The following is a 72,089-nucleotide window of genomic DNA, read 5'->3' on the forward strand; positions in this document are numbered from 1 at the left end:
GGGCTCCAAAGAGACCTGCTATTTCCACGTCCGAATCACCGCGGCGCCAACTGGAAGTCTCCTCATAAACACTCATTAATAAGTGTTTTAATGGTTATAGAAAATGGATTTTGAAAGTTGTTTAAAATGTTGTTTTTCTATAGCTGTTCTGTCCCCGTCTCACACGCACACATACCAACAGATGTCTAAGAGTTAAAGACCAAACCAGCCGACAAAATCCTTTTCCTTATGATAATGGAACTTGGCAGCAACCTAGTGGCTGCCTGCCAAGAGTTTATTACTACAAAGGAAAGAGATAACTTCTCTCCACTTCTGGTACATCAAAGTAAAATGCTCAATAATTACAGAGTCAATCAAGTCCAAAGATAATCCAGCAAAGTCTATAGCAAAAGTCCGGCAATGCAGAATGGCGTGGAAGCTTTCAGCTTTGTTCATCACAAGGTTTGACTGGCCACCACGCTCCCTTTTATACCCTGTGGGGTGTGGTCCAGTGACTCAGCCTAATCTCGGGCACGCCTTTTCTTTTGTTGCACGCGCTTATCTCTGCGATGCTGGCGTGGATCCAGCCAAGACTCATTACTCTCATCACTGTCCACCTCTGGCTGCGTGGACGTGCTTGGCCCCGGCCCTATCACTTGCCCTTTGGCGGACACCGAAGGCATTGCCAAAGAGGAGGGTCCTGGAGAGGGAGGCCTTGCCAACTCCTCTCCTTCACTCTTGGAGTCCTCTCCTGCCGATGACACAGGCTCAGGTAACGGAGCCACAACAATAGCAAATAAGAGAATGGGAATGAATTCTTGAATAATAATAAGATTTGTTTATAGATTCTATAACTATGGTGAATTGGCCTATAAATTGACCTTGAGGTGCACTCGGAGGCTCCAACTGGTGCAGAGTGCGGCCGCGCGGGTGGTGATGGGAGCGACGTGGAGTTCCCATGTAACACCTCTCCTGCGCGAGCTGCACTGGCTCCCGGAGGTCTTCCGAGTGCGCTTCAAGGTTCTGGTTATCACCTTTAAAGCGCTCCATGGCTTAGGACCTGGTTATCTACGGGACCGCCTGCTACCACCAATAGCCTCCCACCAGCCAGTACGCTTCCATAGAGAGGGGCTCCTCTGGGTGCCGTCGGCCAAACAATGTTTACTGGCGGCCCCTAGGGGGAGAGCCTTCTCTGTGGGGGCACCTACGATCTGGAAGGATCTCCCCCCAGAGATATGGAGGATCCCGGATCTGCGCACCTTCCGTCGCGCGCTTAAGACTTTTTTATTTCATCAAGCTGGCCTGGCCTAAATCTTCTCCCCTTTTTTAAATGTAAATTTTAATTTGTTTTTAAATTATGGGGTATTTTAAATTCAGCCAAATTATTTAATTCGTTTTTATTCTATTTTAAATTTTTGTATTTATGTGTTTTATCCTCTGGCTGTTCACTGCCCTGAGTCCTTCGGGAGTAGGGTGGTATAGAAATTTAAATAAATAAATAAATAAATAAATAAATAAATAAATAAATAAATAAATAAAATGGTTTAAAATGTTGTTTTATAGAGAAAAGTGAGAAACAAATAGGAAATGGGAGAATAAATAATTCGGGAGAGAGTAGGAGAGAAGATATATTTCAAAACGTATTACTATTTTAAATTGCTAAAGAAGTATGATTTTGGGAATTAGATGATTAAAATTAAATTGTGAATTTAGGAGTGGAGGAAAGCATCCCTGGAGAGCAGCTGACTAGGCTGTGAACCAGCTAAAAATAAACCTAGGAGGAGTGGAGGAGGCAACGCTGGAGAGCAGTTAGAGTCAAACTGCGAACCAGTTAAATATAAGGTAAGGAGTGGAGGTAAGCATCCCTGGAAAACAGCTAATTAAGCTGTGAACCAGCTAAAAATAAACTTAGGAGGAGTGGAGGAGGCAACGCTGGGGACCAGTTAAAGCTAAACTGTGAACCAGTTAAATATAAGGTAAGGAGTAGAGGAAAGCATCCCTGGAAAACAGCTTATTATGCTGTGATCCAGTAAAAAATAAACTTAGGAGGAGAGGAGGAGACATACTGGGGAGCAGTTAAAGCTAAACTGTGAACCAGCGAAATATAGGTTAGGAGTGGAGGGAAGCATCCCTGGAAAACAGCTGAAAAGCTGTTATCCAGCTAAATATAAACCTAGGAGGAGTGAAGGAGAAAATGTTGGAAGCAGTTAAAACTAACTGTGATCCAGCCAATAAATAAGGTTAGGAGTGGAGGAAAGCATCCCTGGAAACCAGCTAACTAAGCTGCAATTCAGCAAAAAATAAACCTAGGAGGAATGAAGGAGATACTTTTGAAGAACGGATATTGACTTTAAAATGTCTTTCAGAGAGGAATGAAATATTTTATATTGGTTATTAGATGTGTTCTAAAAGAAACATTGACTTGATTTGGGTCTTTGAAGTACAGAAAATACATGAAATACTGATTGTTAAAATGATAAATGAATACTATAAAGTGCTGTTTGGATTTGAAGTTTAAGAGTTAGGGTGACTTCATAATAGAAACTTAAATGTTAGAATAAGATGCTAGATTGAATGATAAAAATTGGGTTTAGATTTGGGAGGGGGTTTTGTTATTTTTTGTTTGTCTTAAGATGTTAATGGATGAAATTGGGAATTTATACCTATGTTATACCGGGCCAAACTCTTGCTCCAAAAAGATGTTGTTTTATGTTTTATGTTTTAAAAATAAATATATATATATATTTTAAAAAAAGAATAGCAGTGGAGACAGTGGACATCCCTGTCTGGTGCCTTTCTTGATATCAAAGTTCTCTGTCATGTCTCCATTTACTATCACCTTGGCTGATTGTTTACAATATATTGCTTTAATCATATTAATAAATCTCTCCCCAAAATCCATATATTTTACCTGTGCTATCATGAATTGCCAATTAATGTTGTCAAATGCTTTCTGTGCCTCTAGAAACATCAACACCATTTGTTTTCCACGGTGTATCTCATAGTACTCCAATGTATTTAGAATCATTCTTGTATTATTTTTGATCTGTCTCTTCGGCAGAAATCCATTCTGATCTGGATGTATAAATTCATTCAAGTATTTTTTTAATCTCTCTGCTATTATTGAAGCATATATTTTATAGTCCGCATTCAGTAAGGATATTGGCCTATAGTTCTTTATCTGTGTTAAATCAGAGTCATCTTTTGGTATGAGAGTAATATTTCCTTCCATCCATGAGTTTGATATTTTTGCTTCTAGTAATATTTTGTTGTAAACTTCCACCATCACTGGACTTAATACCTCTTGTAATTGTTTATAGAATTCTGCCGGTAGCCCATCGGGCCCTGTTGTTTTATTGTTTTTTGTCTCTTAATCACTTCTGTCACTTTCATCATGGTTATCCGTTCATTCAACATATCCTTAATTGTATCCGGTACCTTAGGAAGTTCACATTGTTCCAAATATTATTGTATTTCATTTTCCAAAATTTCCTCCTTGTCATACAATCTCTCATAATACTCTTTTATTATAGCTTTTTTCTCCTCATTCTGATAGTGAAGAGTCCCTTTCTCATTGATTAGTCAATGTATCAATTTTTTCCCTCTCTTTTTTCAGTTTGTATGCCAACCATCTTCCAGGCTTATTCACATTTTCAAAAAAGTTTTGTTTTGCACTTTTAATTTTATGTGCCAATTCTTCTTTTTCCAATAAGTTTTATGTTCTATTATGTCTATTCGATTTTTCAATTCCTTTTTTTGTGGTTCTCTCTGTAACTCTAGTTCCAATCTTTTATATTCTTCTTCTAACAATATCTTATTTTGTTTCTTATTATTTTTCTTTCCCATATATATTATAGCTAATCCCCGGGTATATGCTTGAACAGTATCCCATACAATTTGTAGGGAGGTCTCTTCCTTCCTGTTCTCTTTGAAGAAAAAGTCCAATTCTTTTTCCACTTTTTGTATAAATTCTTTTTCTTGCAGTATTGCTTGGTTTAACATCCATCTCCATTTTCTTTTTTGTCCTTTCCATACAACTTTCATCGGATTGTGATCTGCCCAAACATTAGATTCTATTTCTATCTCTTGCACGCATGCTTTCTGTTCTGATGTCATCCATACCATATCTATTCTGGACCAGGATTTATGCCTATTTGAATAGAACGAATATTGATTTTTCTTAGGATGAGTTTCTCTCCATACATCTTGCGTTCTTATTTCTTCCATCATTTTAAAGAAAGTTTTTGGAAGTGTTTTCCTGGCTTTTTAAACCTATTTTATTGCTCATATAGTCAATTTCTGTATCTATAATTGCATTAAAGTCTCCTACCACACAAATATTTTCATATTCCAATTCTATGATTTTCTTGTGTAGTTTTTCATAAAACTCATCTTGTTTATTATTAGGTGCATATCTCCCTATCAGCAATATCTGTTTTTGATTTATTGTTACCTCCACCATCAATATTCTCACCTCTTCATCTGCAAAAATTTGTCTAGCCTTTATTGTTTCTTTAATATATAGAGCCACCCCCCTTTTCTTTTCCTGTGCTAATGAAAAATATAGTTTCCCAATTTTGGGGTACTCTAATAGCTTACTGTCTTGTTTTTTAATGTGGACTTCTTGAAGGCAGATTAGATTTAATTTTAATTTCTCTAATTTGTTGAAGATTCTTTTTCTTTTCATTGGTGAGTTCAATCCATTTATATTAATTGATAGTAATTTTGTTTTTTCTTCCATTGTTTACTTATAGATGGGTTTTGTTGTCCTAGCTGACCTTCTCTCTGTTCTTTCTGTTTTGCTCCTTCTCTTTATCTTCTCTCTTTTTCCTCTGTTTTGGTTTCTTCTTGTTGTATGTTTCCTTCTACTGTCGCTTCCAGCATCTCCACTTGCTCCCTTTTCTCTTCTTCCTCGTGTGCTGTGAAATAATAATCAAAACATTGTTTTGCTCTCTCCACCGTGTCTAATCTATGACTTTTTTCCTTCCAAGTCACCAATATTCCCTCAGGTATTAGCCATCTAAAGTTTACCTCATATTTTATCAATTGTCTTGTCAGAAATTGATACTGTTTTCTTGTGTCTCTTAGCCTTCTGTGTATTTGCTTTAAAACTACTATTTCTCTTCCTTTGTATTTCAATGGTGCATCTCTTGCTATTTGGAGTATTTCCACTTTCATTGCCTTCTTTGATAATCTCACGTGTACCTCTCTGGGAAGCTTATTTCTTCTCACATAGCTTGTATATACTCTAAATATTTCTTCCATCCGGTAGAGAGCTTCCTGTTTGTCTGTTTCCAATGCCTCTGCCAGTAATTCTGCCATTTTCTCTGCAAGATCTTCCCCCTTTTCCTCCTCAACATTCTGGAATCTTAGGAAATATTCTGCCTTATTCATCTCCAAAATAATTATGAATTGTTCAAGATCGTTATCTACCTTAGTTAATCTATTCTCCATCTCTTCTACTTTCTTATCTGTTTGCTCTGTCTTTTCTTCCACCTTCTGGATCTGTTGTTCATTTTTAGTAATTATTTGCCGGATATTGTCTATTTTGTCTTCCATTTTTTGTTCCATCTTTTGCATCCTATCTGCCATATCCTCATGATTCTTAGCCATAGCTCCTTGTAGTGATTCCTGTAATGATTGAATCATATTTTTCATCTCTGACTGAAAGGCTTTTAATTTTTCATTCTGCAACATGGTGTCTATAGAGTGCTGACTCACTGGGCTCAATGCTGCTGCTGATGTCGCTGCTGATGGTGCAGATGATGGGGTTTTCCTCCCTGTTTTACTTGAATCTATGTTACTTGTCATTTTAATAGTTGGAATAGTCAAATATTTTAGGTAGTTATTATTTAACAAAAACAACCAATCAGTAACCCAACAATCAGTAATATTGTAAGTCAAACACAATGGTACTCCACTATATCCAGCTTATAAAATATACCTGGTATAGTCCAACAATTTCCTTTCTTATTCCCAGTTCTTATTTTCAAGCCTCAAGTCACTTCCTACTTTTAGGTGCCATATTTCACAAGTCCAAAATATCCATAATCCAAGTTCTCTTCAACAAGTGTTGTTTTCTTTCTTCTTTTTTTCTTTTTAATAAAAAGAATCAGTGCCAAGCTTGCATCCTGCCTCTTGGAAGTACACCCCAAAAGGACAGTGCCAGAACAACTAAAGCAGGGAAGGAAGACCCCCTCCCCAGATAGAAAAAGAAACCATGAGGCAGGAAAAAATTCAAACACAATACAAATAATTAAATCACAACAGTTTAAATCCTTTTGAAACTAAAACACAAGGTCGTTGCCAGAGCTCACACCCCAGGCAAGCTCAAGTGTAAACACTTGAGATAAGCCTAACTACAAATAATGCAATTAGTGCTAGAATGTAGCAAAGGAGCAAACACAGTACCTGTTGCTTGTTAAACCTATTACCAGAACAAATAGACACAGGAACTAGCCAGATTTCTCAACTGTGCTTCTTTTCAGGAACAGAGATTAACCTTTTTCCTTCCAAACAAAGCTGAATAGGGAAAATTATCCCATCAATAAACACAGGATTAAACATCACCAAGCACAGAATTAAACTTCACCAAAAACCAGTTTTAGATCAACACTCAGAAAGGGTATATAAACTCACGTTTGAATGTCAACCTTTCTGGTTAGCCAAAAAGCCTTGCTGAATGTCACTCATCTTGGTTCCTTGTCATTAAAAGCTTCTTTCTGGCAGCTCTGCTTCGTTATTCAATTATTTCTTCAAAGTGCTGATTGTTGCATTCCGGCTGGAAGAACTCCAACAGTGGAGTATTTCCTCCCAACAGCAGTGTAAAAAGCTTAATACAACCCTTCCCCTTTAAGAAAGTCAAGCCCCAGCAAAGTACCAGCAAAAGTTGGGGGGGAACTCAGGAGAAGCTCAGGCGACAGTAAGTCTAGGTGTACTGCCAAGAATGTAATAAGGGTTAATGGAGAGGCAGTTTTTGTAAGCAGGGCAATAAAGATTAGGCTAGAAACAACACCAGACTATTTCCTTCCTGCCTTCCTTACAGGGTTAGCTTTGTAAAGTGGAAAAAACCAAAAGATTTCTTCCAACAACTGGTTCTCCAAACTGCTTAGAAAGTGAACAACAGGTTCTAGCAAATAGATGCGAACCGGTAGAATCCCACCTGTGCGAAGCATGTCCAATAGTCAGAGTTATAATACAGGGATGTGTTTGGAGGAATGTATACATTTACCAATATTAATTCAAACTCCTCATATCTAAATTTCACAACTAGAAAGTACAAGAACTTCTCTTCATTATATAGTTTCTCCCCCTGCCATTGCAATTCGTGCTTAATATGTGTCGGAACTCCTCACCCTGCGAGATTCTCCCCTCTCGCAGGTTTGGCCCTCCACATTACCGAGGGCCTATCTCGATGACGGACTTTGGAGTCCGGAGAGATGGCATGGAGCAAGGAAGAATTTGTGGGGTTTTCTAGGGAAATTTTTTAAGATTTTAAGCAGTTCTGGGAGGGGGGTTTGTAATAATCTTTTTAGAGAAACTGGGAAGATGACTATGGTGGATGGGGGGGGAAATCCACCAGGGTCAGAGCCGAGCCCAGCACAGGGTAATGATTCGGGGGGTGCTGGACAAGGGATTGGGAAAGGGATGGGGGACGATACCTATGAGGGTTGTACCATCAGCACGGTAGACGGGAGGGGCAGATATGGCGGGAGCAGAGGACCATATCATGTGTTGGGGGCTCGCACTTGCTGTCTGAGAGCAATTGCTTGCCCCAGTCCCCAAGGCTCCGCTCGGATACAAGGTGGCTTAGATACTCAGGATCTGGGCCTTCGGCTGATGCTATACAATGCCAGGTCCGTGGTAAAAAAGGCCCCCCTCATTCACAATCTTATACAAGAGGGAGGAGCGGACCTGGCGGGTATTACGGAGACCTGGCTGAGCCCGGAGGGCGGCGTCCCTTTGGTTGAAATGTGACCACCAGGTTTCAGAGCATTCCATCAGCCGAGGGCCCAGGGGAGGGGAGGGGGGGTGGCGGTTATTATTAAGGAGGATCTGGATCCGAGGGAGACCTCTGTGCCTCAGATAGCCGGATGTGAGTCCCTCCTTGTGAGGTGGGGTTGTGGGGTTCAGATGGGCTTGTTGCTTACGTATCTGGCTCCCTGCCACGTGGCAACAGCCCTACCTGAGCTACTCGATGTGATAGCCACGGTGGCAGTAGATACACCCAGGCTTTTAGTCATGGGTGATTTCAACTTGCCATCCGTTGGTGAAACGTCTGAGGTGGCTCGGGCGTTCATGGCTTCCATGACGGCCATGGACCTGACCCCGTTAGTTCATGGCCCTACTCACAGGGGAGGTCACACTCTGGACTTGATTTTTGTCTCTGGCCAGTGGTTGAGTGGTCTTGTTATAGGGGATATAGACATGGAACCCTTGTCATGGACTGACCACTCACTCCTTCGCCTGGATCTTCGAACCGCTGCCCCCCACCGCAGGGAGGCGGACCCAATTAGATGGATCCGCCCCAGGCGCCTGATGGATCCTGATAGGTTCCAGATGGAGCTTGGGCCATTTTCTGATGATCTAGCACATGACTCGGCCGAGGAGCTGGTAGCCGCCTGGGACCGGGCGGCTGGTGGGGCCTTGGACCAAGTCGTGCCTTTGCGGCCTCTGACCCGGTGCCGATCCCGGGCAGCTCCTTGGTTTACTGAGGAGCTGAGGGAAATGAAGCACCAGAAAAGATGCCTGGAGAGCGGTTGGAGGGCCAGTCTCACTGAATCTGATCGAACACTGGTAAGGTTGCATATTAAGGCCTACTTAGTGGCGATAAAGACGGCAAAGTTTAATTACTTTTCTGCCTCTATTGCATCATCAGGGAATTGTCCGGCCGCCCTGTTTAGGGTGACCCGCTCCCTGCTCCATCCGGGAGTGCGGGAGGATCCCTTGGAAGGCAGGGCAGAGGATTTCGGACAATACCTGTATGACAAAATCGCTCAGATCCGGGGGGATTTGGACTCTGACTGGGTAGATCAGGGCAGGGTGACGAGGAATAGTCTTGAGAATGTTACCTGGGAGGAGTTTGACGCTGTGACTCCCGATGATGTGGACAGGATTTTGGGGAGACTTAGTGCGGCCACATGTTTACCGGACCTGTGTCCCTCCTGGTTGGTACTGGCTTCCCGGGAGGTTACACGAGGCTGGCTCCAGGGTGTTATCAACGCTTCGTTGAGTGAGGGTCACTTCCCCGCTGCCCTGAAAGAGGCGGTGGTGAGGCCTCTCCTCAAGAAGCCGTCCCTGGATCCGGCAATATTGGCCAACTATCGTCCAGTCTCCAACCTTCGCTTCATGGCGAAGGTTGTTGAGAGTGTGGTCGCACGACAGTTTCCACAATTCCTGGAGGAAACATCTTATCTAGATCCATTCCAGTTGGGTTTCAGGTCTGGGCACAGCACGGAAACGGCATTGGTCGTGTTGGTAGATGATCTCTGGAGGGCTCGGGACAGGGGTTGCTCCTCTGTTCTGGTCCTGTTAGATCTCTCAGCGGCTTTTGATACCATCTACCATGGTATCATGCTGCACCGGCTGGAAGAGTTGGGGGTGGGAGGCACCGTGTTGCGGTGGTTCTCCTCCTTTCTCTCCGACCGGTCGCAGTTTGTGTTGGCAGGGGGGCAGAGGTCGACCTCGAGGCCTCTCATCTGTGGAGTGCCTCAGGGATCGGTCCTCTCGCCCCTTCTGTTCAACATTTATGTGAAGCCGCTGGGCGAGATCATCCGTGGCTTCGGGGTGAGATACCATCAGTACGCTGATGACACCCAGCTGTACATCTCCACCCCAGGCCACCCCAACGATGCCCTTGAAGTGATGTCCCAGTGCCTGGAGGCTGTGCGGATCTGGATGGGGAGGAACAGGCTCAAGCTCAACCCTTCCAAGACTGAGTGGCTGTGGCTCCCGGCATCCCGATATAGTCAGTTGACTCCATCACTGACTATTGGGGGTGAGTCTTTGGCCCCCACAGAGAGGGCTCGCAATCTGGGAGTCCTCCTGGATATGCAGCTGTCCTTGGAAGAACATCTGACGACTGTAACCAGGGGGACCTTTTGTCAGGTTCACCTGATTCGCCAGTTGCGGCCCTTTCTTGATCGGGATTCCCTGTGCACAGTCACTCACGCCCTCGTCACCTCTTGCCTTGACTACTGCAACGCTCTCTACATGGGGCTCCCCTTGAAGAGCACCCGGAGGCTCCAACTGGTCCAGAACGCAGCAGCGCGGGTAGTGACGGGAGCAGCATGGTGCTCCCATGTAACACCGCTCCTGCGCGAGCTGCACTGGCTCCCGGTGGTCTTCCGGGTGCACTTCAAGGTGTTGGTCATCACCTTTAAAGTGCTCCATGGCATAGGGCCTAGCTATCTTCGAGACCGCCTGCTGCTACCGACGACCTCCCATCGACCCGTGCGCTCCCACAGAGAGGGCCTCCTCAGGGTGCCATCAGCCAAACAATGTAGGCTGGTGACCCCCAGGGGGAGGGCCTTCTCTGTGGGGGCACCTACCCTCTGGAATCAGTTGCCCCCAGAGATAAGGAGAATCCAAGACCTCAGTGCCTTCCGCCGTGCCCTTAAAACCCACTTTTTCCAGCAAGCCGGGCTGGCTTAAGAAGAAATTTTTAAATGTTTTAATTGGTTTGTGATTTTTAATTTTTGGGCCAAATTTATATATATTTTAATTGTTTTTTAATATTTGTATTTCATGTTCTTAATTCTGGCTGTACACCGCCCTGAGTCCTCAGGGAGAAGGGCGGTATATAAATTGGAAATAAATAAATAAATAAATAAATAAATATACATAGTCCACCAGAGGGTTGTTTTTTGGGCAGGGGAAGCCCATCCCTGAAAGCCCAGAAGTTGTACTAATTCATCCTCTTCAGTTAAAAGGACAACTCGGGAGTAAGGCTAGAAGATGATTGGCCACTCCCATAAGGCTTAAAAGAGCAGCAACAAGCCATTGTGTTCTTTGTAGAAAAGCAATGTTGATTCCCGTGGTTCTTGTCAGCAGCTCTTGAACTTTGTGGGGGTTTTGCCAAGAAAAGCCTTTGGCAGACTGCCAAAGAAATGAAAGGTTGGTGATAAGGCCGACGGACTGGTTATTAAGAATTTTGTTTTGGACTGTTTTAATAAAATAAATTTGTTGAGGACTGAATTGTGTTTGGTAATCACTACTTGGGCCTTGGTCACAACAGGAGTATGCGGTCTGGCCAATGCCCCAGGTTCCCTGCGACCCGTCTAAAGTCCCATACAAAGTCTTTTATGGGGTGATTACCTTGCTTCATCACCTTTATTGTGGCTTCATTTTCATTGATTCGGTCTGGGTCTTCAAATCTGGCCCGGAGCAGCACAACAAACCTATTGGCATCATTTAGTTCCGCAGCGCCCTCATTGTGCAGCTGGGCTATCCATTCAGAAGCCTCCCCTTCATTCATCCTGTCAGAAATCGCCGATACCAAGTCCCAATCTGATTCGTATTGGTCTCCATGCTGATCCACATGAGCCCAGACCCTGCTGAGGAAGTAAGCCAGTTTGGCAGGCATCCTGTCAACTTGCAAAGCTTTCAAGTTGCCATGAGCAGGAGGGAGGGAGAACTGATAGACCTGATTTATTTTCATAACTGAAGTTGCATTCCATAGATGCTTTCTTACCACAATCAGTAGGAGGGTGTTGGGTTTCACAGCCAGCCAAAGTGGTTAATTGGAGAATGTGATTTATGACATGGCCAGGGAGGAGGGGAGAGACAGGGTCATAGGGGAACGTAAATCTATGTGGGATTAGTTCTAACTGCATCTGAATATTGCCGAAATGGTGCTCCTAATAAATGACTGTATTTCTTTTGAAGTTTGGCTCATGGCTCATGAATTAATTAGGGCATCTTTTGGAAACTACATCAAATGTTGCTCTGAAGCAGGGTGGCATTGGCCTCGCAGGTGGATTGGGCCCGGTGACGGGCGGTTGAGCTGGAACCTTTGGCAGAGCTGCTGCTGGTTGCTGGATGGCAGCCTGCTGAGGGAGAGAGGCTGGTGGCTGAGCTGCTTGTTGGGCTGCAGAGGGGGGGGAACTCCAGCCGGCTGCTGGATTAGCCCCACCTGCGGTGCTGGGATCGTTGGGCCATATTGGGGCCATGGGGATCCCTGGAAAATTGGAGCAGATGATGCTGGATACCACTGGAACTGGACCCACCCCTGGCCGGGATAGAATCCCCAGCCTGGTGGGATACATTCAGCAGGAGGTAGCACAAAGGCAGGCTGGCGAGGTGGCCCCGCAAGGGGGGTTTTGCATTTCCCATGCCAGCTGCGTCTAATGTCTCCCAGCTGCGGGATGGCCATGCTGCGCGGAGTTGCTCCTTGTTTCATCCCTGGCTGGGTAGAGAGGTGCCTGCACTCCACTGACTCCTCTGCCAGGTCCTGGATCGGGGAAGGTGAACGTGGGTTGCACTAAGCTCCATCTCACTTGAGGAGGTTGGGAGGGGGTTGTGTAATTTCCCACTTCCATCTGTTCAAACCGCTCAGGGAGCCCGGTTAATGATTGGCTTCGCTATGGGGGCAACAGGTTCCAGTCCCGGGAATCTCCAGATCCCAAAGCTGTCCCCCTCCTCCACTCTGGCTCATGGGGTGACTTCATTGGGCTGGGAGTGGCACGATATCCAGGCGGTCTCTCCTCTGGTTCCCTTTCTGGAGTTGGATCAGACTGGCAACTTTTCCAGGAATCCGACTCCTTGGGCCGAGCACCTACCCTTCAGGCCTCCTCTGCAGCCTCAATGGATCGCACCATTTCTTCAGAAGGAGAATACAGGGTATCGATAAATCCTTGAGTATCCATCCCCACGGCCCCCTCTGTGATCTCTTCTTTCTCCTCCATTTTCACTGAGTCTTCGCACCACTCGAGGTTTAGGTAGATGCTGGGGCTCAGCACCCTTGACAGCCCCCTTTCAGGGTGCCGTTATGCTTTAAGGGGATTCGGGTTAATGTCAGCATTCCAGACCCCCCCCCCCCTTCAAGTAAAAACTCTGAAGCAAGCCGTTTTCAAAGTTCTATTTACTAGAAGAGGTAAACTGACACATCTGGGAAAACCCGAATCTGAGAGGTCCGGGTTTTCCCTCAGTAAATCAAAACCCCCCAAACCATCCCCTCACTCCTCAGTTGATCACATGCTCCAATTACTATCCGTCCTATCTCGAGACAGCACTCCGACCACTCCTTCTCCAGATGCAGGATCGGCCTGATCTTGACCGACAGGAAGAATTATTTATTTATTAATTCAATTTATATGCTGCCTTTCTCCAGAGACTCAGGGCGGCATAATAGAATGCTATTATATATAAAGACAACGACTGTACTAAATCCCCCCTCCTACTTTCCCACACATGAGAAGGTGGCAGCATGGAAGCTTCCAGCCTAATACGGCTGAAACTGGTCATCCGCTGCCAAGACCAGGGGGTATGGTGGGATAACCTCGGGGACGGGTGATTTTGAGAGCCAACTGCAGGCTCCTCGTATGCTCACCGCCTCCAGGAGCCATTTCACACAGTGGAGAGAGAGACACATATCAGAAGATGAATGGAGCTACTCCACTGCGCTGGGGAGCCAGACCTTGGATGTATTGAGGGAGATGTTTGGGCCAGCAGGGTTTCAGGCGCCAGGGGCTAAGGGTGGTTGGAGGAGGGCCACAGAACCCCAACCGGCTAGCGGTACTCACCCCCAGGGGAGGGACCCGCTTGTTTTACGGCAGCTGGAACGGACCCAGGATATGAAGTATTAAGGAACAGGCCAGCGGCCCGCAGACCATCAGCAGACACTGCCCCATTCAGCGGTTCCCTTATGATGAACAAGGACCACCCATGTCTCTGGGGCAGGAAAACCAGACCCCGCTCCATTCCTGGCCAGTAGCAAGCCCCGGGTAGGGGCCCTTAGGATGTTGGGACCCACCAGCCATGAAACCACCCTTTGATGGTAGTCCCGATAGGGTGGCCTTATTCCTGGGACAGGTAATTGATCACCTAGACAAGTATGGTCATTTATATACATCCCAATGGGCCATGGTGATGGCAGTGGCCACCGTTATGGACAGCGAGGCGGATGAATGGGTAGCTGACTTGTATAGTGACCATGCTGGGGAGCTAGGGGATATTGGCTTGTTTCTTTCTACATTGCAAGAGCAGTTCGAGGACAGCACACGAGTGCAACAGGTGGAGGGGGAGCTTTTGGCAGCCCGGCAATGTGGTAGGCCGGTGGTCCAGTATATACGTGAGTTTCAGTGATTGTCAGGGAAGGTGAGGGGTTGGCCAGAGAGATTTCTGGTACACCAGTTCAAAGCCAGCCTCGACCACGCGTTACGGCAGGCATGCGTGACCTGTGGTCTGCCACCCCTCTTGTTGGCTTGGATCCAGGTGGCCACCAAGATAGACGTCGAGCTCAGGAGGGACAACTGACCAAGAGTGGAGTGGCCTGTGAGGGGACAGAAGTCACCAGAACGACATGTAAGGACAAGCATGATGCCACAACTGTTAGCCTCATCCCCATTGACGACCTCACTCACCAAGTCTGGACCTGCACGGACCCCGATGACCTATTTCCAATGTGGAAAACTGAGCCATAGAGCAATAGACTGCTCTGAGGCAGGCCCTAAGGCTGACACTGGAACACCGGGACCCAAACAGGGTACAGCAAGGAAGAGCATCAGGAAAAAACCGGAGAAGTCATGAGGGGTGCAACAGGCGAGTTATCCTACCCCTGGTGGAACTGGCAACAGCCCAACTGAAGGAGAGACGACCAGCGGAAGTGACAATGAGGGGGGGGGGCTTTCTCATTCCAGTAGTTTTGACAGCGGGACGGCAGCGGGAGTGCAAAGCATTTGTGGATTCAGGCTGCACCTGGTGCCTTATGAGTGCTGCCATGGTGGCTAAATTAGGGGTAAGGATACGGCGATTATCGCACCCAATACATTTCCAACAGATGGATGGGTCCTTGTTAGGGGGTCAATTTTTCAAAATTTCCCAAGCCAATTTCAATAAACTTAGAGAGAGCTTGAGAAGGATTCCATGGATGACAATCCTCAAGGGGAAAACAACTCAAGAAGCTTGGGAAATTTTGAAAAGTGAGATTATAAAAGCCCAGTCTAGCACAATACCAATGAAAAAGAAAAGTAACAGCTCTGAAAAGAAACCTGCATGGCTGCATAAAGAACTCTCTGACAAATTGAAAAACAAAAAGGACAAGTATAAAAAGTGGAAAGAGGGGCAAATAACTAAGGCAGAATATCAGCAAATAGCCTGAGCCTGTAAAGATGAAGTGAGGTAAGCTAAGGCTCACAATGAACAAAGGCTTGCGACTTATTATGGAATTCTAGGAACTGACACGGAAGTCCGGGATCAAACAGAAAAGGTTTATTGCGCAAGGTTCAGTTGTTGCAGGAAAAGAAACGGGACCAGGCCAAGCTCTTCAATGCAGGAAAGAGTTTATTGTGCACGGTTCAAACAGCCCAAAGGCAAACAAAAGTTTGAACCCCGAGGGGTCCTTTGTGACAAGTATTTATACAATCCAACTACATATGCATATCAGGGAGCATTACATTTAACACGTAGGAACTAACTTCCATCAGTTTGCAAGGATCAAAGAGGAGAGGAAATAATAAACACCCACTAACACATTCATGTTCTCTGGTCAGTGTCTCAAGACAAAACATAAGAAGATAAGGGACAGGAAGACGCCTCAAGGGTAATAAAGGAAGCAGCATTTGTTATCTGGGGATATACATGACATTTGGGGTGCAATAAACAGTGAATAACAGGATGCATTTGTTTTGGGTCAATTTACCCTTTTACAGATAAGTACCTTCGTCAAATACCTTTGTCAATCCAGCAACCTTTTATCGGCACAGAAGAGGAAAGTCAGCCTTGGCTAAAGTTTTGGGCCTTTAATATTTGAAGTTTGGCAAATATCAGAATTTGGTCTGCCTCATTTCCCCCCTTTGTGACTCCTCTGATTTATCCAGAAGAGTCACACATTCAGGTTCCTCTCCTGGCTGGAGCCGTTCATATTCCCACATAGCCATCACCTGAGCAGTTGTCTTTCGCTCCACCAGCAAGGATAGACTTTTGGAAATGGTTTTAACAAAAATAGGCAGGACACAGGGGAGAAAAATACATCCTGCGGCTATTAAGCCAACAAGGCCAACGATGGCTTGAAGACTGGGTAATTTCGGCCACCATCCCGAAAACATGTTTTCCAAATTAAGACCCCTCCAAGTTTGGATGGGTACATGAGCTATTTTAACTATTTTATCCGTAATTTCCTTAATAACCTTCCCACTTTCATCGATTTCTATGCAGCAATTAGTCAAATTAAACTTTCCACATACCCCTCCTTCTTTGGCTAATAGGTAGTCCAAGGCTAATCTATTCTGCATAACATATGTCCTTGATTTAACACTTTCCCTGGCTAATTGAGTAAGGCCCTTCACGGTTTCATTGGTGATTATTTCAACCACCGCTTGCAGACGAATTAAACGGTTCAGAATGTACACGGGGGTCCGATAGCCATACATGCCATCTTCCGCCCATGTAGCTGTTCCATAAACTTCTATAATTCGTTCTGCAGGCCATTCTTCGTCTCCCCAACTGTGTTGGTTACCTCCTATCCTAACCTTTCATATTGCAGATGTATCCACATGTCTTTTCTGTCGTTGATTACCTACATCATCATATACTGGCACACCTAAAATCTGTCGAGTTTTAAGGGGGAGCAAAAAGAATCCTGGCCTAATTATTCCCAGGACTCAAGCTCCACACCAATTCTTAGGTAGATACCCATATGCCATCTTATCACAAATCCAGTACAATCCATCAGAAGCAAGCCATACAAGGGTTTGATTATCTGGATCCCTTAAGAAGGCTAATCCGTTTATCTCAAAAAGAGCCATTTCATCAATACCCTCTGTGACATTACTTCCTGACCACCATATCTTGCTTTCCCACTTTCCTGTGCATATGAGGTTTCCTACCTGTTTACAGCCAGTCTGAGTCCTCCTTTGGAAGCATACATTCCCTACCAAACTGGTGGTAAGTGTCCAATCCCCATCTTTTCCCTGATTATATGAAAGGTTACCCTTCTGTTCCATTTCTAGTACTTTGGAATAGTTCAATTCTTGGGCTTCCCATGGCCATTTTTCTCCCATGTTAGTTTCTCCACATACAAAACAATTTGATACATTCAGAGTGTGGGCTATGTCTTCTGCCAATTTGACAAAGGTATTTGTTACATGGCTAGGAATTTCAGGTACATTTAGCTTTTCCATTTCCAGATAATATGACCAGAACAATCCTTTCATATCCTGTGCTGTCCTAGTAATTTTGGTAACATACCATCTAAGGGTTACAAGGGGATCTCTGCCCTTAGCATATTTTCCTAATCCATACTCCTCCCTCCATATTCTTGTAGGGGTGCAGGTAATCTTTATAGGATTGCATTCATTCCGTTGACAGTTACTACTAACTGCCCCATTTTCCAATCTGCATTTCTGTGTACCTCCAGGCTGATCTCCAGACCACATAACTGCACAAGACCAATATGGGCAATAACTATACGTGTCTCGATCACTGCATTCTCCCTGATTCCGACACATGTATTTCTTTTCTAACATATAACTCCTTTCCCAATCTAAGGTTCCACACGTAGTTTTCCACACATCACAATTGCGATTAATAGCTAAACAAGCGTCAAACATTAGTTCTACTTGACTGCCTAACTTTCTAAATCCTGTTTTGTTCAAAAGTTCCTCCCTCCCACATGCGGTTGTATATATTGCCATTTCATAAGTAGTTATCTGTTTGGCCTCTGCCGGGTTATAACATTGTACCTTGTTATTCAACTTACACATGTGGTATATGGTGGCATTTACTTGACACGTTGAAGGAGTGTATTCCTGACAACCCTCAGGTTTTTGAGTATGATAGACCAAAGTATTGGAGACCTGCACTCCCTGCAATGTTGTGTGGATGCATGGGCTACAGTCTTCCTGACTTGTTGACTGCAGCGTTGGAATTTCTAAGTTACCTTGTATTCCTATTACCCACACATTTATCCATAACCACCCAACTCCAACAATTACCATCCTTAACATCCTCACAGTCCCTTTGGTTCCTAAACCGGTTTTCCCTCAATACAGTTTCAATAGTGGGGCTGGTTTTAAGAGTATAATAGGACTCCTCAGTATCTATTACCAGATAATGTACTAACACTTCCTCTATAATTTTCACGTCACACTCTACCTTACAGCTTATACATAAAACACAATCAATACAGTGAGTGCAACAACAACACTCACACCCACAACTACAAAACCAGCACATTTAAAGAAAATTCTCTTTTCTGTTCCTTTGCACCAAAAGGCAGCGTCCAGTGTGACCGAAGCAGGGACCTCTTTTATCTGTAAGAGATTCACACTACACAGCCAGTTGGGAAATGTAGGGACAATTAGGGATCGGAACGACTGAGAAATCAAATGTTCTTGGTTGTCCACAAAACCATTGCTTATATCTGTAAAACACAATAATCAATAAAGCTAATACCACAATTACCCAAAGTGCCCACCCCCACTTTTCCTCCCACATGGATCCGCAACAATCTTCAGTCTCTTGTCAGAATCTGGGTCCTGGAACAATTCAAGAAGGCAGGTGTTCCATCCTCTTTTTAGCTTGCAGCGGGTTACATCGGCAGATATACATCAAAGTAACCTATATATAAAATACAAAAGCTTTCTTTAAGCACGTTTAAATGTCAGTTTTGTTGGATGTTGTTTGTTCGCAGACACTTTCCAGCCGGTGTCAGCTGCTGCCTTGACTCGTGTCTGATGGATCCATAATTTTGATTCTGTAATCGTAATAGCAAGTGAAGAAGTCATAATAACAATAAAAGGTCCTTTCCATCTTCCTTCTAGTGGCTCTTTCTTCCAGTGTTTGACCCACACTTGGTCCCCAGGTTTAAATGAGTGACATTAGGTTACTAATCTAGGGGGTACTTGTTCCATCACATGTCGTTGGAGTCTCTCAACTTGCTTATTAAGTTCTTGTACCATCTCCATATTCCAAACCCCCCTTTATGACCTAAATCAGGCCACCTAGCATACATATTTACCTTATTTTACCATATTTACATATTTACACATCCAATGTTTCTCCCTTGTTTCTCCCTTGGCCCTTTCCAAAGCCCGTATCAATGCCCATAATTCAGCCACCTGTGCGCTATGTCCACCCCCCAGGGGACCACTTTCCACCACTTTTTCATCATCCACAATAGCATATCCGGATACTCGCCTCCCATCTATAACATAACTTGACCCATCCGTATACCAATTAAGCTGCGCATTTGGCAATGGAATATCCATTAAATCTGGTCGGGTGGAATAAACCTTCTCCAATACTTGTAAACAATCATGCTCAGAAACAGACTCTGTAGGCAACAAAGTTGCCGGATTTAACCGGTTAGACACTACCAGACGCACCTGTGGATTCTCAATCATAATTGCCTGATATTTTGCCAACCTTTGCCCACTAATCCACAAATGTCCCTTAGTATCCAACACAGACTGAACCGCATGAGGGGAGTGCACGATTATAGGACAAGAAAAAGTAAGGTTATTACAATCCTGAATTAATTCTGCAATTGCAGCCAACACCTTCAAACAGTGGGACCAGCCTTTGGCCACTCCATCCAATTGTTTTGACAAATAGGCTACAGGTTGTTGCCAACTTCCCAAAGGCTGAGTGAGTACCCCCAAAGCAATGTTTCTACTAGTGTCTACGTACAGATTAAAAGGCTTCCGCAAATTCGGTAAAGCCAGAGCTGGAGCCTGAGTCAATGCAAGTTTTATGTCTTTAAAAGCCTTTCTCTGTTCCTCCCCGCCCCCCCCCCCACTCAAGGGGTTCCACATTGGCTCCTTTGGTGGCTACATACAAAGGTGCTGCCATCAAAGCAAAGTTAGGGATCCAACTATGGCAAAAGCTAGCTAATCCTAAAAAGCTTCTCAGTTGTCTTTTTGTTCAGGGTTCTGCCAGCATTAGGACCGCCCTTTTCCGCACTCTGGTCCTAAAGCTCGACAACCCTTATATCGTATCCCAAATATCTAACTTCCCTTTTCACCAATTGAGCTTTCTTCCTTGATACCCAATAACCACACTCTAATAACAAATCTAGCATTATCGTGCATTCATCTTAGTATTATCCCAACATAAATCCTCTGTTAGTCCTGTGATCAAAACATCATCAACATACTGCAGTATCGTGCTCGCTTTGGCAGCACATATACTAAAATTGGAACGATACAGAGAAGATTAGCATGGCCCCTGCGCAAGGATGACACGCAAATTCGTGAAGCGTTCCATATTTTTACACATATTAGATTATCAGACCAAAAATATTTGATAAATTCAAGATTAGGTACAAATTTTGTGGCATCAGCGCCAGAGAAGAAAAATGGACTAGTTATATATGTAAGAAAAGGACTATCAGCTAATTTAATTGAGGCAGTTGATCAAGGAAGATATATTGCAATTGAATTATTAACACAGACTGGAAAAATACTTTTAATTGGAATATATGCCCCTAATCAGCAACAAGACAAGTTTTATAAATTTTTACATACTAAAATAATACAATGGGACTATAAATCTTTTATTTTAATGGGAGACTGGAATGGAGTAATTGACACACAGAAAGACAAAAAGAGCTTATCAAAGACTTCAGCACATCCAAAACTACCTAAATCTTTTTTTGATATGATGGAAGATATAGAATTGAGAGATATCTGGAGAGAACGTAACCTGGAGGAAAAAGATTTTACTTTTTTTTCTGATAGACATCAATCCTTCTCCAGGATTGATTTTATACTAATCACAAATGATTTTATTTCCAGGGTGAAGAAGACAAAGATATGTCCAAGAACTTTAACTGATCATAGTCCGGTTTGGGTTAAATTTGAACAGGAGAGGGGGGGAAAGGAGGTCTTGGAGGTTAAATGAAAACTTATTTAGATATGAAGAAAATGTAAAGGAGCTTAAAAAACAAATGAAAGAATTCTTTGTTATTAATATGAACAAGGGTACTCCTATGGAAATGGTCTGGGATGCTAGCAAGGCTTATATGAGGGGTATCTTAATACATATGAACAATAAATATAGATTAAAACAACAAAAGAAGCATAAAGAGATAGAGGAAGAAATAAAAAAGAAAGAACAATTACTTATATCTAATCCAGGAGATAAGAAAGTAAAAGAAACAATAAATATACTAAGAGGGCAATTTAATATGTTAATGGCTGATCAGGTGGCAACTAGTTTACAATATGCTAAACATAATACATTTTGTAATTCCAATAAACCAGGTAGGTGGTTGGCCTACATGTTGAGGAAAAAACAGAAATCACGAGTCATTAGTAAGATAGAATATAGAGGTAAGGAAGTTTACCAACAGAATATGATTAAAAAGGCTTTTTTGGAATTTTATACAAAGTTATATGCTAGGGACTCAATACAAGGTATAGATATAGATAGATATCTAAAGGAAGGGAATATTTTGGAATTAACGTTGGAACAGAAGGAAGGATTGAATCAACCAATAACTTCTGAGGAGATTGTTGCGGCAATTAAGCAGTTAAAAACAGGGAAAGCTCCAGGAACGGATGGACTAACAGCTGTTTATTATAAGAACTTACAGCTTGAAATGGTAGAGCCGCTTAGAACTTTACTTTGTAAAATTCAATTAGGGGGAGGAGTTCCACTCTGTTGGAGAACAGCTTTTGTTTCATTGATTCCAAAGGAAGATCAAAACTGTATCAAACCTGAAAATTTTAGGCCAATTTCACTTTTGAACACTGATTATAAAGTTTTTGCTAAGATATGAGCGAATAGATTAATGCCAGTTATGCAACAAGTTATTCACAATGACCAATCAGGTTTTATAAAAGGGAGACAGATGAAATATAATGTTAGGTAAATTATAAACTTATTGGAATATTTGGAAAAAAATAACCAGGTCCCTGCAGCGTTCATATTCTTGGATGCAGAGAAAGCATTTGATCGATTGAACTGGCAATTCTTGTTTAAAATTGTTGCAATATTTTCAGGATCAGACTCAATAAGATTAGTGAGAGTTAGAGGTTTGAATATATTTTCTTTTATTTACAACAGGCATTCTATATTCACTGAATATTCTCAGATAGAAGCAAGGAAAAAGATGCAGACAGCTCCTTATATATACAATGGGAGGAGCTAGATGTGGGAGTGGTGAATTATGAATACATTAAGGAGTGAAGAATAAATTAACCCCTGATACCCCGTTCATATACTATTTACACATTGGAGAATAAGGCATTTACATCTGACAAATCCCCCTCTAAATGCCGATTCGTTATGCAACACCAATTACATTCAGATTCAGGACAATACAAAACATACAATTTAGAAGTTAAATATTTGTGCTGCTTAGAAGGTAAAGGCTTTGTCAATATGTCAGCTAATTGTTCTGAAGTATCACAATGCACTGCTTTAATAAATCCATCCTGAGATAATTGTCTCACATGTTTAAATTTTATATCTATGTGTCTGGACCTTTGTCCAATGGCGTCAGATCTAGATATTTCAATGGCTGCTTTGTTGTCTTCATGCATAACAAAAGGCAAAGCAGGTTTTTTCCAAACATCTGAAATTAAATCATTAAACCATACAAGGTTATTTGCAGCTTTGGATAAACAAACATATTCTGCTTCTGTCGTTGAAGTGGCCACTAGTTCTTGTTTACCAGTGTACCAGTAAACTGGACAGTCATTTAAGAGGAATATATAGCCAGATGTGCTTTTTCTACATGAGATGTCTCCAGCCCAGTCCGCATCTGCGTAACATGTAAGCTTTGGTTCTTTATTATCGTTAGGTTCTAACATTAAACAAAAGTCTAGTGTACTTTTCAGATATCTTAAAATTCTTTTAACAGCTTCCCAGTGATACATTGTTGGCTTGCTGACATGTCTGGATAATAAATTGAGTGGTAAAGCGATATCTGGTCTTGTCCAATTAGATATATAAAGAAGTGAACCTATGATTGATCTATAAAATGTGTTATCTTTGAATTCGGGAGAAGATTCATCAGTATTTCTTAGAAAGTCAGTTTGCATAGGAGTATCACAAGGTTTGGCATTATTTAGATTGCATTTATTTAAAAGTTCTATGATCTTATCTCTCTGAGTAAGTTTGAATCCTCTTTTAGTCTTATTAATTTGAACACCAAGATATTTGTTTACTTTGCCTAGAGATTTTAACGAGAAATGTTCATTTAGCTTAGTTACAAAAGTTTCTCTTCTCTCTTTATGTTTTCCTATGTATAAAATGTCATCCACATAAATCAATACAAATTCTATGTAATCATCACCCTTTTTTACAAAGAAACAGTTATCAGCAGTGGTAGCATTGAAGTCCATGGTTTTAAGTACTTTTACTAAACAATCATACCATTGTTTACCAGATTGTTTTAACCCGTATAAACTCTTGTTTAACAACCAAATCTCATTTTTGTTTGTGTATTGACTGTGAGGTGCTCTTACATATATTTCCTTATCTAGTTTTGCGTGTAGATACGCAGTCTGTATGTCATATTGGAATACATCAAGATTGAGTGCTGATGCTACCACTAGAGCTGTTTTGACACTCTCTGTTCTTACTGTGGGGGAATACGTGTCAGTATAGTCCTCCGGATATTTCTGTGCATAACCTTGTGCAACTAGTCTAGCTTTGTATAGGGTATTGCCTCCCTCTAAGTTCTTAATTTTATATATCCACCTGGTACCAATAATTGTTTTATCTTTAGGTGCAACTGCAGGTGTAAACACATTTAGTCCTTGTAAACTTTCCATCTCTTTTTTCATCGCTAATTCCCATTTTTCTTTTTCTTTACTAGGGAGTTTTAACACTTCCTCATATGTATTAGGTGTTGTTGGCTCACCATCCATATGCATTATATAATCCTTGTATTTATTTGGTATTTGATTTCTGGTGTTTCTAATAGTTCTTTTAGGTTTACTATCGTTATCATGCAAATATCTTGCTTCCTTTTTTGTTAGTGTATCTGTTTTTATTTTGTGTTGGCTATTTGTCCATGTTTTGGTTTTGTTTTTATATTTGTTGATATCTTGCTTTTCTATAGTCTCTTTCTCATGAGATTTTGTATCTTTGTTGTTATTTGGAAATATTTCATTAAGATGTATTTTAGACCAGTTGGCCTGTTCATGGAACACAGCTGTTCTGGAGACTATAAATTTGTTATTATTATCAATGAATCTGTATCCTTTAGTGCCTGTCTCGTAACCCATAAATCTGAGTCTTCTGGATACGTTTTCTCCCTTTCTTCTTAATTGCTTAGGTATGTGTACGTCTGCAGTGACTCCAAATATGTGCATGTGTGCTAATTTTGGTTTCCTATTATACATCACTTCATATGGTGTCTTATTTACAATGCTGGACCAGGTTCTATTCTGTGTGTAATTTGAATAATGTAAGGCTTCTGACCAGAATTGTTTGCTTAAGCCAGCATCTTCCAATGTGCATCTAATCATGGTTTGTAATGTTGAGTTCTTCCTCTCCGCAATCCCATTCTGGAACGCAGAAAATGGGCTAGATGTGTAATGTAACATTCCTTTGTCTTTTGACCATTGGGAGAATTCATTAGACATGAATTCACATCCCCTATCTGTCATAATTTGTTTTATTTTGATATTGTGTTGTGTTTCTATGCGTTTGTAAAATTCTTTAAATTTTTGAAAGGTTTCATCTTTGTGTTTTAATGTATAAACAAATCCATAGCGGCTATAATCGTCTACTATTGTCAAGAAGTAACGTTTTCTATAAGTGATTGATGGAGTTAATGGACCAACTAAGTCCATGTGTACTAAATCAAAAATTTTGTTGGTTGATCTAGTAGATTTTCTTGGTCTGGGACTAGTTTTTAGTTTTGTAGATTTACATACTGAGCATTCTAAATAGTTTTCACAATTTTTTATTTTAACACCTTCTGCGTGTTCAGTCATTTTTTGTACTACAGGAAAACTGGCATGTCCTAACTTCCTATGTAAGATGTGAGCACACTCATCATGAATTGGCTTACCTATTTTTGGTTTTTTTACATTGTGTGTATCTACGTGATCATGAGATATTTTACATTCATCATTGTCACTGTTGCTAATATTTTCATTATCTACTTCAATACAATCTTCCATATTTGAATCAATGTTATGCAACCATTTTTCCTTTGTTATCAGATAAGGTAGGCCTCCTTTAATCATCACAGTGCCTATATTTATTTTACTCTTCTCCAAAGTCGCTTTTCCTTTAGAAAAAACAATGTTAATGTCAGAATCTCTACTTAGTTTTATGGCACTTAGTATGTTATGAGGTATTTCAGGTATTAACAATACCCCCTCTATTTTTCCTAGACCAGGCAGGGTTACATTCCCTCTACCTAATACTTGAACCTTTTCTTGGTTAGCTACCTTTATTACAAATTTATCTTCTATAAATGAAGACAATATATTTTTGTTATTAGTGGTGTGATTAGTTGCTCCAGAATCAATAAGCCAATTATTGTTCTCATTTTGCTGTATGTTAGTGTTGTCTTGTTTATTTAATCCATTTAGTGAACCAGATTTTCTATCCTTTGAATTATCTCTGCCCCCTCTATTCTCTTTGTAATTTGGTGGGCTTCTATATCTATGTCTATCTATGGAAGACTGTCTATAATTGTATTTGTTTCTATATTCTGACCTATGTCTTTCTTTTGAAATCTTGGGGCAATCTCTCCTATTGTGTTCCCTGGATCCACAGTTATGACATTTAAATGTTTCATTATATTTTTCTTGGAAAGCTACTTTCCTATATGGTTTGTGTTCTATGTGATTGTTAGAACGATTCCTTCTTGAATTGTCTTCTGCTATTAATTTATTGGATAGACTTTCTATGGATAAGTATCCTAGATTGATTGTGTCTAAATGTGTTATATAATTGTCCCATGATGGATCAAGTGAGTTGATAATAACACTTTTCATTGTTTGGTCTGAAATCACCTCCCCCCTCAAATGCAGCTCAGCTCTTATTTTGTTTAAAGATATTAAGTGCTCACTTATGGAAACCCCTGGTTTTATCCTAGATGAAAAGAAATCCTTAGACATCCTTGTGGTGGTAGCTACACTGTTACTGTGAAATAAATTAAACATGCATTGAATAATTTCTGAAACAGTCAGATTTGGCTTAATGCTGTGATACATTGCAGGAGACACACTAGATATTAATAAGAAAAATGCTCTATGGTGTAAACAATCTATTTTTAGAGTCCAAGGTCTTTTTGGGGGACTAGTGATAAAAAATAGTAAGTTTTCCTTCATAAAGACAACCTGGAGCTGTTGATACCATTCTTGCAAATTAATGCCATCTACCCTTAGCTTTGGGAAGTCACTGGGTAAATTTCCGACATTATTAGGTCCATTACTTACAACCTGAGGCAGTCCGTGGTCTCGTAAATGCAGAAAGTTACAAAACGGTATGGGGATGCTCGCAACGAGCCTGCACGGTCTCCTCGCCAGTTCATGTCTTCCCGGGCCGTCTGCGTAGTCTTGCGCATGCGCGTTGTCCATTTCTTCCTTGAAGTCGTCGTGAAAGGTTCTCCTCACCGCGGTTCGCTCGTTCCGCTCCTCCTCAGATGAATCGGTCTCTGGTTCGACTTTGGGAGTCCTGACGACGGCGGCTGTTCTTCCTTTTCTTCTGAGGGCGTTGGTGCTTGCTTCGGTCTGTGGCGTGGGGCGGTATCGGCAGGGCTCTCTGGGTTCGGGCGTCGGCGCTCTCGTAGTCAGGATGGGAGCGGGCAGGTCTTGAGGCATTGGCTTGCTCGCTCGTTTCTTCGTTAGCTTTTTAGTAATTTTTAGTTTTGGCCCAAATGCAGCAAAAAGCGTTTTCATTGCTGATTTTATTTGGTAGTTTGTTGAATCACCTTCACTTTCTGATTCTGATTCTTCTGAGGAGTTTGAATCTTCTTTTTCATTTTCGTTGTCTGATAACGTTTTTCGCGCCAGAAATTTCGAATTGAGCTTTTTGATTGGCTCTGCTTCGCTCACCTTGGAGGCCGGTTGAAACCAAGATGGCTGCCATTCAAAATTTTGCGCTGGATCACCGTTTTTCTTCTTCACAATATTTTTTTCTGCAGTCATATCACTCACTGTTTTTGGGTCTTTAGACTTTTCATTAGTGATGTTTTTCTCTCTCGCTGCTCCGCTGTTCTTCAGCATATCTTGGAGGTTCGCGATGAGACTTTCATCATTCTTCTGGCTCTTTAATAGTTTTAATATTTCTGACCTGAGTTCGTTATTCTCTATTTCGATTTCCTCCTGGTCATCATTTTCATCTATAATTTCTTCGTCTTCAGTGGTGTATTCTTCGGATTCTCTCGAAATTGCGTTTGTGGATTCGTTGAATATTTCTTGTTCTGTTTCCATTTCTTTGCTGTATGCCCTGGTGTTGGGCCTATCTTTCTTAGACATTTTTAAGTTTTTATTGAGTCAATTAACCATCCTCTGCTACCAGCTTGATGCAATATTTTCAGGATCAGACTCAATAAGATTAGTGAGAGTTAGAGGTTTGAATATATTTTCTTTTATTTACAACAGGCATTCTATATTCACTGAATATTCTCAGATAGAAGCAAGGAAAAAGATGCAGACAGCTCCTTATATATACAATGGGAGGAGCTAGATGTGGGAGTGGTGAATTATGAATACATTAAGGAGTGAAGAATAAATTAACCCCTGATACCCCGTTCATATACTATTTACACATTGGAGAATAAGGCATTTACATCTGACAAAAATAATAGAAAAAATGCACTTTGGGGAGTATTTCATACATTCAATTAGAGCAATATATCAGGAACAAACAGCACAAATAATAATTAATGGAGGTTTAACAGATGTGTTTAAAATTGAGAAAGGTACTAGGCAGGGTTGTCCCTTGTCTCCATTGTTGTTTATTTTAACTTTAGAAGTTTTGTTGAATAAGTTATGTGATTCTGACAAAATAAAAGGAATTGTAATTAGACAGCAGGATTATAGACTAAGAGCGTTTGCAGATGACCTGGTTCTTACTTTATCTCAACCTATAGAAGCGGCTCCCTATATGCTGGACATAGTAGCTCAATATGGCAAAGTATCTGGATTTAAAGTAAATCTACACAAGACAAAGATGATAACTAAAAATATGACCATAACTCAAAGAGAAGATTTAGGAAGAATAACGGGGTTTGAAGTAGTTAAAAAGGTTAAGTATTTAGGAGTATATATTGCAGCCTCAAATATGAAATTGTTTAAAAATAATTATGAAATTCTTTGGCAAAAAGTACAGAAAGAAATGGAAAAATGGAAAAAGTTACAACTATCACTACTGGGAAGGATAGCAGCAATAAAAATGAATGTACTACCTAGGTTTTTATTTTTGTTCCAAATGATACCAGTGCTTAAAAAACATGGAAATTTGATGGAATGGCAGAAAGGGGTTAATACTTTTATCTGGGCTGGGAAGAAACCAAGAGTGAAACTGAAAATTATACAGGATGTACGTGAGAGAGGAGGTCTTAAAATGCCTAACTTAAGATTGTATTATGAAGCAGCAGCTTTATCACAAATTAGTGATTGGTTTAACTTAACTGAAGAAAGAATGTTAAATATAGAAGGTTATGATTTGTTATATGGATGGCATGCTTATTTGTTATATGAAAAAAAGTGGATAAAGTGTTTAAGGGTCATATACTCAGAAATGCATTGTTGAGGGTGTCACTGCGTTCTTTTATTTACCAGCTGAGCTTCATATTTTTGGACTAATAGACTTACTGTAGTTTGCCAAGTTCCTTATCAGTATTTTACTACGCATGTCTGCATTCTTTCACATTCCTTCACACACTCTTTCCTTTGTTCTCATGCCACGGGGGTGTCGACTGCTGGAAAGCAGCCGGCCCGAATTACTTTCAAAATGTAGCAATTAACTTTCTTAGTTAGTGAGGTGTTTTATTTTCTTTATAACAAATAAATGAGTTTTATTAGAAACTTTTCTTCGCGTTTCTTTTCAGAATATTGCAACAAGGAGGAAGCCTCGATCCATCCTCTAATTAAACCAGGGTGATTAGTCCCAGAGCCAAACATGGGATTAATCAATGCCCTGACAGAGGGTTTGGAAAAAGTACCAATATAAGCTGAACTATAAGATACCTATATGGGAAAATCCCAGACATGCAATAGAAAATATAAGTATAGAGCAAAAAATAGAGGTGACTTATAAAGAGCTTCTTCTTTTGGAAAGGGGTAAGTTGCAACTGAAACCTTTAGATGAATTAAAAGAAGAAGGGATAATTTATACTTGGTTTCAGTATGGTCAGCTTCAAGCTAGATGGAGGGAGGATCAAAAAATTGGGGTTATGCAAAATGAGGAAAATCTGGTGAAACAGATTAGAGATCAAAGTCAGATGCATATTAAAAGGTTGTATAATGCATTATTGGAAATAGACTCAGAAACGGAATTGGTTAAGGACTGTATGATAAAATGGGCACAAAACTTTCAGGAACCAGTGATGATGGAAACATGGGAAAAGATTTGGGTCAGAAATGTTAAATTTATGCAAGCACAAAATTTGAGAGAGAATTTTTATAAAATGTTTTACAGATGGCACTTAGATCCTAAAAAATTATTATGTATGTACTCGAATTTGCAAGCTAAATGTTAGAGATGTGAATGTAATGATGCAACTTATTATCATATATGGTGGACCTGTAAGAAGATTAAGGCATTTTGGATAAAAATTTGGTGGGGGATGCAGAACATTTTGAAAAGAAGGTTGAAATTTACTCCTCAATTGTTTCTATTGAGTATAACTATGGACTGTACAGTTTCAGAGACTAAACTGATTTTGAACTTAATATCAGCAGCTAGGCTGCTGGTAGCTCAATATTGGAAGAAGGACTCTTTGCCTACTATTGAAGAGTGGATGTTGAAAGTAACAAACCTAGCAGAAATGGCGAAAATCTCAGCGTACTTGAAGGACCACACGCAAGAAAGATACGTATTGGAATGGAGAAGGTGGTCTCGGCTCCCCTAGGACCGTGTCCACGCTCAAAGAACACGCTTAAAGCCAAGCTGGTGTATCTTCATTTAATCGTGGCAATCAGCGCTTACAGAAACCGGACTGCAGAGCTAGCAAAACAAAGACGCAGCTGTCACGCCCTTGCAAGCGAGTCCTTATATAGTTCCTTCCAGATTACATTCAGCTGGAAGGTCTTGTACTTCCTCATTTCCTTCGGACGTACTGGGATGCCGTCACTTTTCTAGAGTGTTCTCAGAGTAGTAAGCTAACCCCACGCGACCCCATAAGGCACCCATGCACATAAACGCCTACTCGGAAGCCTATTCCACCACCATCACCCATGTGGCTCAACCCCCCCCCTTCCAGCCGGGTATCCATGTTCTGCCAGTGCATGGACATGATGTCGAGTGCTTCTTGACGCTCGACAGGCGGCTCCCCCTACCAGGCGTCCGTCTAAGAGGAGGAGACAAAAAGAGATGATATTAATGGTCAGGTAAGGGATGTGGTTTCTGGGGGTTTGCTTTGTGGAACTTTCTCAGTAATCTGGGGGCATTTATGTCTTTTACAGGTACCCAGGATGCTTCACTATCAGGATACCCTGTCCAGCGGACTAAATAGTATAACTGGCCTCTACGTAGTTTGGAATCGATGATGTCTTGTATTTCATAGTGGGCACCGGTTACCGGGCCAGGAGGTGGTTTTGGTGTTGTAGTGGGTGTAGTGGCCGGTTTTAACAAGCTAGAGTGGAAAACTGGATGGGTCTTTCCCAATAAGGGGGGTAGTTTTAGCATGAATGTTACGGGGTTAATTACTCTAATGATAGGAAATGGGCCTATATATTTGGGTCCTAGTTTTTTACTTGGTAATCGTAGCTTTAAGTATTTTGTTGACAAATAAACCAGGTCTCCGATCTGAAAAGATGGACATGTAGCCCTCCTTTTGTCTGCCTGGAGCTTGTATTCATCGGCTGCCCGTGTCAAAGCGGTTTTTACGTGAGGCCACACAGCATTCACGTTAGTAGCCCAGTCGTTGGGAGTCATAGGTTTTTGGAGGGAAAGGTCTAACTCCGGGATAGCAGGGAAGTCCATCCCCATGACTACCCGGAACGGAGTAAATCCGGTACTCCGATGTACTGCGTTATTGTATGCCGTTTCAGCAAATAGAAGGTAATCAACCCAATCGTTTTGTTGGTAGGTAACGTAGGAGCGTAAGTATCGTTCTATCATGGCATTCGTGCGTTCAGCAACACCGTTCGTACTAGGGTGATAGGCTGAACTAAGGCCCTGGGTTGACCCTATATCACGGAGAAACCCTCTCCAGAATCGGGCGGTGAATTGTACCCCTCTGTCTGATATTATCCTCTTAGGCACTCCATGCAAACGGTAAATATGTTGTAGGAATAAACGTACCAGGCGTCGGGCAGAGGGTAAGCCTTTACATGGAATAAAGTGGGCTTGCTTTGAGAAAAGATCGACTACTGTCCAAATAACGGTATAACCTCTGCTACTGGGAAGGTCTACAATGAAATCCATGGCTATTTCCTCCCATGGTCTGTTTGGTTCGGTTACGGTTTGTAATAAGCCCAGTGGCTTCCCTGGTTGTGGCTTGGATACCGCGCATGTGTGGCATCCCCGGACGTATTGGTCAATGTCTTTCCTCATTTTAGGCCACCAGAATTGTCTGCGCGTCAGATGTAGGGTTTTAAGGAACCCGAAGTGTCCGGCGGTTTTCCTATCATGGCACTGGAGTAACACTCGTTGTCTCAATGTTGCTGGAATATAGAGTTTATCTCCCCACCACGCTAGGCCATCATGGTGGGTTAGGGATGCTGCATTGTTTTGTGCCCATGCGTCCGTCCGAATGGCTTTCCGTAAAAGCGTGAGCCAATCCTCGGTCTGCGGGGCTGTCAATACATACGCTTTTAGGGGTGAGATTACTGCTTGTAAACCCTCATCTCGTTTACTGTGATATTGCGGCATCCGTGACAACGCATCCGCTAAAAACATTCCTCTAGCTGGCTTATACACGAGGGCAAAACGGAACCGCTGAAAATATTGTGCCCATCTCACCTGTTTTGGGGACAGTTTCCGAGGTGTTTGGAGGGCCTGTAGATTCTTGTGATCCGTCCAGACCTCGAACGGTATGGGATTACCCTCCAGTAGGTGCCGCCATGTCTGTAACGCCCATTTTACGGCATAGGCCTCTTTCTCCCACACTGCCCAGTTCCTTTCTGCGGTTGTAAATTTTCGGGAGGTGTATGCACAAGGCCTTAACATACCGTTCGCATCTTTCTGCATTAGAATAGCTCCTACTGCCACGTCACTAGCATCCGCTTGTATTACGAACGGTTGTGACGTGTTAGGGTGTATTAATACGGGTTCAGTGGCAAAAGCCCGTTTAAGATTTTCAAAGGCTTGTTGGCATTCAGATGACCATTGTAGTTTGTATCCCGGCCTAGGCTTTTTCCCAGGGGCCACTACACCTTTTGTTCGCAATAGCTCCGTTAATGGTAATGCTGTTGTTGCAAAGGACGGAATGAAATGTCGATAAAAGTTTGCAAAACCTAAAAAACTTTGCAGTTGTTTACGGGTTTGCGGAGCTTTCCACTCTAAGACTGCAGCTACTTTCTTCGGGTCCATCTGGATACCAGTACGACTAATTCGAAAACCTAGATAATCGATCTCCTCCCGGTGGAACTCACATTTTGAGAGTTTTACAAAAAGATGTGCGTCCAGCAACTTGGTCAGGACCTGTCTAACCAGCTGGACGTGTTCTTCCATTGTATCAGAGTAGATCAAAATGTCGTCCAGATAGACTAAGACGCCCCGATATAGGTGTTCATGTAAAATACCGTTTATAAGCTGCATAAACACCGCTGGTGCCCCTTGTAGACCGAAAGGCATCACCAGGAACTGGTAGCTGCCGAGGGGAGTGTTAAATGTGGTTTTCCACTCGTCTCCCTGACGTATCTGTACCCGATAATAGGCTTCGCGGAGGTCCAATTTCGTGAAGATTTTCCCTGACGCCAGGGTAGCCAACAAATCAGTTATCAGCGGCAGGGGGTACAACGGTTCTACGCAGACAGCATTCAATCCCCGGTAGTCAACACATAAACGTAAGCCGCCATCCTTCTTACCTCGAAAGAGGACGGGTGCCGCTAAATGCGAACGACTGGGACGAATAAATCCCCGGGCCAGGTTTTTATCTATATACGTTCGCAATTCCTTCAGTTCCTGTGGTGTCATCGAGTACATACGGGGTTTTGGCAACCGGGCTCCGGGAAGTATTTCGATACCACAATCCGTATCCCGATGGGGGGGCAGGATGTCACATTCTTCCTCGCTAAATACTCGGGCGAGGTCATTATATGCTTGGGGGTATGTACCTTGTCTTGTTGTTTCTTGCTGGAGAGCCACCCTCTCTTTTGTACATGGCAGTCTGAGCCTACGATAACCCCCCTCCCACCATATGTGTGGTTCCCACCTGTCCAACCACGCGAGCCCAAGAATGATGGGTTCGATCATCTGGGTTACTACAATGAACCGGATCATTTCCTGATGGGCTCCTATTTGCAGGAATACGGGTTCTGTAACACTGGCAGTAGGTGTGCCTCCCAGGATGGACCCATCCATCTGCTCGAATTTAATGGGGGTACGAAGAGTCAGGATCCGAAGGCCCAAGCCCTCAGCTACCGACTGCCGCATAAGGCATCGAGTACAGCCTGTATCAATTAAGGCTTTTTGTTCACACTCCTTCTTAGTGACAGGATGTCTAAGGGTCACTGGTATCAGGAAGGGGTGTACAGGGTCACTTACCATAGGATCCTGCAACTCATCTCCGTTGTCGCTTTCTTCGGATGCGTCGGGGACACGAGCCATCCCTGGCATGGTATTACTGGACCGGGTTGTCGGTTCTAACGAGGGCGTCTGCATGGCCGCCCTAGAGCGTTCTGGTGTTCGTAGGGGTCGGTCACGTGGCGTGGTAGTCGGAACGGATGGCCGGGAAGTTGACAGTCGCGGGGCTGCGACGGGGCAGTCCGCAGCTCTATGACCCTCTTGGTTGCATCGAAAGCACCGGAACGGGCATCTGTTCGCCTCGGTAGCGGTCGGCCCGAATGCCGGGGTTCCTCTAAACGCCCCGCAGTCACTGGATCTGCCACCTGGACCACGACGGGACTGGAACGGTGGTGTGTTCTGAGGCCTGAATTCTCGTAAACCAACGTCTAGGCTCACCGCTGCCTTGTACCATTCGGACAATCGTGGGCCTAAACCCCGGTATACACAGGCCTGTTTTATTTCTCTATCTAGCCCTGCCTGGAATTGGTGGATAAGTAATCGCTCTGGCCACGAATGGAGTTTTCCTGCCAGATTACGGAACTCCTTGACATAATCCTTGGCAGGGCGACCACGCTGTCGTAGGTTGACCAATTCACCTTCGATGACCTGGGTCCGAGTTTCATCCTCGAACCTATTGCGTAATGCTTCAAGGAACAGGCCCAGATCTGTTAACTCGCGGGCGTGTTCACTATGTAAATCGGCGACCCATTCAGCTGCCTCCCCCGTGAGCACTGCTGTGACCGCCACGACCATGGACCACTGCGAAGGATATAATCTGCCATAAAGGTCCATATGGCTTATTACCTGACTCAGGAACAGTGCCACCTTTCCTGCAGTTCCATCAAATGCAGCCTGCACAGGCGGTAATCCCCAGGGATGTTGCTGGAGGGGGGGTGCCCAGGGACCGTGGCCCCATGCCGGTAGCAGGTCTCTGTAACGCTGTTGTGGTGGCCTATCTCCTGTGCCGGGTAGCTGTCGAGGGGCGTCTCTCACGGGATCTACTCTCCTCTCTCTCCCGGGCTGTGTAGCGGCACCGGGAGTTGCGTGGCTGCCCTCGCCCCCACCGTATGAATGTACAGCCTGTCTCCGCTCTCCACTCACCCAGCGTTGTTCACGCCCCTCCAACTTCAGCTTCGGGCTGGCAAGGCGGAATTTGCTGTCAGAACTCCCACCCGCCGTACCGCCTCCCGACCAGGAGGTGGCTCCCTCCATGCTGGGCGCCCATGGCTGCCAGGAGGGCGCGTCGCGAAAGCTCGCCTCGCCAAAACGGTCGCGTAGGATCTCTAGGGTGGAAGGCCCCAGGCCAGTGGAGTGGCTCCAGTCCCCTTCCTCGTCTTCCAGCCATCGCCGTTCCCTCCAATCCTGGAACTGGGAACCGGCATAGGGCGGGGTTTGAAGACCTGTCTCTGGGCCGGGCGTCTCCCGGGCGTTGCGTTCGCGTTCCTTTCGTTCACTAGGGGCGCCGTCGACCCCGGGCTCATGCTGTTTCGGCCGCACCACCGGCGGGCTGGCCGCCCCATCCATCCCGGCGTCAACCTCCTCCTCCGCTTCGCCCACGGTCTCCGCTGTATCCTCCGGCAGCACGTCGGCCGCTACGCCCTCTGCCATCCCGTTCCTTCCTTCACGGGGGGGGGCGGCTCCAAAACGGCTTGTGAAAAGGGAGAGCTGCGTCTTCCTCTCGGCTCCCCTAGGACCGTGTCCACGCTCAAAGAACACGCTTAAAGCCAAGCTGGTGTATCTTCATTTAATCGTGGCAATCAGCGCTTACAGAAACCGGAATGCAAAGCTAGCAAAACAAAGACGCAGCTGTCACGCCCTTGCAAGTGAGTCCTTATATAGTTCCTTCCAGATTACATTCAGCTGGAAGGTCTTGTACTTCCTCATTTCCTTCGGACGTACTGGGATGCCGTCACTTTTCTAGAGTTTTCTCAGAGTAGTAAGCTAACCCCACGCGACCCCATAAGGCACCCGTGCACATAAACGCCTACTCGGAAGCCTATTCCACCACCATCACCCATGTGGCTCAACCCCCCCCCCCCTTCCAGCCGGGTATCCATGTTCTGCCGGTGCATGGACATGATGTCGAGTGCTTCTTGACGCTCGACAGGTGGATTGATTATATTCAAAATAAGTATCAGACAAGAAAATATCAAATAGCTTATGAATGAATGTTAGTATTAGAAGTATTAGGTTATCTATAGTGGAGTTAAGGTTTCAGGGGGGAGTTAGTACTTTGAGGATAAGTAGATTAATCTAGTTTATGATTGATTAAATGAAATACCTTTTATTTTGCTCTGGGAAGTCTGGGGGGGAGGGGGGGATGAAGGGGGGGGAAGGGGGGGAACATGGGGAAAGGGGGGGAACTTGGGGAAAAATTTTTTTTGTATTTCTTCTTTGTAAAACTTTTCAATAAAAAAAAACATATTGCAGTATTGTGTCTCCTGGTTGTCAAGGCACATAATACTGTACATCTCTAGCTACCGCTGTTCCAAACAATGTGGGGGAGGTCTTAAATCCCTGAGGCAGCCGAGTCCAAGTATATTGCATTTCCATTCCTGTATAAGGATTCTCCCACTCAAAATGCAAACCGTGGCTGGCTTACGGGGTAAATGGGAATTGTAAAGAATGCATCCTTTAAATCAATAACAGAAAACCACTCAGCCCGGGGTGGAATTAAACTTAACAGGGTATATGGATTCGACACGGCCGGGTGTAAGGTTACCGTGCGCCGGGCGGTAAGACCATCTGACTTTTTAATTGGGATAATTGGAGTATTCCAGGGGGACTGAATAGGCACCAAAACCCCCGCTTCCAAATATCTCTGAATGTTTTCATAAATAGCACAAATAGCTTCCCAAGAAACGGGACGCTGCCTTATACTCACAGGCACCGCTCCAGGTTTTAGTTCCACCACCACTGGAGGGTGTTGAGCTGCAAAACCTGGCGGGTTATCCTCAGCCCACAATCCTGGCACATCAAACAACCTCCACTTCTCATCTTTCTCCTTCCCTTCAACCTGTCTCCCTACCATCAACCTCCAAGTTTCCTCCGGAGAATGTCTTATGGTCACCCTTTGGCAACCCTCATCAAATGAAATTGTTGCCCCTAATTTGCTAAGCAGATCCCTGCCTAACAATGGAATAGGGCATTCAGGAATATACAAGAATTCATGCTGGATTTCAGCTCCCTTAAAGTCACACATCACTGGTTTCAAGACCTGTCGCCCCATGACTTGCCCTGATACCCCCTGGACCTGAATTTTATGGGATCCGGGGGCTGCAATCTGCTTATTTACAACTGATCTTCCTGCTTCCGTATCTACCAGAAACGTTGTTTGCTGACCCCCTATTTTCATTATAACCAATGGCTCAGGCGGGGGTTCTTCCAAGCCTGGTCCCCATCAATCTGACCAAGTCATGTCTGCCAATCCAATACTTTCCGCTTCCTGCTGCCCCACACCCTCTCCAAATCTTCTACCAAAACCTCGACCTGACCTTGTCTGTCCAAACCTTCTACTCAAACCTCCCCTCTGTCCTCGTTCTCCCCTTCTCCCAGAGAACTGCCCACGCATCCCTGACCCAAAATCTGGTCTTCTCATCCCTCTACCTCACACCATTCATCTTGGGCATTCTCTCTGCCAATGCCCTTCCCCCTTACAGTAAGCACATTGATTAGGACCCAGGGGTAAATTCTGAGAAAAACCCCCTTGCATCCCACTTTGCAATGCCACTGCCAACAACTCAGCCTTTTTATTCCTCCGTGCCTCCTGCTCTTTCTTCTCCACCTTATCCCTATTCACATACACCTTCCTTGCTATTTACAATAATTCACTTGTGTTTTTCCCCAAAGCTCCTTCTAACTTTTGCAACTTCTTTACAAAATACTTCTTTGTATTGCATAGCCTTCACTTTCTCCACCCGGTATCTTCCCTTGCTTACCCCGCACCCCCTTACTTTTCCTGCCTGCCCTAGATACACATAACCTAACCATTTCAGCCTGACATTGCAACAAATCCTCAGCTTTTTCCGTTAAAGCCCTTGCCCACTGATCAATATATAGAAATTGATCAGGATATTTATCCTGATTTACCACTATCACTCCCCACAATTTATCCACTGTTTGTTCCCTTAAAGACCCCTGAGGGGGCCAGACGGTCCCCATCTGTGGCCAGACATTTCTGCATAGGAATTTTAATCGGTCTTTTGACCCTTTCGGGTATGAGGGGTTGCTAAAATAATTATCGAAACCCTTTAACATGCACGCCAACGGAGTGTTGGGCACGCTTTGAGCCCCCCCCATCCTAGTACACTGCCGCTGACTCGTAGCCCCGGAACTCATGGTCACTAACGAGAACTGCGACGGCTTACCCAACCCACCCAACCTGACACGGACTTTGTTAGGGTCGCCACCCCGAGTCCAAGGGATTGATCACATCCCTTCTTCTGCCTACAAGTGAGGCAGGTACAACACCTTTACTATATACTTGCCTGAGACGTCTCCACTCCTTAACTTCCTGGCCAGGAATTTATTCAGACCTCCTTTCCTGCACTGCAGGGTTCTTGGACTCGATCAGAGCACCGTCGGTCCCACAGGGCTGCCGCTGCCCTCTCCCGGAGATATACCCCCGTGGCGCCTGGAGAATATTCAGGAGCGACTTCCCGATGGTCCCGAGGGGTCGAACGGCCCTCAGTGAAATATCGTCTTGTACCTGGTCCCGGCGGAGTCGCCAGCTGTTGCAGGAAAAGAAACGGGAGCAGGCCAAGCTCTTCAATGCAGGAAAGAGTTTATTGTGCACGGTTCAAACAGCCCAAAGGCAAACAAAAGTTTGAACCCCGAGGGGTCCTTTGTGACAAGTATTTATACAATCCAACTACATATGCATATCAGGGAGTATTACATTTAACACGTAGGAACTAACTTCCATCAGTTTGCAAGGATCAAAGAGGAGAGGAAATAATAAACACCCACTAACACATTCATGTTCTCTGGTCAGTGTCTCAAGACAAAACATAAGAAGATAAGGGACAGGAAGACGCCACAAGGGTAATAAAGGAAGCAGCATTTGTTATCTGGGGATATACATGACATTTGGGGTGCAATAAACAGTGAATAACAGGATGCATTTGTTTTGGGTCAATTTACCCTTTTACAGATAAGTACCTTCGTCAAATACCTTTGTCAATCCAGCAACCTTTTATCGGCACAGAAGAGGAAAGTCAGCCTTGGCTAAAGTTTTGGGCCTTTAATATTTGAAGTTTGGCAAATATCAGAATTTGGTCTGCCTCACAGTGGCAATCACAAGAAGCAAAAACTGAACCCCGAAGGGTTCTGATGCAGTTACTCTTATACATACTTTTGACATCTTATGATTGGTTACAGTTCTGACAGCCCACAGCTCCCCCCCCCCTTGTTGCTACACCATACTCTTTAGCTAGCCTTCCTTTGTTTCTTAAGCAGGAAACTCCATGTGGGTTAGTTTTTATTTTATTTATTTATTTATTTATTTTTAAATTTGTATACCGCCCTTCTCCCTGAGGACTCAGGGTGGTGAACAGCCAAGTAAAAACATAAACTACAAACATTAAAATACAATTTAAAAAAATATATAAATTTGGCCCCATGATTAAAAACAATAACAAACAATTAAAAACATTTTAAAAAGTGTTAGGCCAGCCCGGCTTGCTGGAAAAAGAAGGTTTTAAGGGCACGGCGGAAGGCACTGAGGTCTTGGATTCTCCTTATCTCTGGTTCCAGAGGGTAGGTGCCCCCACAGAGAAGGCCCTCCTGACTAGTTCTGCATTTTGACACAAGTGCCTCTGCGGTTTGAATTCTTGAACTCTCCAACTATAGAATGGTGAGCTAACCTGTGGTTTGAGTAACCCTGCGGTTTAACTTTTTGAACCCAGTATTTGTCTCTTATATTTACTAGTTAAAGGACCCTTAGAGATCATTTAGGCTGACCCCGTATTATTTCACTTTTATATCCAATTTCATTATTCTATATTATTCCCCCCTTTGGAAGTTTTTCCATGCAGAAATTTCCACTGTTTCCCATCTGTTTCATGCTTTTCAGTGGGTACATTCTACTACTTAATAAGCAAGTAAGTATATAATATTTGACATAACATAATCAGTTCAGGATAAGGATACATAATAGAGAGACAGAAAAGATAAATAATACATATGATTTTCAATCTTATTCTCTGAAGCACTTTCTCTAATTACCCAGTTGAGAGTTGTACATATGTTCCTGTATCAGAAACTTCATTTTCATCAAAGAGATCAGGGTCAATGTTATGGTCAATAAGGCTTTCCATCAAAATCAACTCTTTTTCAACTCTTATCTCTTTTACTGCTCTTTTTGCTAGTTGTCTGAACAAAGAATAAAAGCCAGGCCTATCACAACAGAAATAACATCTGTCTAATCCACCCAGGCAATGGGACTTCTAGTGTAGGGTCCTTTTGCTTATCTCTGAGAATAGTGCCTTCAAAAACATGACAGGAGCTTGCATTTCCAAGGGGAAGTAGGACATATAAGCCTGTGTTGGATCTAATGGAGACATGTGGTGGTATTGAGAAAGTGGCCTTCTGTTGAAATAATAGTGGGCATAAGGAGAAATGCCACTAGTTAGTTTTTACATCCATAAGTGTCATTCTAGGGTCAAGTGTATTTCTGATGGACATTGATCTCCCATAAGGACAGGATTCTGGGTAGACTGAATGCGACCACATGTTTGTTGGACCCGTGCCCCTCCTGGTTAGTGCTGGCTTCCCGGGAGGTGACGCGAGGCTGGCTCCAGGGGATTATAAATGCTTCATTGGGCGAGGGTGTCTTTCCCGCCGCCTTGAAAGAGGCGGTGGTGAGACCTCTCCTCAAGAAGCCTTCCCTGGACCCGGCAACATTGGCTAACTATCGTCCAGTCTCCAACCTTCGCTTTGTGGCGAAGGTTGTTGAGAGTGTGGTTGCACGACAGCTTCCCCAGTACCTGGATGAAACGACGTATCTAGATCCGTTCCAGTCGGGTTTCAGGCCTGGGTACAGCACGGAAACGGCATTGGTCGCATTGGTGGATGATCTCTGGAGGGCTCGGGACAGAGGTTGTTCCTCTGTCCTGGTCCTATTAGATCTCTCAGCGGCTTTTGATACCATCGACCATGGTATCATGCTGCACCGGTTGGAAGAGTTGGGGGTGGGAGGCACCGTACTAAGGTGGTTCTCCTCCTTTCTCTCCGACCGGTTGCAGTCTGTGTTGACAGGGGGGCAGAGGTCGACCCCGAGGCCCCTTATATGTGGGGTGCCACAAGGATCGGTCCTCTCGCCCCTTCTGTTCAACATTTATGTAAAGCCGCTGGGCGAGATCATCCGTGGTTTCGGGGTGGAGTACCATCAGTACGCTGATGACACCCAGCTGTACATCTCCACCCCAGACCACCCCAACGATGCCCTTGAAGTGATGTCCCGGTGCCTGGAGGCCGTACGGATCTGGATGGGGAGAAACAGGCTCAGGCTCAACCCATCCAAGACCGAGTGGCTGTGGTTTCCGACGTCCCGATATAGTCAGCTGGTGCCATCGCTGACTATTGGGGGCGAAGCATTGGCCCCCATGGAGAGGGTTCGCAACTTGGGTGTCCTCCTGGATTCACGGCTGTCTTTAGAAGAGCACTTGACGGCCGTGACCGGGAGGATTTTTCATCAGGTCCGCCTGATTCGCCAGTTGCGTCCCTTTCTGGATCGGGACTCGTTACGCACGGTCACTCATGCCCTCGTCACCTCCCGTCTGGACTATTGTAACGCTCTCTACATGGGGCTCCCCTTGAGGAGCACTCGGAGGTTCCAACTGGCGCAGAGTGCGGCCACGTGGGTGGTGATGGGAGCAACGTGGCGCTCCCATGTAACGCCTCTCCTGCGCGAGCTGCACTGGCTCCCGGTGGTCTTCCGAGTGCGCTTCAAGGTCTTGGTTATCACCTTCAGAGCGCTCCATGGCTTAGGACCTGGCTATTTACGGGACCGCCTGCTGCCACCAATAGCCTCCCACCGACCAGTACGCTCCCATAGAGAGGGGCTCCTCCGGGTGCCGTCGGCCTAACAATGTCGACTGGCGGCCCCCAGGGGGAGAGCCTTCTCTGTGGGGGCACCTACGATCTGGAACGAGCTCCCCCCGGAGATATGGAGGATTCCGGATCTGCGTACCTTCCGTCGCGCGCTTAAGACGTTTTTATTCCATCAAGCTGGCCTGACCTAAACTTTTTCTCTTTTTAAATGGAATTTTAAATTTGGTTTTAATTTATTGGGGTTTTAAAATGTCTCAGCCAAATTTATTTAATTAGTTTTATCTCTATTTTAAATTTTGTATCTACATGTTTTATTTTATGGCTGTTCACCGCCCTGAGTCCTTCGGGAGTAGGGCGGTATACAAATTTAATAAGTAAGTAAGTAAGTAAGTAAGTAAGGGATCCTACAGGAATATCTGGTTCCTGATGTCACTTTACACACAAGGAGGGTGACCCTAGGATTTCCATACCAACAGCTATAGGGCTAACTGTCACTGCGTTATTTTATTTGCCAGCTGAACTCATCATTTCTGGACTGTCAGACTCTCTGTAGCTTGCCAACTTCTTATCAGTAAGCTACGTGTTTCCGTATCCACCCACATTCCTTCACTTGCTTCACACACTCTTTCCTTTGTTCTCATGCCATGGGAGTGCCGGTTGCTGAAAGGCAGCTGGCCCGATTTATTTTTAAAAATGTAGCAATTAACTTTCTTAGTTAGTGAGGTGTTTTATTTTCTTTATAACAAATAAATGAGTTTTATTAGAAACTTCTTCGCGTTTCTTTTTCAGAATATTGCAAACAAGGAGGAGCCTCGATCCATCTCCTCTAATTAAACCAGGGTGATTAGTCCCAGAGCCAAACATGGGATTAATAAATGCCCTGATATCTGGTAGCTCGGATGGTTTGATTTATGGCTTTTTCCTTGTTATGTTATTTCTGATAAGAGCGCATAGGCAATTAGTTTTTAGCTACTGAGGTACGCTAATTATTTTTGCTAAAATGCCGAAACAGAAGAAAAAAGGCAAAATGAAACTAAGACCACTCTTCGTAAATGATTTGATTGATCTTTCCAACAAAGAGGTGGCAGACAGGAGATTTTCAGATTTCCAGTCCCTTACTTCAGCCACACACCTAGAACAAGAAGCCGTGGGAACAGAAATGGAGGGAGATAAGACAGAAGCTGTTTTTGAAGATAACGTACTGGAACTGAGGTCAGTGACGTCTTCTTCTAATTATGCCAGCTCTCAACCTGTCTCCCCAGAACCTTCTGAATTTGTAACGCTCGGTGCAAGGCCAAAGCAAATTGCTGAGCAAAATTACTCCCACGCAGAGAGAGAAACAATTCATTATTCTCCTCGAAGCTGTAAGCTCACCCTGGATGAGCTGGCTATGAAAGCCTTTCGTGACCGTATAAAATTCTATGAACAGGAGCTATCCCAGGCAAAAATGGCTATATCTATGCTTGAGCAAGATAAGGAAGAATCTAGTGACTTAAGATTTTCAAAAAGCGCCATATTGTCTTCTTCCTCGGAGCCAAAGACACTCCCCCTGGTGGATTCTGTGTCAGGCCAATTAAGACAGAGGGCACTGCATACGTCACATGAAAGTCTCCCTGATCAAGTTACATATAAACCTGCCATGCAATCATTCCTTGTAACTGGGCTGCCCCAAGCTAAAGGTGCAGCACCATCTGCTGGCAAAAGTAATTTACTACAGGAAGCTGAAATGCCACAAGTGTTTCCACAGGCCCAAACTCCAACACCCCCTGGTGGTGTTGGTGTCCTTTTAGATGGAACACAACCAAACGTTATGCAGCAAAGGCAAATGACTGCATCTCCAGCAGGTCATGCCAATATTGCAGATCAAGCACAAATGGCAACTGGAATACAGCAGATTCCAGTGCATCAGCCACAGCAGCTACAAATGCCTGCATATGTGCCCCAGCCACAAGTGCAAATAGGGCCACCTCCTGGCCCACCTCCAATGGCACAACCAAGACCATTCTTAGGTCCACAACAGGCACAGCAAATACCACAGGCATTTCTGCCAGCACAGCCAGCGTACCAAATACAGGCTCCTTACCAGGCATTTTCTGTCTCTCCACTAACTGGTGAGTCAAAACTAAAAATGTCAGGACACAATTACAAAGCCTGGGTCAGTGAGATTACACTATTGCTTCTTAGAGAAGGCACACACTGTATGGTTTTTAACCCTCCTGGACAACCATGGAATTATGCAATAAGAGATCTAGAGATAAGAGCTCGCACAACATTATTGATGTCCATGGATACTGAACTGCAGGTCACTTTTCCACCAAACACAACAGCCCGACAAATTTGGGCTGAATTGGAAAATTGCTACAGGCCTATCTCAATTGAATCTTCATGTTTACTCATGTCTGAACTCCACGGTTCGAGATTGAAACCTGGTGAACAAATTGGAGGACATTTGACCAAACTGAAAGGACTGAGAACAGAATTGAGAGAAAGAGGCCATAACATTGAAGATATTCAAATGATCAGCATCATTATTAACTCTTTGAATTATGAATGGAAAGATGCTGTTACAAAAATTAACCAAGTCCCTATTGCTCAACGCACAGTGGACAATGTCTGTAGACTTTTAATTGAAGAAGAGGCATTCATGTTGGCCACGCCACACTTGAGAGGACCACCTGCATCAAGAGCTCCAGCTAGGCACCCCTTCCAAGGAAGGACCTACACTCCAAGGATGCCAAGATGCAACACCTGCGATCGTGTGGGACATGCCACCCAGGATTGTCCCCAACGAGTTCCAGCTCCCGTCACGTACCAGCCCAGAGGAACAGACTCCAGAGGCAGAGGCAGAGGCGGAAGACAAGGTCGTCGTGGTCCCCGGCGTGATCCACAAACTCCACTCGCCACATTGGCTTTAACCAATGATCCACAACCTCAACCAGAGTACGACAGACGACTCCTGTGGACTTTGGACAGTGGTGCAGCATTGCATGTTACCTACAGAAAGGAACTTTTCACAGAAATGCACGAGCCTGAACCAGAACTACGTGAACTTTATTCTTTTTCAAATCGTCCTTGTCAGGTCAAAGGAAAAGGAACTGTTTATGTTGAAGAGCTCGATGCATTCATTCCTGACGTTTATTATATACCAACAGCAACCAGTAATTTGCTTAGTCAGTGTCACTTGTCTAGAATGTTAAAGTTCCAAGTTCACCACCTTGAAAAAGCAAGTTACATAGTTAAAGATGGAGATATTGTTGCTGAAACCATATTAATTGGTGGTGTTTATTACTTAAAACCAAAGCCTAAAACACAAACACAGGCAAGTATACAAACTCCAAAAAGGGAACGCACAGGCCCAGAGAGAGATGCTCCAGAGAGAGATCCTGTTGCTACCCCTAAGGCTCCTAAAGCCAACAAAAAGAAAGTTGGTAAACAGGTTGCTCAGAGCAAGCCTGAGGTTCCGCATAAAACTGTTAATGTTGAGAATTCACTAACTGGTAAACCTTTGCATTCCAGGTGTATCCGTAAATGGCATAGAAGATTGGGGCATGCCAGTTTCTGTGTTCTTAGGAAGATGCCGGAGTTCGCAAAAGGTTTGGATCTAAAGGGGTGTAAGGTGTTTTTGGATTGTGCTGTCTGTAAAAAGGCCAAATCCAAAGCAGCAGTCATTCCCAAACGCGCTACACGCCTGTCAACACGCATTTTTGATTTGGTTCACATTGACATAGTTGGTCCTTTCCCGCCATCATTTGGTGGTAGAAAATATTTCCTAACAATTGTTGATAATTACTACCCAACACCAAGTTCGCATCGCCAGAATCCAGAGTGATCTTGGTGCCGAATTCATGTCTCAGCGTTTCCAGAACTGGATGCGTAAGAATGGAATTCTTCATCAGACTTCGGCCCCTGACACACTGGCTCACAACGGAGAGGTACTGCAAACCATGATGCGTTGTCTCCTAGAAGACGCCAACCTTGATATGATATACTGGGGTGAAGCTATAAAATATGCAAATTACATTGTCAACCGTACTTGGAGCAGTGTAACAAATCAGACTCCTTTCTTCATGTTGTATGGCTACAAGCCCGATCTTAAAAACATCCATATTTTTGATTCATATGCTATGGTGAACATTCCCTTAGCTCAAAGAAGAAAAGGAAGTCCAGCAGCAAAGAGACTGAGATTTATGGGTATTGATGATAACTCAAAATGGAGCAAATTTATTGACTCTAAACATGCAATTGTGACTTCCCAATCTGCTAATTTTGAGGAAGATATTGACTGGTCCAGAATTCATTCCAATGATCCTGGAGTTTATTTTCCTAGAGATGATACTGCTGATGCCACGCAGATTGATGATCAAGATTCCACCATTGATTCTTCTCAACCCGATGTTCCGTCTTCGCAAGCCGCGGATGCTGACGCTAGCGACGAAAGTGAGGACGAGGACGAACCAGAAGAAGACTGGACAGTTGTTCCGAGACGTTCCAAGAGGGCCACAAAAGGAATCCCTCCACAACGATATTCTTGGCAACTGACAAAAGCACCCTTGCCTTTGATTTGCAATGTTACACTTCCACCTGATAATTTCACACAAATCAAGCAGCTCCCTGATTCAGAGCAAGACAAATGGTATGATGCAATGCAGGTTGAAATGGACAGTCTAAAGAAACTTAAAGTGTTTACACCTGCAAAACCCCCAGCAAACAAAAAGGTCATTGGCACTCGATGGGTCTACAGAATCAAAAAGAAACCAAATGGTGAGTCACTGTACAAGGCCAGACTCGTAGCTCAGGGTTTTGCTCAACGTTATCCTGAGGACTACACAAATACTTACTCACCGACAGTTAGAACTGAGAGTGTAAAAATTGCTTTAGCAACTGCAACTATCCTTGGTTTAGAAGTTTTCCAGTTTGATGTTGACACGGCTTATCTACATGCAGACCTAGACGAAGAGATCTACGTGAGAAGTCATCCAGGATTCCGACAGCAAGAAGGGGATACCTGGTTTCTAAACAAAAGTCTTTATGGTCTGAAACAATCTGGTTTAATGTGGTATTTATGTCTTACTGACAAACTAAATTCAATGGGCTTTATTAAGTCCGAAACTGATGAATGCGTGTTCACAAAAAGATCTAACAATGCATATGAGATAGTTCTTGTTTATGTTGATGATATTGTTTATATTGGTCCAAATAAGCAAATGAGTGAAATTTTTGCCAAAGCTTTGCAGAGATACTTCACATTGAAATCATTGGGTCACATTAGCACTTATTTAGGTGTTCAGATTGAAAAGACACAGAAGGGGTTTAGTCTTTCACAAGAAGATAAAATTGAACAAGTTTTGCATCATTGCAACATGAAAGATGCTAACACAACAAAGACACCCATGCAAACAGATTTTCATAACTTGACACAAGAAGAAAGTCCTGAGTTCGAGGATCAAACACTTTATCGTTCAGTCATTGGGTCACTGTTGTACATTAGTAGTTGGACCAGACCCGACATTGCACTTAGTGTTAATATCTTGTCTCGACACGTAGGTAAGCCAAAACAGTTTCATTGGACATGTATTAAGAAATTATTGAGATACCTAAAATACACTAAACACATGAAATTATTGTTAGAACCAACACATACTGATTATGCAGAATTATGTTGTTATGCAGATTCTGATTGGGCAAGTGATAAGAAATCACATAAAAGTACTTCAGGTTATATGATGTTCTTAAATGGATGTCCTGTTTATTGGCAAGTACGTAAACAGAATTTTGTTTCTTGTTCATCTACTGAAGCTGAATATGCTTGTGTTTCAGATGCATGTAATTCTCTAACTTGGTTTGATGCTTTGGTCACAGATATCTGGACACACCCGATCCGACCGATCACCGTGATGGAAGACAATGAATCGGTGGTTTATATTTCTGAATCTCATTTTACAGGTTCTAGGTCCAGACACATTGACATCCGTTACCAAAACATAAAACATTTAGTGAAAAAAGGTTTTGTCAAAATGCAATATGTATCTACACATGATCAAATTGCTGATATGCTCAACAAACCACTCCCAGCAGCTCAACATGAGTATCTGCGTAAGAAGATGTGCCTTGTTTGATGATGTACTGATATTTGCTCAACTGGCAAAGAAGGGGAATGTCACTGCGTTATTTTATTTGCCAGCTGAACTCATCATTTCTGGACTGTCAGACTCTCCGTAGCTTGCCAACTTCTTATCAGTAAGCTACGTGTTTCCGTATCCACCCACATTCCTTCACTTGCTTCACACACTCTTTCCTTTGTTCTCATGCCACGGGAGTGCCGGTTGCTGAAAGGCAGCTGGCCCGATTTATTTTCAAAAATGTAGCAATTAACTTTCTTAGTTAGTGAGGTGTTTTATTTTCTTTATAACAAATAAATGAGTTTTATTAGAAACTTTTCTTCGCGTTTCTTTTTCAGAATATTGCAAACAAGGAGGAGCCTCGATCCATCTCCTCTAATTAAACCAGGGTGATTAGTCCCAGAGCCAAACATGGGATTAATAAATGCTCTGACACTAACAATGGGGAAACGATTCATTCCCAGCCTTTTGAATGCATTATAAAAATCTCCTTGCAATTTGGCCGCTGCCGTTTTGGTTCTCCATCTAATATTTTTCTCAAAGACCATTGTGGTTTTGGTCCTGACCCAGAAATCTGGCTCAATTGGAACAGCATTGTAAGATGAAGGACCAGCAGACAAACAGAACCAGCATTTTTGGTTTAGGGTAGAGTCCGACTGATTAACTAGGCTTTAACTCAATTCCAGTATTCTTAACATGTAGTTCCCTTTTCTCAATTGTTACAGGGGCCCATTTTCCCTTTGTTCTACCCCACTCTGTTCTGGGATTGTCAAACGCTTGTCTTTAGGTTTTGGGGTTGGCTTAGGTTCAGGGTACCAACCCCACCTATTGATGATATGTCATTGGTGGAAGTGGACCTGTTCCAAAGATATCACACCTTGTGACCTGTTCCTGCCTTGTACTTTGGGGTTTTCAACTTCCCCAGATAAGAGCAAGGGGGGGTCACTCGGGCATTCTCACAACATTGGGAACTACTGTTCAGGGTGTTATTACTCATTAGGCCCTTTGCCAATAATAGCCAAAGCCACAGAAAACTCATAATTGTCCTCTACACAGAACCTATCCAATCACAATTCCCTTAATCTACAAAATCACCACATCAGGAAGAAGGTTAGGGTTATGTGTGACTTGGGAAGGGCAATATTAGTTTTAGGTATCCCACAGAACCACCTCTAATTTGTTAAATACAATATCCACATTCCTAGAGCTAGAGCAGCTCCACAGAGAGCACATTCCCTGGCTTAAATATCTACAGGAGTTTCGTACTGCTCTCTGTCACAGTCAATGATTTTAGATTCAGCACCTGTCTTTTTGAGGAAGAGGTGATTCCAGCATACTATATACAGCAAATCACAATTAATCACAATAACAGCAAGCATGCTTATTAAAATAAGAGATAGTGTACCTATGGCTATATATGTTTGACTTCCCATTCCAAATCTTCAGCCGTACATAGAGGGTCAGCTTCCGGTGTGACACCAGTAAGGCCTCTTCTGCCCCGTATGTTGCTTGCCCGTTGCCGGTAGGACAGTTATAGGGGGCGCTTCTTCAAGCGTACTACTAGGGGTCGGGCCTAGTCCTGGTCTGCCTCCCAATATTCCTAAACTGCGGACTTAACTCGAGTCCAGTGAATCCAAGACTTGGATTCCAACATTTTTACTGCAAGTGGGAACACATGACCACAGTATACGGGCCCTTCCACCTAGGCATTAAACTTTTTTCTTTCCAGTGTTTTACCCATACAATCCTCCAAATCACAATTTAATCATTTCTACTTTCATCACAATATAATTTAAAATATTTCAATCGTTACAATTTCCCTAATTAAATTTTGAATTGTTCTAGCTGGTATCCAAGTTACAACTTAATCCTTTTTACTTTCACCACCATATACCATTAAGGTATTTCAATTGTTACAGTTTATACTTATTCATATTTCTTTGTCTGCTTTTTTTCTTAAAGTCCTGGTAAGGCTGGTCAGTCAGGCTTGGGAAGGTCTGCTCCACTCTGGTTGCTGTGTTGACCTGCATACATTGTTTCAATTTCAGGACCCGATGCTTGCACAAGAGTAGCTGAGTTAAAGCATTTGTTTGTTTCAGGATTACTCATGGTTTCTGAGTGAGGAGAGCTTGATGCTTGTAATTTCTGGGGTTTGTCAGCCGTAAATGCCCCTTTTGTCTCTAAAACTCCTTGTATCGCGTGGCTGGTGTAAATAGTAGTTGGCTGCCTAAGGGTTAATTTCCCAATAGTTGGTTCTGCAATTCGACAAACAGCTTCCTTCCATCTCTCTCTGCCTTTGGCTTATTGCAATACAGCGGGGACAGCTTTTCTGCCTGTACTTCAAACTCCTGCCAGGTATTGGGGATTTGACCTTCTTGAGCCATATTTCTTGCCATCACGACCAGGAGGGAAACTGGACATGCAGGCATATCTATATTTCTTCCATCTAAGGAACATTTCAGGGTTTTCAGCATGGGGCGACGATTTATGAAGCCATTAACCCCTTGGATACTTTAGAAAAGGGAGCTAGCAGCTTTGTTTAGATGCCCCTGTGTCTACTAAGAAGGTTACGTTATTCCCCCTATTTTCATTCGGACCAAGGATTCAGGGGGGGGCTTGACTGAACCCTGGTCCCCTTCAGCCTTCAGGCCTCTCATCTACTGAAGCCAGGCCTATGGCTTCCTTTCTTTACAGAATGCTTTTGCAGCTTTTCTTCAATGTAGATTGAGCTCACTAGGCTTGAGAAGCAACTTGTCTAAAACAGCATATGCACAAACCTTGCAAGGATGATTCAACATGCTGCCCTGGGACCTTTTACTACAGGCAATCTTCTTAGCCAACACAAGAACTATCTTTTCTCTCTTCCCTTTTTTCTTGCTTGAGAGCAAAATTAGTTTATTATTTATAGGAAGGCAGGCAGGAAACAATTACAAGCACGGCGTTCCGAGGCTTGCCTGGAGTTTAATTTTATTCTTGCCCTTGCTCTCTTCTAAATCCAATTTTTACTTTTAAAAGAGAAGTATAATTTTCTTGGAGTTCTTGGTAATTATGATTAAATTTTATTTCAGCAAGTGAAAAGGAGTTTTTTAGTGTATTATTGTGGAATGATGAGACCAAACAACATTCCTGGGTCAGCCAGAGACAGTTTTATTGCGCAAGGTTCAGAGCCAGTTTTGTACCTGAAGCTTTGAACAAGGAGAGAACTCTGATACAACTGGTTTTATACATTTCTAAGACAAAGGATTCAGTGAGATCATACATTTTCCATATATGGTCAACATGAGATCATACATCCGATTTTCCCTATATGGTTACATATATTGGATAATATGTTTATCTAATTACTTAAACCATTAATTTTAGTTTATAAAATTATCTTAGCCACACAACTTTTCTTAAGTGCTTGTAGTTGTTAATGGGAGAGTTACTGCTGTCCTTGGGTAAGTTTATTGGATTAAGTAACTCTTTGTAACATATATGTCTTTGTGTCATTCATAGTGAGGTCATTCAGATGTTTTCCATATGGCTGTCCTTTCGTACATCTAGGTTTCATCAGAAGATATATTACCACTTAATGAGGTTTAACTGTTTGTTAATATAATCTCCAACAAGCACTTTCCTCTCTTATAATAATGTGAATAGAGAGGTTCTCTCAGAGTTCATGTATCTAAGCACGTCTTCCCCTTATAATAATGTGAATAGAGAGGGTCCTCCAGAGCCCATATATCTGACTCTGTATGATTCCTTTCTTTTATCCACATTAGTATCAATCTCTTCTTCTTGTTTGATGTCTTCTTGTACAAGTTTTTCATTTTCAGCTATTTTACCAGAAGCATCATTTCTTTGGATATAGTAATTGCTGTAGGTAAATCTTTTAGTCTTGCTATTTCTAATGTAAATTGATTCTGATTTTATTATTATTAAGCTGTCATTTTCGAATTGCATAGCTTCTAATTTTTCTTGTTCATTTCATTTTGCAAATCATCTAATTGCTGTTTAGCTTGCATAGTCATATTATCTTTAAGATTTTCAATATTTATTTTGTGTCCTTTTTGTAATTCATCTTTCACTTTTTATAATTCTTCATAACTGAATAAAAGTTGATTCCTTAATCTCTCTAGTTCTGCTTTTACAGATCTAAATCATCCGTGCAGGGCTAAAGACATGAGAACGAGGTCCCCTCCCCCCTTTGTGTGTGAGGAAGGCATTGCAAAGTAGAAAAAGGGAGGGGGTAGATAGTTTGTGGTCAAGTTTGAAAGAATAGCAACTACACATCAGTATTGTAGCTAGTGAACTTAAAACTTTTACTTATAAACTCGAGTTTATCTTGAAGCATAGAGAAGAAGGAAAGTTGAATTTTGTTCTTCATCCGTTTAGATGGCCAGACCAAACTGGATGAGATTTTTTTTTCTTCCTCTCAATACTCTCAATTCTTTTTTAACAATTTAAAATTAATATCTCTAGAGATCAGGCAGTTGCAGTTACCTTGAAGGTACACAAAGACTTTAGACATATACACTAGTCATTCCCGCTTTAAATTTTAGTTGAATTAGGGAATGCACAGATCTTAACACTTAATTTTTTACAGAAATCATATCAATTTTAATCAATTCAATTATCTGAGTCTTCCCATTTAGACAGGCTTTTCTTTTTATTACCTGCTAAACCCCGGGTGGGAAGAACAATAACAATTTTCTTCTCTATTCTTAGTTCTTTCAGAGTTCTCTGGTTCTGGTGGTTCAGGAACCGGTTCAGTTTTTATTGCAGGGGGAGCTACTAGTTGAGTTACTGGTTTTACTCATGTAGAATACGGAGGGGGTCGTAGTACTTCCTCCCTATCAGCCTGGTTTAAAATCTTTGGCACTAAAGTTTTCTTTCTCCCCTCTCTTTTAGATTTCATCAAACAGACCCTAGCAAACTCTGCCTGACACTTGATTAACCAAGGGGGTCTCTCTTTTATGTTAATTTTGCCACTGATCAATATATGGATACTGGTCCCAATGTCCATCCCCTGTTACTCTCTGGTGGACTCTCGAGATGAGCCCTGGGTCTAAAGACCCTTCCTCTGGCCACCCCACGCTGAAGGTAGGCCACTTATTATGGCAAAATGTCCATAGTGTATCAGGGTCACATTGGGGGTCTCCATAATCTCTCAGGAAACCTACTTTGAAGTTGTCTAACATACATTGCAGGGGTGTCCGTGAGGCACCTCTTTTGCTACTACTTCCACCCATGTTCTAACACACTACCGTTGACCCGATGTGCCGGAATTTCCAACGGTCACAATGTGGGAACTGCAGTGGTTTAACCACCCACACAGTCCTAATTGGAGACTTTAACTCCTTAGTGGAGACTTTAGGACGCCGCCTTGTCTCCTAGGGGGTGATCAGTCCCCTCTTCCACTCCAAACGGGAGTAGGTACAATTCCTTTACTTATACTTGCCTGCAGGTGTCTTCTGCTGTCCGCGGACTAAAGGACCAATTCTGTTTGTCCCTTAAGGATCCTTGACTGGAGTGCTTTGCTGGCGGGTGTGTCCCCTATCCCTTCGACAAAGTCTCCCCGTAGGCAAGAGCTATGGAGCCGGTTTGGAGATTCAAGCGCCAAGACAGGGGTTCGCCCACCAGGGCAGTCCATCTGGAAGGTCAATGGCCTCTTCCCGTCAGTCCCACCAGAGTTGCCATTTATTATGTAATTCTAGGAACTGACACAGAATTCCGGGATCAAACAGAAAAGGTTTATTGCGCAAGGTTCAGTGGCAGTCACAAGAAGCAAAAACTGAACCCCGAAGGGTTCTGATGCAGTTACTCTTATACATACTTTTGACATCTTATGATTGGTTACAGTTCTGACAGCACACAGCCCCCCCCCCTTGTTGCTACACCATACTCTTTAGCTAGCCTTCCTTTGTTTCTTAAGCAGGAAACTCCATGTGGGTTAGTTCTGCATTTTGACACAAGTGCCTCTGCGGTTTGAATTCTTGAACTCTCCAACTGTAGAATGGTGAGCTAACCTGTGGTTTGAGTAACCCTGCGGTTTAACTTTTTGAACCCAGTATTTGTCTCTTATATTTACTAGTTAAAGGACCCTTAGAGATCATTTAGGCTGACCCCGTATTATTTCACTTTTATATCCAATTTCATTATTCTATATTAGACTAAAGCAGGCATCCTCAAACTATGGCCCGTGGGACAGATCCGGCCCGCCAAAGCCATTAATCCGGCCTGTGCGGGACCATGAGGCTGCCCCGCCCACATCACCACACCCACCTGCCGGCCCCCACCCTTCAGCCATGTGAAGGGCTTACATTTGCGAAGGCCGGCAGAGTGCTTCTGGGGGGCGGGGGAGGCCTAAAAAGGGGCGGGCGGAGGCCCCAGAAAGCGTCCACATGCCCTGTTTTCGGCTGTCAGAGTGCTTCTGGGGGGCACGGGGGAAGCCAAAAATGGGCCACGCCTTTTGCCAGGGACTTCGGTCCACCGTCGCTCCACTGGGGATGGGGGGGAACCGAAGGGTCCCAACAGGAGAGCCTGCGCCTGCTGCGTAATTACACCACGTGATGCTTTGTGGAGGCAGCTTTGCTCAAATGGGGGGGTGGGGGGGTTTTCAGCTATCACAACCATCTCCTGACTGTTTCTTCACAGATCAAGGGGGGGGATCTTTGCTTGCTCGGAAGGTCAATTTTCTCTGGCAACGGTAAGACAATTTGAGTTTGGGAGAGATTTTGGGCTTGGAATGAGAATCAATCAGGAATCAGGTGATTCTTTTGCATAGTCCCCCCCACCCCTGCTGATAAAGAGCGGGACTTGTTGGCCTTTGTTCTAATGATCGGGGGGAATGTTAGGCTGAGGCTTCAGGAGGTCCTGGAGGGTGGATTCCAAGGAGGATGGAAGAAGTTGGGGCACGCACATCCCCCCCTCCCCTCCATTAGATAAAATGTACAGTACTTTCACTCATAAACTCATCCTTCATTCCAGAGTTATCCATATCGGAGATGTGGAGTTAGTTAAATGGGAGCGGGGTGGGGGTGTTCAAAGAATCCCACGTTGCGCAGATCCACAGAAAGGAGGGAGGTTCACCTGATTCCTGATTGATTCTCATTCCAAGCCCGAAATCTCTCCCAAACTCAAATTGCTTTACCGTTGCCAGAGAAAATTGACCTTCCAAACAAACAAAGAGTCCCCCCTTGATCCGTGAAGAAACAGTCAGGAGATGTTTGTGACAGCTGAACCCCTCTCCCCCCAAGTTTGAGCAACACTGCCACCACGAAGCATCGTGCACTGTCAGCGAAGGGGCATTATTCGTGCTGGGACAACCAGAGGTGAGCCCAGCCCCACTGCCCATGGCAGCTCCTTCCACAGGTGGATTTTTTTGTTTTTGACGGACTGGATCTCCCCCCACTTAAATCTACTGTATTTCCTTTGTGGGATTTAGCTACCACACATAGATATCAGTCCTGGCGGTGGCCGGTGAGGCAGCCTGCCCCTGAAGGAGGACGGCTGTCTCTACCCCTGGAGAGGGAGGCAGGAAGGGCATGGAATGGAATAGAAATAGGAGAGAATGAAATGGGAATAGGAATAGGATAGGATGGGATGGGATGGAATAACAATAGCAATAGCAATAGGATGAAGTGGGAATGGGAATGGGAATGGGAATGGAAAGGAATGGAATGGAATGGAATTCAATGAGGTATCCCAGTGCACTGCCAGAATTGAAGGGGATCCTGCAGAAGATGCCCCAGGAGAGAGAGAGAGAGAGGTGGAAAGAGAGAGATATGGAAAGAGAGAGAGAGAGAGAGACATACAGAGATAGATAGGTAGATATAGTGATATGAGAGAGAGAGAGAGACTTGTTGATTGTAAGCTCCTTGGGGCTGAGAAGAATTGCTGCAAAATTGAGTATTCTGAAGTGGACCACTAAACAACTTAAAAAACGATCTAGTAAAAAGAAAAGCCAACCAAAAAAGCAACATGCAAACAAAAGCAAATAAAACACTCCCAGGAGCAAAACAAATGAAAGTTTAATGTGTCTGTATTGTTTAATGGACTGCTAAATTGGCAAAATGGACTGCTAAATTGGCCATGCCTACCCAGTCACATGACCACCTAGCCATGCCCACCCAGTCACATGACCACCTAGCCATGCCCACCCACCCAGTCTGGCCCCCCAACAGTCTGAGGGACTGTGAATTGGCTCCCTGTTTAAAAAGTTTGAGGACCCCTGGACTAAAGTAAAAAAAAATAACAAAAAAAGCTTCTTCCAACATGTTAAAAAAAAGAAAAAAGTCAAGGAAACAATTGGCCCATTGCTGGGAGAAAGTGGCAAGAAGGTAACAAGCAACAGGGAGAAAGCAGAACTACTTCACTCATTTTTTGCATCTGTCTTTACACAAAAGGAAAAAACAGTTCAACCTATCAAAAACAACACCACAAAAAACAGATTAGGAACACAAGTTAAAATAGGGAAGAAAATGGTAAGTGAACACCTGTCTACCCTAGACGAATTCAAATCACCAGGACCAGATGGATTACACCCCAAGGTTCTGAAGGAACTGGCAGACGAGATCTCAGAACCACTGAACTATATCTTTCAAAGATCCTGGAGCACAGGGGAACTGTCAGAGGACTGGAAAAGAGCTGATGTAGTTCCCATTTTCAAAAAAGGGAAAAAAAACAGATCCAGGAAACTTCAGACCTATCAGCCTGACCTCAATACCAGGGAAGATTCTGGAAAAGATAATCAAGCAACGAATCACCAAACACCTAGAAGCAAACAAAGTAATAACCAAAAGCCAATATGGGTTTGTCAAAAACAGATCATGCCAGACTAATCTTATTGCATTCTTTGACAAAGTGACAAAATTAGTGGACCAGAGGAACGCTGTCGATATAATTTACTTGGACTTCAGTAAAGCATTTGATAAAGTAGACCATAACCTACTACTAGATAAAGTAAAAAAATGTGGGTTAGACAGCATCACCACCAGATGGCTGACCAACCGCACTCAACGTGTAGTCCTCAATGGGACTGCATCTACATGGAGGGAAGTATGCAGTGGAGTACCCCAAGGCTCTGTTTTAGGCCCAGTACTCTTCAACAACTTCATCAATGACGAGGGGATAGATGGGGAACTCATCAAATTTGCGGATGACACCAAGCTGGCAGGAATAGCCAACACTCCAGAAGATAGGCTCAAGATACAGAAGGATCTTGACGAACTTGAACACTGGGTGCTATCTAACAAAATGAAATTCAGCAGTGAAAAAAGTAAGGTTCTACATTTAGGGAAGAAAAACAAAATGCAGAGGTAACGTATATGTGGTACCTTGCTCAATAGTAGTAACTGTGAGAGGGATCTTGGAGTCCTAGAGGACAATCATTTAGATATGAGCCAGCAGTGTGCTGCAGCTGCCAAAAAAGCCAACACAGTTCTGGGCTGCATAAACAGAGGGATAGAATCAAGATCACGTGAAGTGTTAATACCACTTTGTAATGCCTTTGTAAGGTCACACTTGGAATATTGCATTCAGTTTTGTTCGCCACGATGTAAAAAAGAAGCTGAGACTCTAGAAAGAGTGCAGAGAAGAGCAACAAAGATGATGAGGGGATTGGAGGCTAAAACATATGAAGAACGGTTGCTGGAACTGGGTATGTCTAGTTTAATGAAAAGAAGGACTAGGGGAGACATGATAGCAGTGTTCCAATATCTCAGGGGTTGCCACAAAGAAGAGGGAGTCAAACTATTCTCCAAAGCACCTGAGGGTAGAACAAGAAGCAATGGGTGGAAACTAATCAAGGAGAGAAGCAACTTAGAACTAAGGAGAAATTTCCTGACAGTTAGAACAATTAATAAGTGGAACAACTTGCCTGCAGAAGTTGTGAATGCTCCAACACTGGAAATTTTTAAGAAGATGTTGGATAACCATTTGTCTGAAGTGGTGTAGGGTTTCCTGCCTGGGCAGGGGGTTGGACTAGAAGACCTCCAAGGTCCCTTCCAACTCTGTTATTCTATTCTATTCTAAAATGCAATGGAGGCAGTTTTACTCTACCTTTGTCCTCTGTACTCCCTCTGTCCATTGTTACTTGTCTTGTATTTTGGTGCTTTGGAAAATAGTTTGACCCCCTCATCTTTGTAGGAGCCCCTCAAATATTGGATCACTGCTATTGATTATTGTTACTGTAGACTATTGTTGGCTGAAATCCTGGAAGTGAGCAAGCAGGAGGCATTATCGGAGATGGATGAAATTTTTCGGGTCCACACAGGCTATGCAAAGAGGAATAAACTCCCAAGAGAAGTACACATTAGGTTCTTGAAAAAGACGACGAGAATGGAAATACTTCAAAAAGCTAAAGGAAAGCCAATGGTGTATAAAGAGAGAGAGATAATGATTCTAAAACAGATACCAAGAGGAGTGCAAGATATAAGAAGAGAATACCAATTTTTGGCAAGAAAATTGATTAAATATGATGTACACTTCAGATGGTTGATACCTGAAGGTTTATTGGTGACTTGGCATGAGAAAAGATACAGGTTAGATTCAATAGACAAGGCAATTGAATTTGATGATCAACACTTCACCATGGAGGAAGAGAACGAGAAAAGAGAGAAAACAGATGATAAGAGACAAGTTGTATTGATCGTAGAGGAACCACTACAGTTAAAAGAGAGTGAAATAGAGAAAAAAGAAAGAGCAGATCGGGAAGGCGTTAGAGCAAAAGAACAGAGAGAAATAAGGACCACTAGAACAATTAGACCTATTTACAAGTAAAAAGATGGAAGAAGAAATTACTTTAATGTCAATTAATGTTAACTGATTGAACTCTTCAGTGAAAAGGATTTTTTTTAACAAATTTGTTGAACTTAGATTTGATTTGTCTCCAGGAAGTACATATTAAAAATGACCATTATAAACTTTTGGGAAACCCTAAAATAGGGAAACTATATGCCTCATGAGCACAGCAGAAAAAAAGAGGGGTGGCCCTCTTCATCAAAGAATCAATAGAGTCAATGGAGGACTATGGGGAAGTAGCAGGCCTGAAAATAAACAAGGATAAAACAAAAATGATAGTTAAAAATATGACTGAAGAGCAAAAAAAAGAATTGGAGGGAAAGATAAATATTCAGACTACGAAAAAAATAAGATATTTGGGGATTCAATTGACAGTGAGATGCATCACACTAAAAGAAGATAACTATGACAAATTAATGGTGCAAATTAGGTCTGATTTGGAAAAATGGGGAAAATTACAGCTATCTCTAATGGGCAGGATAGCCATCATCAAAATGAATGTTCTTCCAAAAATGTTGTTTTTATTCCAATGCATACCAATTCGACTCAAAAAAGATTTTTTTACAAATTTGGACAGACTCATTTCAAAATTCATATGGCTAGGGAAACGACCAAGAATCAGATTCAAATTATTACAAGATGCTAGAGAAAGAGGAGGATTTGGCCTACCAGACTGGACAAAGTATTATCAGGCAGCGGCGTTGGTTTGGCTAAGTGAGTGGATGCATCTTAAAAACACAAGACTATTGGCACTAGAAGGTCATGACTTACAGACCGGGTGGCATGCTATTCTATGGGAGGAAAAACATTTAGTCCATCAGTACTTCCGGAGGCATTATATTAGGAGAGCACTATTGGATATTTGGAAAAAAACAAAAAGAAATAATTATATGGAAATTCCTAATTGGGTGTCAACATTAGAAATGTACACACATCCAAATTTGACAAAACAAGGGGGAGCTGTCACCTATAAAGATATTTTGAATGAGAAAGGAGAATTAAAAGCGATAAATACTTTAAAGGAAGAAGAAATTGAATTGGAATGGTGGGCGTATCTCCAAATTCAATCTAAATTTAGCAAAGATAAAAAGGAATGGGGCATAAAGCAAGAATCATCAGAATTAGATAAAATTTTATTTAGCAGGGAAGGCAAGACCATAAGTAAACTATATCGATATTTATTAGAACAAGATATGATTGAGGAACAGGTGAAAGGAACGATGATAATTTGGTGTAAATATTTTGGGCACAATATCGATTTGGACAATTGGCAGTTTATGGGTAAAAAATTTAAAAATCACCTAGAAACCTCCTATAAGGAAAACCTCTATAAGATGTTCTATAGGTGGCACCTCCACCCCCCCACCCCCCAAGATTAGCACGAAAGAATAAGGGGAAATCCTTGATATGCTGGAAGTGTGGAGAGACCTGTGGGAATAGTAGTATAGAAATATACCTACATATCAGAATTATCCATAGGCCTTGCCACAGCACGTACAGGGAAATAGGATGTCGAAATACATTATGTCATCTGGAAAGTCCCAACTGCTCAGGCCAGGAAATGCCTACATGATTACTCTCGTACCAGCCTGGGAAAGGCCTATGTAATTACTATCACATGAGTGTATATAACCCGATCATGTATCCACCCCCAGCCCTGCCTTGCTATGATGCTGTATAATGAGCTTTATGAATTTCTAATAAAAGAGGGTCACGGAGTCAGCTCTGGGCTCTCATCCTGAGATACCTGCTTGTGTGTCTCATTTCTCTCATGGGAGACCACCACAGAGACCATTGGGAATTACTACCACATGTGGTGGGAATGCCCAAAGGCGCAAAAATTTTGGAATTTATTAAAGAACTGGCTGGAAGAAATTTTGTCAATGTTGGATGCTTATCCTACGGTTGGGTAGATAATATATAGAAAACTATGTTCTGTAACTTTAACTGCTAACACGATGACTAATTGGCTGTGCTAAGCAGACATAAAAGAAGGCAGGAAGTTCATTCACTTCTGCTCCTGCTATTAGAAGGTTGAACTGCTGAAAGGAACTGTGTCTGTGTTACTGAAGAGAACTGGAATTGTAAGCAAACTATGCTTTTGTGTTGAACCGTGATTATTTGAAGAAGTGTTATCTGTGTTTTGAGAAGCCAAGTTTGTTTATTTTTACTACAAGTAAAGACTGTTTATTTTTCTTTAAACGTTCAGAGTCTGTGGGTATCTGTGTGTTTTGCTAAGCAACGTATCTATTCGCTGTCTGGTCCGTTGCACCACTTTGCAGAGGGCGGTTTTACCCTCAACAGTCAACAAATATAGAAGTCAAACCAGAATTTTACTTACTGGAAATTATAGAAAGAAAATATAAGAAAGATACAAATTATTCATTACTGCATATATTCACAGCGGCACGAATAGCCTTCGCTCAAAAATGGAAAGAGAAAGATATTCCAACTGAAGAGGAAATATTACTGAAAATCTTTAACTGCGCAGAAATAGACAGACTCACTTTGGAACTCAAGGATAAAAGCGAAACTAAGTACTACAAAATCTGGGAACAATTTTATGATTGGGTAGATAACAAGAGGGTAGCCAAGACAAATGTATAGCATTAGAACAAAAATATAGATGTTATTATAGATAAATATGTTTAAGAGATGAATAAATATACAGAAATAAGGGGAAAAATATTAATATCATATTATGTTTAAATAATGAACAAGGCTTAAGAACTATATGTTTATATGAGTAGTAATATTATTGTAAAGTGACGGAAGATGTTTGAACCAGTGATGTCATATCTATGTCCAATGTTTTTTAATTTTGTATTATTAATAAAAAACATTTTTTTTTAAAAAAAAAGAATCAATAGAGTCAAAACAAATGTACAAAGATGAAGAGGGGAGAATTCTGATGGTAGAAGTAATGACAAATTTTAAACGGACACTATTAACAGTAATATATGCATCAAATACCTGATCTGTCCCCGTCCACACACACACACAAACACAGCCAGCCGAGGGTTAAGGAAGCACTTGGCACACACCCAGGTCTTTATCTCCAACTTGGCAGCGATATACACACCGTCTGCCAAGTGCTTTATTTCCACAGAAACAGAAAGATAATATACTCAGCGTACAAGAGTCCAACAAAAATAAATATTCCTCTCAGCAGTTTCAGACAAGGCTTTAGTGACTATCCAAGGTTTATTTTTGTTCGTCACAGGGATCACTGGCCACCACCCTCTATTATATAGTCTCTGGGGTGTGGTCCAGTGACTCAGTTCTAATCCCTAGCACGCCTCCTGAGCTGCTGCAATCGTTTATCACGCCTTCGGAGGCGTGCGTCCAGGAATGATGTCTCTCCTTCACTCTCATCCGAGACACCTGTCTCCCTGCTAATCTCCTCTCCCTCGGCCGGCACCTGAGACAGTGCCAGAGGGGAGGGGCCTGGAGAGGGAGGCCTGGCTGACTCCTCTTCCTCATGCTCAGAGCTTTCTTCCTCCGATGGGATAGGCTCAGAGGGCAGGGCCACAACAATACCAAGCAAGAAGTCTTTTATGAACAACCACATAAGAAAATTATAGAAACGGAGTATGATAACATTTCTATTGTGGGAGATTTCAACACAATCGTCGATGTAAAGTTAGACTATAAAAGTAGTAAAACAAACCAAAAAGCTAGGAGAACCTGACCAAAGACTTTTTTAAAAATGACGGAGGAAATAGGAATTAAAGATGCTTGGAGAGAATTAAAACTGGAGAAAAAACAATACACTTTCTATTCAAATATGCATAAATCATGGTCAAGAATTGACATGATATGGATGTCATCGGAATTGCAAGAGAATATACAAGAAGTAGAAGTGGAGTCAAGTATTTGGGCAGACCATAATTCAATAAAAGCTAAATGGAAAGGACAAATAAGAAAACCAAGATGGACATTAAAGCAGTCAGCACTGAAAGATAAAGAATTTATACAAAAAATGGAGAAGGAAATGGATTTCTTTTTAAAAAAAGAATAAAAATGGAGAAACGTCCCTGGGATGGCCAAAGCATATTTTAGGGGATTAGCAATCCCCTATATAGGAAGGAAAAATAAGGAGAAGAAGAAAAGACAAAAGGGATTAGAAGAATATAAAAGACTCGAATTTGAATTACAGAGAGACCCACAAAAACTAAATGGTAAAAACCAAATGGAATTAGTAAAACATGAATTAAACATTTTAGAGAAAAAGGAACTGGCACAAAAAATTAAAGCAGCCAAACAGAACTTTTTCGAAAATGCAAACAAGCCAGGGAGATGGTTGGCATTCAGACTTAAAAAAGAGAAAGAAAAGAAATTGATACATAAACTGCAAGACAAGACGGGTACAATTCGACACAAAAATAAAGATAAGAAAAAAATAATAAAAGAATTTTATGAAAAACTATACAGTAAAGAAAAGATACTAGAAGGTAAAATTAAACAATATATGGAAGAAGCCAACTTACCAAAAGTGTCGGAAGAAGTGAAGACAGTGCTGAAGGAAATAATAACAATGATGGAATTAACGGAAGCAATTAAAAGGCAAAAAAAAATGACAAAACACCAGGACCAGATGGCTTACCAGCAGTATTTTATAAGTACTTACAAGACACCTTAGGTTCATTTATACTTGAAGTCTACAATGAAGCATTGGTTGAAGCAAAGATTCCCAAAACATGGACGGAGGCAATTATAACACTTATACCTAAAGAAGACTCTGATTTACTACAAATAAAAAACTATAGACCGATATCATTGTTAAATGTAGACTATAAAATTTATGCCTCAATAATTGCAAGAAGCTTCTGTTACTTCCATCATTGTTATTCTTTCTTCTAGCATTCCTTTGTATTATTCTGATATTTTAGTCAAATCTGATTTTTCCAAATAGCTTAGTAACTCTTCCTCAGGGATGTCAGCTCCGGCGGGCCAGCCGGCCCAGAGCTGCCATTCAGAGGGAGCCACGCATCCAACATCCAGCACAGTCACCATCTCACCAAGCCCAGCCAAAACGTTGCCATGACATCGAGAGATGTAAGCTCTGTGGCTACGCCGAACCCCACCTGTGCCAGAAGCAACCAGAATCCGACCGACCCAAGAAACCTTGCTGAATTGCCAATATGCCATGTGGCTGCCAAACAGCTGAGGGGTGTAGCGATGACATCACCCAGGACGGCAGAGAGGGCCGAAAGAAGCCTGAAAGGCAGTGGGTGGGGGCTGGAGGAGGGAGAACCCAGCCAATTAGATAGGAGGTTTTGGCAAGCAGGCAAGCTGGGGGTGTAACTATATGCTGGCTTAATGCCGAGAGCAATTACTCTGGGACACATGGGAGGAAAGACACGTGTGATTGGGTGATGGGAGGGGTGGTGTTTATTGTATAAAAAGTAGCAGGGAGCACGGGCATGTAGCCCTAACAAAAGATTCAATAGAGATTGTCAGTATGTGCCAGGAAGTTAATAAAAGAAGGCAGCAACAGACCAGGTTTGTGTCCTTTCTTTTGCATTCTGTTTGGAACCTGACACCGGAATCTTCTCTTGAGAGTAGAGTTGCTCATAATATTTTTGAGTTATTTTATTTTTATCTTCAATTCTATATTGTAGTTTCCCTTCTCCATCTTGTAAACATTTTATTATTTTCTTCTCCCTCTCTTTTCTTAACTTGTACGCTAACCATCTTCCGGGTTTGTTTGCATTTTCAAAAAAATTCTGTTTGGTTGTTCTCAATTTATTTGCTAATGCTTCTTGTTCATTCAAATTTATTTCATGTTTTTTCAATTCCATCAATTTCTTATTTTTTTTTATTTAAGGTATCTTTCTGAAACTCTTTTTCATTTAAAATTGTTGCATTCAAAGTCCACCTTGTCTTTTTCTTTTGCCCTTTCCATATTATTGTAATTGGGCTGTGATCAGCCCATATATTAGAACCAATATTTACTTCTTGCACAGTCTCTGTAAGTCCCGTTGACATCCATATCATATCTATCCTTGACCATAATACATGTCTATTTGAATAGAAAGTGTATTGTCTCTCTTTCAAGTGTTTTTGTCTCCAAATATCTTGAATATTTAATTCTTCTATCATTGTGAAAAACGATTTTGGCAGTGTACTTCTAGGCTTTTTATTTACCTTCATTGTTTTATAGTCCAAGCCTGCATCTATTATCGCATTGAAATCTCCCATTATACATATATTTTCATAGTCCAACTCTATAATTTTCTTGTGTAGTTTCCAATAGAATTCTTCTTGTTTTTCATTCAGTGCATATAGTGCTATCAAAAGTATTCGTTTAAAGTTCATTTTTATTTCCACCATCAAAATCCTGCCATCCTCATCTTCAAAAATTAACTTGGGTTCTAATTTTCCTTTAATGTACAATACCACACCTCTTTTACTTTGATGTGTCAATGATGTAAATAAGAGTCCTAATTTTGGATATTGTAACAATTTTAAATGTTGTTTTCTAATATGTACTTCTTGTAAACATATAACGTCCATCTTCAAAGTATTTAATTTAGCCAATGTTCTATTTCTTTTTATTGCCACATTCAGTCCATTTACATTTAAGGAAATTGCTTTAATTTCTTCTTCCATGTTTTACTTATTACTAGTTTTTAATTTCATCGCTCTTGTCTCTCTTTGTTCCATTGGGTCTTTAGCTCTGGCTCCCTCTCTTAACACTCTTTCCTCTTTTGCTTTTTCCTCTTTATCTTTCTCTTCCTCTCTCTCTTTTGCCCCACCTACAGCTCCCAAATCTTCCTCCAAGGGTCTACAAAATTGCCGATAAAATAATTTTGCTTTTTCAAGTGTGTCCAATCTATATCATTGTTCTTGCCATGTCACCATAATTCCTTCCAGTATTAGCCATCTAAAACTCACTCCTTTGTATATTAAGAATTTTGTTAGGAATTGATACTCTCTCCTCAAATCCACTTGTAATATCTCTGTTTTCTTTGCCCTCTTTGTAAATCTTACATGCACTTCTCTTGGGAGTTTATTCCTTATTGCATATCTAGTGTAGACTCTAAATGCATCATCAATCTCATTTAATATCTCTTCCTTGGGTTGTCCCAAAGCCTCAGCCAGAACCTATGCAATTACTTCAGGTAAATTTTCTCCCTTTTCTTCCTCTATGTTTTGAAATCTTAAGTAGAAGTCAGAACATTCCATCTGCAACAGGATAATTGTTTTTTCTTGTGACTTGTCTGTTGAAACCAATTTCCCTTCCAGCTCCTCAACTTTTTTTCCTGTCATTTCTATTTTTTCTTCTACTTTCTGAATCCTCTCCTCATTTTTCCCCATCATTTCTTTCATTTCTTTTAATTCCTGTTTTATATCATCATGAAGTGATTGCATAAACTTTCATAATTCCATCATCTCTGGATTTTTCTGCTTTTCTGGCGCTGAGAGGCTTGGTGCTGGCTGTGTAAATTTCTTCATTTCTCCTCTTCTCAAATATTTTATATTCTACTTGCAGTTTATTCGTAATCCAAATATCTAATTCAACCAATGGTTGAATTAGTTAAAATAAAATAAAGTAATGTGGAGAGGAAAAAAAGAGAGAGAAAAAAAAAAGAAAAAACAAAAAAAAATGAGAACCCCCCCCCAAGATTTCCAACAACCTCCATCCTCCAAAAGTTTAAAAAACTCCTCTTGTCAAAATACAATCAAAAATCCAAAAGACTAACAATAAAGAACAATAACTATTAGGAGAGAAAAATAGAAGTACAAAATAGAGATGTATCATATGTGTGGAATGCGCATGCCCAAGATGGCGGCGCGATTTGAGGATGGGGCGCCGACCTATCTTTTGGGTCCTTTGGGGTCGTTCTGAAGAGCTATGACCCCCAGGACTGGTCAGGGGAGCTCTCTGCCAGCACGGAGAGGGTTTTTTCTCCTCCGTGACTGAGCAGAGAGGACAGCGCGATGTCGGGAGTGCCGGGCTGATCAGCTGGGCGTCGGCAGCATTTTCCGAAGCCGGAGGCCATCCAAGCACCGGGGTGGCGTTGCGGCGTTGCGCTGGGGCGCTGCTGCGCAATAAGTTCTTAAGCCCGGGGGGGGTTGCCCGAAGAGTTACAAGACGTGCCGGGCACCCCCAAAGATCTCTGGGGCGTCGCCAGGCTTTTTTAGTCTGGCGACGATGGCGCAGCGGCGATGGCGATGGCGGTGGAGGCTGCCTGGCGGTCAGAGGGCGTTGGCGACCCCCCCCTTGGAGCTGGAGTCGGAGTTTAGGAGTTGGGGGGGGCAACGAACCAATGAGAACTAAATAAGACCAGGAGACCTGCAACCATGGTTGGGGCGAAAAGGACCTGGTGTGACTTTTTCCCAGGCCTCAGGTGGCCTCAAACTGTGGTTGTGCGGGGGTTGGGGACTTGAAACAACTGCCCCACTTCCGCCCCATTTGTCTCTCCTCCAGCGCTCCCTTTCAAGACCGGGCCCACTCGGACCAACTTTAGCTTGTGGGACTCACTTTCGCTATGTCCTCACTACCAGCTGAACCCCCTGACTGTGGAGAGGGCTATGGAAAATGGAGGTCGGTTCATGGCTGCATCCCTTCGGCTAAGGGGGCTGGACACCAGTTGGCCACCGTGAGAGGGTGGCCTGGTGTTGGGGCCTCCTGAGGGCTGAATCGGGATGTGTTCACACATAAGCACTTTACCAGCGGTGGGGACCCGACCATCGGACCAACCGCTGTGAGAGGGCGGTTTTTTGGACCTGATCCCTGGACACTGTTTGGATGTACTGACTCTATTGCTGCCACCTCACCACAAATGGGGGCGGACCAGCTGACCTAATCACCGTGAGAGGGTGGTTGGATCGATTTTCCCCCTTGGATTGTGGTCGTTGTGGATTGTGACTGTGTCCTCTGTTGTGAGGGGACAGTGGACTTGGTCCTGTGAATTATGTGTGAGATTCCCCACTTCTCTGTTTTCTTCCCTGTCCTTTTTAAGGACCCTCAGGATTTGGTCATGGCGATCCAGTATGACCAAACTGTACTCAGCAGTGGAGCTTCTTGGTATGCGAGACTCCCCCCCTCTCGCAGGCTTGGCCCTCTACTCTATTGAGGGCCTACCTCAATGACGGGCTTTGGAACCCCGAGAGGTGGCATGTCGCAAAGAGGGGGTTGCGGGGTTTTTTAAAATTGTCTATGTCTAATCTTTTAAGGGGTTTGGGGAGGGGGGAGGGGGGTGGTATTGGAATTAGGGTCGTCGGTTTGGGGGATAACCCACCAAGGGGAGGGTCAGGCCCGGCCACGACGCGCGGTGGGGCAGGTGGGGGACCCGGGGGCAATGGAAGGGGTCGAGCTTGTTCGGACTGTGTTTTTACCATCAGTACTGTGAGTGGGAGGGGTAGATATGGCGGGAGCAGGGGGCCATATCATGTTAAGGGAGCACGCACCCACTGTCTCCAAGCGGTAGGGTGCTCCGGCCCCCAAGGCTCCACCCGTTCACCAGGTTGCACAGATCCTCACGGCCCGGGCCTTCGTCTGATGTTGTGCAACGCCAGGTCCGTAGTAAATAAAGCCCCCCTCATCTGTGATCTTGTTCAGGAGGGGGGAGTGGACCTGGCGGGTATTACGGAGACCTGGTTGGGCCCGGAGGGAGGGGTCCCTCTGGTAGAAATGTGCCCACCAGGCTTCCACGCATTCCATCAGCCGAGGTCACAGGGGAGGGGCGGGGGAGTAGCGGTTATTATTAGAGAAGGCCTTAGGCCTAGGGAGACCACTGTACCTCAGACAGCTGGTTGTGAGTCCCTCCTTGTGAAGTGGGGCCATGGGGTTCAGATGGGCTTGCTGATCACGTACCTGGCTCCCTGCCACGTGGCAGCAACCCTGCCTGAGCTACTCAACGTTATCGCCGCGGTGGCGGTTGATACCCCCAGACTTATGGTCATGGGGGATTTCAACCTGCCGTCCGTGGGTGAGACGTCTGAGGTGGCTCGGGAGTTCATGGCTTCCATGACGGCCATGGACCTGACCCAGCTAATTCATGACCCTATGCACATGGGGGGAAACACACTGGACTTGGTTTTTGTCTCTGGACAGTGGTTGAGTGATCTTGAGATAGGGGATGTAGTCATTGAGCCCTTGTCATGGTCGGATCACTCTCTCCTTTGCCTTGACCTTTGTACCGCGGCACCCCGCTGCAGGGAGGCGGAACCGATAAGATGGTACCGCCCCAGGCGCCTGATGGAACCCGATAGGTTCCAGATGGAGCTTGGGCCAATTCCTGAGGTTCTGGCTCACGCCTCGACTGGAGACCTAGTGGCCGCCTGGGATAGGGCGGCCGCTGGGGCCCTGGATCGAGTCATGCCTTTGCGGCCTCTGACCCGGCGCGGATCTCGCCTGGCTCCTTGGTTTACCGAGGAGCTGAGGGAGATGAAGCGCCAGAAAAGACGCCTAGAGAGTAGTTGGAGAGCTAGTCTTTCTGAATCGGACCGGACACTGGTAAGATCCCATATTAGGACTTACCTAGTGGCGATAAAAGCAGCAAAATGTACGCATTTCGCTGCTCTTATTGCATCATCAGATAATCGCCCGGCCGCCCTGTTTAGGGTGACCCGCTCCCTGCTCCACCAGGAAGCGCGGGAGGACCCCTTGGAGGGAAGAGCCGAGGACTTTGTTCAGTATCTGTATGACAAAATCACTCAGATTCGGGAAGGTCTGGACTCTGACTGGGTAGATCCAGCGAGAGTGACGAAGGCAGGTCTTGAGACTGTTATCTGGGATGAGTTTGATCCTGTGACCCCAGATGACGTGGACAGGATTCTGGGTAGATTGAACGCGACCACATGTTTGTTGGACCCGTGTCCCTCCTGGTTAGTGCTGGCTTCCCGGGAGGTGACGCGAGGCTGGCTCCAGGGGATTATAAATGCTTCATTGGGTGAGGGTGTCTTCCCCGCCGCCCTTAAGGAGGCGGTGGTGAGGCCCCTCCTCAAGAAGCCTTCCCTGGACCCGGCAATATTGGCTAATTATCGTCCAGTCTCCAACCTTCGTTTTGTGGCGAAGGTTGTTGAGAGTGTGGTTGCGGGACAGCTTCCCCAGTACCTGGATGAAGCGTCGTATCTGGATCCGTTCCAGTCGGGTTTCAGGCCTGGGTACAGCACAGAAACGGCATTGGTCGCGTTGGTTGATGATCTCTGGAGGGCTCGGGACAGGGGCTGCTCCTCTGTCCTGGTCCTGTTAGATCTCTCAGCGGCTTTTGATACCATCGACCATGGTATCATGCTGCACCGGTTGGAAGAGTTGGGGGTGGGAGGCACCGTACTAAGGTGGTTCTCCTCCTTTCTCTCTGACCGGTCGCAGTCTGTGTTGACAGGGGGGCAGAGGTCGACCCCGAGGCCCCTCATATGTGGGGTGCCGCAGGGATCGGTCCTCTCGCCCCTTTTGTTCAACATTTATGTAAAGCCGCTGGGCGAGATCATCCGTGGTTTTGGGGTGAAGTACCATCAGTACGCGGATGACACCCAGCTGTACATCTCCACCACAGACCACCCCAACGATGCCCTTGAAGTGATGTCCCAGTGCCTGGAGGCCGTACGGATCTGGATGGGGAGGAACAGGCTCAGGCTCAACCCATCCAAGACCGAGTGGCTGTGGTTTCCGACGTCCCGATATAGTCAGCTAGTGCCATTGCTGACTATTGGGGGCGAATCATTGGCCCCCACGGATAGGGCTCGCAACCTGGGTGTCCTCCTGGATTCACGGCTGTCGTTAGAAGAGCATGTGACGGCCGTGTCCGGGAGGATTTTTTATCAGGTTCGCCTGATCCGCCAGTTGCGTCCCTATCTAGATCGGGACTCCCTACACACAGTCACTCATGCCCTCGTTACTTCTCGTCTGGACTACTGCAACGCTCTCTACATGGGACTCCCCTTTAGGTGCACTCGGAGGCTCCAACTGGTGCAGAGTGCGGCCGCGCGGGTGGTGATGGGAGTGATCTGTCCCCGTCCCCACACACACACAACACAGCCAGCCGAGGGTTAAGGAAACACTTTGGGACGCACCCAGTTCTTATCTCCCTCTTGGCAGCGATAGACACACCGTCTGCCAAGGGACTTTATTTTCACAAACAGACAGATAAGATACGAACGTTCAAGAAAGTCCAAACAGAAATAATATTCCTCCCAGCAGTTCCGGACGAGGCTTTAGTGACTGTCCAAGGTTTACTTTGTTCGTCACAAGGATCCTTTGACCACTACCCTCTATTATATAGTCTCTGGGGTGTGGTCCAGTGACTCAGTTCTAATCCCTAGCACGCCTCCTAAGCTGCTGCAAACGTTTATCACGCCTTCGGAGGCGTGCGTCCAGGAATGATGTTTCATTATCACTTTGATTCGAATCAGCTGTCTCCTCTCCCTCGACCGGCACTTGAGACAATGCCAGAGGGGAGGGGCCTGGAGAGGGAGGCCTGGCTGACTCCTCTTCCTCATGCTCGGAGCTTTCTTCCTCCGATGGGACAGGCTCAGAGGGCGGGGCCACAACAGGGAGCGACATGGAGTTCCCATGTAATACCTCTCCTGCGCGAGCTGCACTGGCTCCCGGTGGTCTTCCGAGTGCGCTTCAAGGTTTTGGTTATCACCTTTAAAGCGCTCCATGGCTTAGGACCTGGTTATTTACGGGACCGCCTGCTACCACCAATAGCCTCCCACCGGCCAGTACGCTCCCATAGAGAGGGGCTCCTCCGGGTGCCGTCGGCCAAACAATGTCGGCTGTCGGCCCCTAGGGGGAGAGCCTTCTCTGTGGGGGCACCTACGATTTGGAACGAGCTCCCCCCGGAGATACGTAGGATCCCGGATCTGCGCACCTTCCGCCGCGCGCTTAAGACTTTTCTATTTTATCAAGCTGGCCTGGCCTAAATCTTCCCCTTTTTAAATGTGGAAATTTTAAATTTTTAAATTTTAAATTCATCTTATTTATAGGGGCATGGGTAAGGCGTTTTAAATTGGGGAGCCATTTTGGATTTAATTCTGTTTTAAACGTATTTTTAATGTTTATATTGTATGTTTTTGAATTTTGGCTGTTCACCGCCCCGAGTCCTTCGGGAGAGGGGGCAGTATAAAAATCTAATAAATAAATAAATAAATAAATAAATAAATAAA

General features: G+C 43.5%; 1 protein-coding gene and 1 non-coding gene across 2 annotated transcripts; both read left to right on the forward strand.

Moving 5' to 3' along the window:
• Positions 1-14,061: 14,061 nt before the first annotated feature.
• LOC139317753 (uncharacterized) lies at positions 14,062-55,650 on the forward strand. The gene is made up of 5 exons (XM_070944821.1): positions 14,062-14,269; positions 14,413-14,564; positions 43,145-44,854; positions 55,424-55,498; positions 55,612-55,650. The coding sequence occupies exons 1-5, from the start codon at positions 14,062-14,064 to the stop codon at positions 55,648-55,650; spliced, it is 2,184 nt and encodes a 727-aa protein (XP_070800922.1).
• Positions 20,303-20,409, forward strand: LOC139317767 (U6 spliceosomal RNA). The gene has a single exon (XR_011600470.1). It is a non-coding gene; the product is annotated as a U6 spliceosomal RNA (small nuclear RNA).
• Positions 55,651-72,089: the final 16,439 nt, after the last annotated feature.

Source organism: Pituophis catenifer, unplaced genomic scaffold (genome assembly GCF_029215685.1).
Source record: "Pituophis catenifer annectens isolate HBS135680 unplaced genomic scaffold, rPitCat1.0.hap2 SCAF_5, whole genome shotgun sequence".
Taxonomy (NCBI): Eukaryota; Metazoa; Chordata; class Lepidosauria; order Squamata; family Colubridae; genus Pituophis; species Pituophis catenifer.

Bases quoted from the DNA above. Each gene is read 5' to 3' on its own strand.
- LOC139317753 (XM_070944821.1), top strand. From the start codon at position 14,062: ATGGTGATGGCAGTGGCCACCGTTATGGACAGCGAGGCGGATGAATGG. The intron at 14,565-43,144 runs GTCTGGACCTGC...TCCAACAAAGAG, and splicing joins TTGACGACCTCACTCACCAA to GTGGCAGACAGGAGATTTTC. The intron at 44,855-55,423 runs GTTCCAGCTCCC...TCTCCCCCCAAG, and splicing joins CCCAGGATTGTCCCCAACGA to TTTGAGCAACACTGCCACCA.